This window comes from Lactuca serriola, chromosome 2 (assembly GCF_051521515.1).
Source record: "Lactuca serriola cultivar US96UC23 chromosome 2, Lser_US96UC23_V15, whole genome shotgun sequence".
In the NCBI taxonomy this organism is placed as follows: Eukaryota; Viridiplantae; Streptophyta; class Magnoliopsida; order Asterales; family Asteraceae; genus Lactuca; species Lactuca serriola.
The window spans coordinates 218,975,388-219,047,476 of NC_136409.1; the positions used below are offsets into that span (position 1 = coordinate 218,975,388).

At 34.4% G+C, this 72,089-nt stretch overlaps 5 protein-coding genes and 1 pseudogene across 7 annotated transcripts; 3 read left to right on the top strand and 3 right to left on the bottom strand.

Moving 5' to 3' along the window:
* The first annotated feature begins 6,539 nt into the window (after positions 1 to 6,539).
* On the top strand, positions 6,540 to 8,426 carry LOC145088575 (transferring glycosyl group transferase). Its single transcript, XM_079026945.1, has 2 exons — positions 6,540 to 7,951; positions 8,034 to 8,426. The coding sequence occupies exons 1-2, from the start codon at positions 6,672 to 6,674 to the stop codon at positions 8,272 to 8,274; spliced, it is 1,521 nt and encodes a 506-aa protein (XP_078883071.1). The 5' UTR covers positions 6,540 to 6,671; the 3' UTR covers positions 8,275 to 8,426.
* Positions 8,427 to 8,519: 93 nt separating this feature from the next.
* LOC145088574 (uncharacterized) lies at positions 8,520 to 12,408 on the bottom strand (annotated as a pseudogene). The gene is made up of 15 exons (XR_013701179.1): positions 12,173 to 12,408; positions 11,505 to 11,651; positions 11,213 to 11,289; positions 10,957 to 11,095; positions 10,845 to 10,894; positions 10,597 to 10,759; positions 10,319 to 10,497; positions 10,046 to 10,236; positions 9,854 to 9,952; positions 9,660 to 9,763; positions 9,474 to 9,575; positions 9,294 to 9,398; positions 9,126 to 9,213; positions 8,894 to 9,051; positions 8,520 to 8,789 (listed from the first exon to the last, which is right to left on the bottom strand). The product of XR_013701179.1 is annotated as an uncharacterized LOC145088574 (transcript).
* Positions 12,409 to 13,156: 748 nt separating this feature from the next.
* On the bottom strand, positions 13,157 to 14,462 carry LOC145088576 (Fasciclin-like arabinogalactan family protein). Of its 2 annotated transcripts, none has more exons than XM_079026947.1 (2): positions 14,260 to 14,462; positions 13,157 to 14,165 (listed from the first exon to the last, which is right to left on the bottom strand). In XM_079026947.1, exon 2 carries the CDS (start codon positions 13,999 to 14,001, stop codon positions 13,399 to 13,401), a length of 603 nt encoding a protein of 200 aa, XP_078883073.1. In that variant the 5' UTR covers positions 14,002 to 14,165; positions 14,260 to 14,462; the 3' UTR covers positions 13,157 to 13,398. The 2 variants fall into 2 exon arrangements, with proteins under 2 accessions (XP_078883073.1, XP_078883072.1); XM_079026946.1 differs by having other exon boundaries at positions 14,232 to 14,462.
* A 976-nt stretch (positions 14,463 to 15,438) lies between these two features.
* LOC145088577 (putative acetyltransferase At3g50280) lies at positions 15,439 to 17,114 on the bottom strand. Its single transcript, XM_079026948.1, has one exon. It carries the CDS (start codon positions 17,038 to 17,040, stop codon positions 15,574 to 15,576), a length of 1,467 nt encoding a protein of 488 aa, XP_078883074.1. The 5' UTR covers positions 17,041 to 17,114; the 3' UTR covers positions 15,439 to 15,573.
* Positions 17,115 to 28,456: 11,342 nt separating this feature from the next.
* Positions 28,457 to 29,435, top strand: LOC145090084 (uncharacterized). Its single transcript, XM_079028431.1, has 2 exons — positions 28,457 to 28,901; positions 28,969 to 29,435. The coding sequence occupies exons 1-2, from the start codon at positions 28,457 to 28,459 to the stop codon at positions 29,433 to 29,435; spliced, it is 912 nt and encodes a 303-aa protein (XP_078884557.1).
* A 19,090-nt stretch (positions 29,436 to 48,525) lies between these two features.
* On the top strand, positions 48,526 to 49,941 carry LOC145090085 (ATP-dependent DNA helicase PIF1-like). Its single transcript, XM_079028432.1, has 2 exons — positions 48,526 to 48,589; positions 48,815 to 49,941. The coding sequence occupies exons 1-2, from the start codon at positions 48,526 to 48,528 to the stop codon at positions 49,939 to 49,941; spliced, it is 1,191 nt and encodes a 396-aa protein (XP_078884558.1).
* The last annotated feature ends 22,148 nt before the right edge of the window (positions 49,942 to 72,089 follow it).

The following is a 72,089-nucleotide window of genomic DNA, read 5'->3' on the forward strand; positions in this document are numbered from 1 at the left end:
TCTTTGTTGACCATTTGTAGGGCTAGAATGAAGTATTTGATGAAGTTTTGTTGTTATAGAATGAGCATCATGCATGCTTTCATGTTATTGATTCATAGTTGTTATAAGTGTTGTAGTTACAAGGCACCAAAATTTCTAGTTGTGACACTTAGCAAGAAGGATCGCAGAGGGGCAACACGTACGCTGAGCATACGTGCCAGATGTCCAAACCCTAATTTTCGGACTTGAGACCTATATAAACACCCTTAACTCATTTGAGCCTCACCCTAAACAGCCTCCTTTACCTTCAAACGTCTCTGAAAACCCTAATATCATTTGTGAGTGCATTTTGAGCTTTAAGAGTGCATTTGTGGCCCTTTTCTTGTTTATTCAGGAATGAGAAGTTGTTAAGGAAGCTTGGAGTGTCATTTGGCTTCAAGAATCTACATATAGTCGACCTTGAGGAGCTTCTGGAGGTATAAAGCTTGGACCTTTCCATCTTAATCACTAGATCTAGCTAGGGTTTTCTAGTTTGGCCCCCTTTGTTGATTTTGGACCTTCTCTTGTGAGTTGAGCAACTCCAGAGGATGGAAATGACAGATCTGAGGTCCTTTGGTCCGTTTGCAACATAAAAATGGTGTCTTGGTGGGTATTTTGACCTCATGCATGGGTTAAGAACCTTAGAAAGGTCTTAACGGGGATGTTGGGATCATATGAGACATGAAAAGGCATAAAGTTGCCAACTTTATACCCTAAGTCGTCTTAATAAGCTTAGATCTGACTTTTGGACGTAAGGGAACTGAGTATTAAGCACTTAATGGAAAAAGTGCTTAATATGTTAGTACGTTGGGCGTAACCTAGCATATGTTTGTCGTAAGTCCCAAAGACCAAGTACGCTACGCGTACGCACCACAGATGGGCTTGGATCTATATGGGCCTCATTTGGTTATTGGACCTTGTTGCATTTTAGGAATAGTGGGTTATTTTATCTGTTTTGGGCCATTGATGTTATGGTAGGGCATGATTGGGCCAATGGGCCCATTAATGATTTTTGGGCATGGACTCTGGGCCCATTAACAAAGAAAGGATATTTGGGCCTTCATGGAAGGACTTGGGGTTTGGGTTTCCCTTTGATTATGTGATGTTCTAACATGGGTTAATATTATTATTCAGCACGGGAGGTTACAGACAGGTAGGAGAGCAGTTTCGGATTCTTCGGACAAAGGTGAGTCTTCTCACCATGCCCATTGGTCTAAGGCACCAAGGTCGGACCATTATGTGATTATGGTATATGTGTTAGTCATTTTTATGATTTGATATGTTATGTGATTGTGTGTTATTGCATGGAAGGCCCCGGGGAGAGCCCATGGTAATTGGATGTAAGACCATGTAGGGTAGCCCATGACATTCCTAGGTAAAGACCATGTGGGGTAGCCCATGACATTCCCAAGTAAAGACCATGTGGGGTAGCCCATGGCACGAAGGTGTAAGATCCTGGGGGGAGCCCATGACATCCTTACAGGTTTATGTATGCATGGCTTATGTGTTATATGTAGCTTTTATAGCTAATATGATATGTGTATTATGTATTGTGTGTGTGGTATGCTCTGGGAAACTCACTAAGCATTTAGCTTACAGGTTGTGGATTTGTTTCATGTACTTCAGATCCCAAGGGCAAAGGCAAGGTGTGATGACGCTGCGTGTACTCTCTCCCAGGCGTTTTATGGACACTCTGATGTTTGGAATAAAAGTTGTATTTGACATCTGTTTTGAAAACAATTATGATTGGATTTCTTAAAATATGGAAATGTATTTGACTATTCAAAAATGAAATTTTTCTTTGAAAAATTGGGTCATTACAAAAACTCACATGAACTAAACAATAGAAGCTCAACAACAGAATAACTAACAAAAGTTACCTAATGCCAAACTGAGACTAGTCCTTAGTCAAATACTCAATTCTACCCAGGCTTAACCAGAAGTCAAATTGGTAAAAAAAATGGTCAAAGGTCAAAGTTCATGGTCAACCAACGCTGACCACCGGGCCACGGCCAAACCCCTTGACTGTGTCTTGGTCATAAAAGGATAAAACAGTCGGGTATCTCTCACTTAAACAAGCACCCGTCATAAAACCTAGAAACTACATCGCAACCTCAATGCAACCGTGTCGCATCCCCACTGTTTCAACAATTTCAAACGAATCAAAACCATTAAGTCCAAGCTTCCAACTTTCAGATCTAGACCCAAATGATGTCTTAATGGATAAAACACTCCGTACTAACTACAAATAAAACACTAGATTTAAGAATGCTCTTTTCTTAAAGTATGTAGTAACAAGAGCACATCCATGCACTCTAAACCCACCAAAGGATCATGTCTAAAGTTAAATATGATTCTAAGCTCCTGGAATTGTCCAAAATCCAAAGATCAAACCATTCATGGGACCAAAACATCAGATAATAGACTAAAACATTAAATACTCATAGACACAAAGATAAAAATAAAACATGAAATTTTGTGACACAAAGGGTTCATATTAGTAGAGATGGTAGAGATCCACGAGATTCAAACTTCGAAGCACAACCTTTCTTGATTTCAACACCAAAACACTCAAAATAAACACCAAAAGTGGTTCAAGGAGGAAGAATGAGTTCACAGCACTCATAGGATGCTAAAGTTCTCTCAAAGGACGTCTTGGAGGCTGGAGAGGCGGAGAATGACGAACCCTAGAGGTTAAACGTCCTTAAATACCCTACAAACCCTAAACACGTGATCATCCCACTGGACCCGAAACCTCGTCACAGTCCCTTCACCACCACGTCATGCCATCACACAAATTAGCCAGATTTTAGATTTTGGATTAATGGCTTCCTGCTTCGCCCTTATACTCCATTTTCCTTTGGACTATAGAACCACCAAATCAAGGTACGAGAGAAACATAATTGGAACTTAGATGATGCAATTTATAAATCTTCAAAATACGAAATCCTCCAATAGACGATTTGGCAAGCAAAATCGCCAAATACCTTTATCAGGAATCGGGTTTTATAATAATGTACAAATTTTGCAACATTAAATGTCACGTTAACACAAAAATATATCAATTTTTTTCATATTGGATGCCAATTAGAGTTAGATATCAATTTGACTTTTTGAAATCTACTCTAATTGCTTAATAGATATATTAAAAATATTTTGTTGTTCTGTTACATACAATTTAAAAAATAAACAAAATAATGTCTGGTAGATTTCATTTTATGACATTAATCTCGTTTAAAAATGGTTTAGTAAAAGCCTAAAACTTACTAGAATGACTACTCTTTTGGGTGTTATTCCATCAAATGAAAATTTAGTGTGTGTTTGATTGTGTGAATTTTTGTAGTTTTTAGAAATTTTTTCTAAGAAAAAATAAGAAGTTAAAAAACATGTTTAGTTCAATATTTTTTCTTAAAAAATTCTAAGAAAATAATTATTTTTAATTTATTAAATTACATATAACTTGAAAAAATGTGATAATTGTTGTTTTTCATAATTTAAAATTCTTTTTTCCAAAATATAGACGGTACATACATACACCCACATTCACATCCCACACACCCTTACCCCAAATCTCAACTCCTAACCATCCAAACATATTGTGCATGTTCGGTACGAAGCGTTTGTGAGCGTTTGAGAGCTTCTAGCTTCTAGCATTTGACAAAACGCTCTTTTTTGAACAGAAAGTCTCGTTCGACACTACAAGCTTCTAGCATTTAGTTTAAACAAAACGCTCTAAATCCAAATGCTACTTCATGTAGCGTTTAACAAAACGCTACAAGGTACAAGCTACCTGCTACCCGCTACAAGCCACCCGCTATCAGCTAATTTTGCTGAACACGCCTATTTTCTAACTTGTTAAAATAATATTTTAACTAGATGAAAACTTTATTCTTTCTGCATAAAACTTTTCCAAAAATGATTAATGCTATAAAAGTCACAAACTTTAAGGTGGGATTTCTAAGTTACCATAACTTTATTTTTTGGTCTATAAAAACCGTAAGTTTTTAAAAATGTTTTATTTTTTACCGATTAACAAGTCACAAACTGGTTAACTTCAACGTGTGTTTTCGCTGACTTGGCACACCCAGATAGACCAAAATGCTGACAAGGCAAATTGATTCAATCGTCACGTCAACACATCTATTAAAAAAGAAAAAAGTGCATGCATAAGGCTGAAGGGAGTGGTAACATGTTTAGCATGTTGTCATATAGGATTTTTTAAGGCCATATAAGATTTTTTTAAACCATGTAGGATGAAGAGAGTGGTAACAAAAAGCTAAGGAGTGGTAGCATCTAATCATGTGTTATTTATATTTTGAAAAAAAAAGAACATAAAAAAAGATTTAACCAATCAGTGGCCTTTATCTCACAATCTCTTTCTCTTTCCTCACGCTAGGAGCCTGGCGACTTTGTTTTGGCGAGGACTTTGACACATTTGTAAGGAGTGGATTTAGCACTATTAGCGAGCCCCAGGCGAGCATGGCTAGCAAGCCACTCCTTCTAGCCTAAACGGGTTGAAGAAGGAGTCAAACTTAAGACTTCACACTTTTTAGAGGACACCATTAGCCACTGAGCTAAAGAGTTATTTGGTTTATGTCTTTCCCTCAACTAATTTATATTATGAGAAGTTTTTTACATAAAATGTATTTTTACATAAAAAGTTTCTTATATAGGAACAAACGATTTTTACGAAATGCTAATGAATACATAAAATACGTATCTTATTAGTACATAAAAAAGACGTTTTTATTCAAAGAATACATAAAGATATGATTTTTGTAGCACCTGGCTCCTGGTATGTAAAATTTACCTAAGTACTTTGCATTTTTAGCCTTGGACTTGGCGAGTTATAGGCCCGACTCGCCGAGTAGAGCCGGGATATGGAACACGTTTAAGTTGGCGACTCGGCGAGTCCCCGCTGTCTGATGAAACCCTAATTTCAAGGGTTTGCACCCTATTTAAACCATCATATGTGCCCCCAAGCTCGCCCCCTTCACCCTCAGAGCTCCCTATATCGTCCTAACCTCGTTCCTTGTGAGATTGAAGTACTTTGGTGTGATTTCTTGAAGATTTTGAGAGAAAAAGGAGAGTAGATCAAGAGGAGAAGAAGGAGGCCAGACATCTTGGTGTTATTTCAGAGATTCCTTGAGCCGGAGGATTTCCGGAGCAGCAGCAGCAGAAGACAGTCGGTTCCCGCACAGATCAGCAACTACTTTGAGGTGAGTTACCTTCCAGTAGCGGTGGGTCTACGGCCACAATGTCGGCCCACCAGTAGGAGTTGTATGTTAGATGATTGTCTTTGTGATATCATCTAGGTTGCTACTACCTGATATGTTATATGCTAGCATGATATGAATATGTGATAGTAGTAGAGTTCGGTTGTTAGGACCGAAGGGTAGGTCAGACACCCTAGATATGTCTGATAGTATGTGATGATATGTTTATATGCTGGCATGATATGTTATATGTGATAGTGGTAGTAGGAGGGGAATAGTCCCCAAGTTCGGTCGTTAGGACCGAAGGGTAGATCGAACACCCCAGATATGTCTGATAATATGTTGTGTTATGATATATGTGATAGTAGCAGTAGGGGGTGAAATAGTCCCCGAGGATCGGTTGTTAGGACCGATGGGTAGTCAGCACCCCAGAATGGCTTGACATGGGTAGTCAGCACCCCAGAACGACTTGACACGGGTAGGCCAGCACCCCAGAATGGCCGTACCGGGTAGGTCGGGCACCCCAGAATTGCCCTGCAGTATGTACGATATGTGATTGTATGGTATGTGGTATGATGGGGGAACTCACTAAGCTTCGTGCTTACAGTTTACAGTTTTGGGTTTCAGGTACCTCTTCTTCGAAGGGGAAGGAGCTGGCGCGGTAGCGGCACATTACATACATGCTTGTATTCCGCACTATGAGATTTTCCTGGGGATTTGTACTCTGACATTATTATGTTTTTATAAAATGGTTTCTAGACACGTGACATCTTTTATGAAATGATATGATCAGTGAATGTTTTATTTCTAATGTTTTGCAAAGTATATGTTTTTAAAATGAAATTTTTGGCTCGTATTTTGGGGTGTTACAATTTTAACGTTTAAATGCGTAATAATACAACTTCTAAGTTTTATATGGATAAAAACATGAAGGGATAAATATCAAACATAGATGTATGTTCAAACATTTTTAACGGTGTTAGTCTATGTAGATGCATGACGAAGAGATTTCCATAATCGCGCCTTGGTTCACCGACTAAAAGGTTTGCCTTTGTTCCACAATCTCTTGGGTTCAAAACCTTCCAGAATATCCATTCGGCGTGCGACGTCAACAGTAATCTCACATAGACATGTTAGCTTAGCGAAAACCCGCACGTAGGTGTTGAACGGTTTGTAACATGTTAATAGATAAAAAATAAAATGTAATCTGAAACTTATGATTCTAATAAAATAAAAAATAAAGTTAAAATAAATTAGAAAACAGATATCCCACATAAAGTTTAGAAGTATTAGACCTTCCAAAAATATTGAAAATAATCTTCACAACTAGGGTTTCTATTGTTGTAAACCCCAAACTTTCTAAGCGCACCATTTCGCTTATAAACCCTACATCCTTTTTTGCTACTATTCCGGCCATCGGAAACGCTGATCCTTACAATGGTTGGGTGCAGAAGCTTGTTAAAGCAGATTAGAAAAAGGAAGAGAAGAAAACCCCACAAACGTATTCCCAAAAACCTCAAACAAAACCCTCATTTAACTGAAGAACAACAACAAGATTTTGCTACAGAAGACGGTTTCAGCTTAAAGGGTTCTTCCCCATCACAAAATTACGGAGTTCAACCATTGGGAAACTTTTACCTCAGCTTATCTCCTCACAACTCAAGAAACACAGGCTTAGGTAACATCCAAACCCTAACCGATGAGCTTGTTCTCGATATTCTAGGGTTTTTAAGAGGTACCGATTTGGGGATTTTATCAACTGTGAGCAAATCATTTTACGTGTTCTGTAATCACGAACCCCTTTGGAGAAATCTCGTATTGGACAATTGTGAAATCGATAATGGGTTTCTGTTTAAAGGGTCTTGGAAATCAACTTTTGTCGCAGCTCATAACTCATCTTTCGATGTTTCAAAGATTGGATCTTTAGGGTTTAAAGTTAAAGACTTTTACTCTGATTACTTATTTCAAAGCTGGTTATGTGCCAATCTAGAAATGAAAAACGAATGGCTAAACAGAGACAATATCATTAGAAGAAAAGGGATTTCCCTTGATGAATTCGTGTCAAATTTTGAAGAACCAAATAAACCGGTCTTGTTAGAAGGGTGTTTGGACAATTGGCCTGCAATCAAGAAATGGGACAAAGATTATTTAGTGAAAATTTGTGGGGACACTCGGTTTTCAGTTGGCCCTGTTCACATGAAGCTAGAAGATTACTTTACATACTCAAATCAAGCACAAGAAGAAAGACCATTATATCTTTTTGATCCAAAATTCGCAAACAAAGTTCCCAAATTAGGTCAAGATTATGAAACCCCAATCTATTTCAGTGAGGATTTGTTTAGTGTTTTGGGTGATGAAAGACCGGATTACAGATGGATCATCATCGGCCCAGCAGGGTCAGGTTCGTCTTTTCACATCGATCCTAATTCAACTTCAGCTTGGAATGCGGTGGTCAAAGGGTCAAAGAAATGGGTTTTGTTTCCCCCTGATGTGGTCCCACCCGGGGTCCACCCGAGCTCAGATGGTGCTGAGGTGGCTTGTCCCGTGTCCATAACTGAGTGGTTCATGAACTTTTATGAGTCTACTAAAACATGGAAAAAGAAGCCTGTGGAATGTGTTTGTAAAGCTGGTGAAGTGATCTTTGTGCCTAATGGATGGTGGCATTTGGTTATAAATCTTGAAGATTCAATTGCTATTACACAGAATTTTGTTAGCAGGTTAGTTTATTTTTGTTAGCAGGTCCTTAAACAATTTCTTTGAAAAAAAATGTGATTTGTGTGTGTTTTGTGATGTTTGTAGGAGGAATTTGTTGAATGTGTTGGATTTTTTGAAGAAGCCGAATGCAAGCACACTAGTGTCTGGAACTAGAGATCGAGTGAATTTATATGATAAGTTTAAGAAAGCAATTGAATTGGGGTTTCCTGGAATGATTGATGAAGTTGTGGTGAAAGATCAGGAGAGAAAAGCTGAGCTGGCAAAACCCTCATTTTGGGATTCGGTAAAGGACTCACACTCGGGTGCTTTTAAGTTCTCATTTTAGTTGAATGATTAACCGATTATGGTTTTTGATTTCGCATACTTTGATTGGTCTAAAATTTTGAGTTAAAGAACCCTACAAGAGATGATTTATAGGGGTTTGTAGTATTTTTTTTTTTTCATTATCGTTAGAAGTTTAAGTTCATCAATTTTCAATTCAGCTTTAAACTAAAAGTGTGGTGTTTTAGGGATGCATTTTGGTTTGATGATGGATCGACATCCACTTAGAGAGTCTGCACACAACCTAAATTCAAGAAAGAAAGAGTTGATATACAATCAATAACCAAAAACACATTAAGTACATAACTTAAATTCAAATGCAACACTTTCAGGACAAAATAGCTTCAAACAGGCAACAAAGACAACACATAAGATTTGTCTGAATACTTTAAGCCTTTCAAAAACCCACGGTTCAATTGATGAGAAACAACCGTGTTCCCAATACCATATGCACAAGTCTCATCATGCACACCTTCAAGGCCAACATTCAACCCAATCGAGATTGGTTCAATCACAAAACTGCAAATAAAATTAAAAAAGAAAATACAATTTTATAAAGTTTATGTGTCCAAATCTTACAAAAAAAGAAATCAGGATACAAGAAAGCTCATCATTCATCATACCTTGCTTCAAAAGTATCATCTCCATTCAACTTAATTGCATCACATACACTGCTAATTATCCATGGAGGAAGATATGCATCCTTTAATTCAATACTGTAATAGGAATCAGAAGTTGGAGCACACATATGATCCATTCTCCTTACTTCCTTGCATTTAACCTAAAATATCACGACCTAAATACATTAAAAAAAAACATGTTCCACAACATTAAATGTAACAAAAATGTACAAACCTCGGGTGCAGAAACAGCAGCATTTTCAAATGGCACCGCTGAATAAAGTAAAGGCACATCCAAACTATTCAAGGATGGTAAAATAAACCTGAAAGTAAAATAAACAAAACAAATATAAATAATTATTTAACCCAAAAAATATAAGTTTGTAAATATTTAATGTCTCACCTATAGTTAAGCAGAAAGTCATATAGCCCATGTACAGTTGTCACTGAACATTAGCAATGATTTGGGACTATTATCCACATCAAATAGAGAATTTGTGTGCCTAGTCTGCATAAATGTTATAAATTAACATTTTATAAGACATAAAAGTACGTTTCCTAGATTGTATTTGATACCATGTACCTTTCCTAGATTATGTTTTTCAATTTCTGAAAGCTCAAAAAGCTCTTCAGTAGTCGCTTGCTCCACTTTAGAATTGAAAAGAGGCATAGTGAAAAAGATGTCCTTCAACACATAGTAACAAAGAGAGGAGTTAGAAGATGGAAATAAAAAGACTAACATACCCTTGATGAAAATGATGAGATGTACTTGTTCTTTTAGAAGTGACCTCAAGCTTTGTGTTGATTGGGACACATAAGCATTGCATGCACCATTTAGATTAGTAAACATTGCCACAAACTGTCCAGTACAGACTGTAAACTTGCAAGAAAATCAGAATAATAAATTTATAAAATAATATAGAAAAGATAAACCCTTTTTTTTTAAAAAAAGGGAGAAACTACCATAGAATAAATTACAAATGTTGTTACGCATCATGACATAAAGGCTTCGAAATGAGGCCTCCCATGCCAACTGACGTTTGGTCAAAACATCCATTTGACCTTGCATATTTATAAAACATTGATGCTTTAAAGAAAAAATAAAAAAGAAAATAAAAGGGTATGGATGAAATTAAGTTTTTGAATATTTTATACCTTCCCCTTTTGGGAGTAAAGTCAAAGCTGATATAACTGAAGGAGGTAGAGAGCATTGTGGATACACCCATGAATATAAAGGTTTCATATTGGAAATTTGGGCAGTCGGGCAGTTTGTTTTCTGGTATCCAACTTGAGAATTGGACTGCCCGAGACCATGGAATGTGCCACAGCTCATCAACCTATGAAACCTAATCGATTACAAGAAAGAATCTTTCAATTAGTAATACAACAAACCATAAAATGTTTATAATAAAAGAAAAGTGACCTTACCAATTTACAGAAGATGAAGCAATTACACACATACTAGTTTTCAATGTGAAATCCAAAGGAACTTTGTGTTCACAAATATGAAATTCTGAGCAAAAATTTACATTTCCATCAATAGATTCAGTGTGTGAAGGAGAGACAATAGGAAGGTTACGAGTTGCAAGCCCTTTGAAGGCTTCATCCTATTAAAAAAAGTATCACTGACTGTTATATATATATATATATATATACATACATCATGGAATAAAAAGTGGGAGCGTAAGGGCAAAAAAGTAAAATACCATATCAAGTGAAACACCCGATGACTTGGCACCCACCGATGACAGCTCCATAACACTAGAAAACATACTTATCTTGCTACATTTTTTAGTGGTGATGTGGGAATGTGTAGATTTGAATTTTTTGGTGCTTGTAGTTGAAGTTGATGCATTTGTATCTTTTCGACTGTAAAAATAAAAGCAAAAATGTGGATTATAAATAAAATAAAATAAAGACGAGAGTACAATTATTAGCCAAATATGGAATGTACCTTGAAAACTCGGATTGGCTGAAATTAGTATGATCAGTAGTCATATTTTCCTGAAATAATATATTGTAAGAACAAACAGGAATTTTGTAAAAGGGTTATCTATGATACAGACCTTAACATGTTCCTTTACAGATTGCATTTTCAGCCTTTGACTGTTTTTCCTACTGGGAAACAGTTCATCCACACGGGTGTCAATGTATCTGGGATTCTTTGAAGCTTTCATAGCCACAGATGTCAATCCATTAGCATTTCTGTAAAAAAAAAAAAAAAATGTTACTTTTGTACATTAATAGATAGCTATATATTAATATTTAAAAATAAATAAATAAAAGATTTGAGGGTTTTGGGTAGCGGGGGAAGAGAATTACAAAATGAAACCAGGCTCTGGTGCTGGAGATTCATCCATAAGCTCAACAACTTTCTTCTTGCGTTTCAACTGTTCATCCTGCCATTTTTGTTAACATAATAAGTCGAAAGAATTAGCTATTCTTTTCTAATGAATGGGTTAATTTAATATGTTACTATTTAATTTGCTAACATCACATGGTACTCCATTCAGAATGTTTTCTCTCATACAAACTCCACTCAGCAAATAAAAAAGGAATTTTACAGCTGTCAAATAAAAAAAACAAGTAAATAGATGGAGATATGAATACTCACTCTCAACTCTGAAGGCGTCTTTCTTTTGATCGTATTGGTGGCCTTCAAAGAAGCACCACTCATTGCAACCGTAGCCATTTTTACCAATACAATTACAAGTCAACCATAGGTCACTTATTATCTATCTTTGGGGCTGATTGGTAACCTCTGAATGATTTTCAAAGACTCTGAATGAAAACATGTTGTTTGATAATGTTGCTGAATGCGAAAAATTACCCTTTTACCATTATTTGATGGTATGTTTAGGATCTCAAATTTCAAGGCTACATCAACACTACATTTAATTATCATAAGAAATATGAATCTTAGTTTCTTATTTTAATCTAATTTTTTGATTCATTTTACACGCTCACCCATTCGACTCATATGAATTGGATTCTGAAATTGAAACCAACATAAAAAAATACAACGTTATATATAAAAAAGAACCAATGAGCCAAACAAAATTAGATATTCAAAATATGTACAACTTCCCGATGACAACGGCTCAAGTTCTCAACCCATACGCTGAAACACATTTACACAAGGGGTCCAAAATTTAGTAGCACAGACAAGTCGGTTTACTTTGTATTCAGGAAAGGAATCATGCGTTAAGATTAAAGACATTAACAACAAATGGTTTCGTGGTTTCCAGGGTTGTAAACAGTGAAGCCCTAGATAGTCAATACCTGATTGAATGTGAGAAGGGACGAAGATTAGGATTCCGAATCGAGTAGATAATAGTGGTGACTACGTTTCCCTCCTTTCTCCGGCTTTAGATTTTTTCAAATCAATTTTCTTTCTTTGCCCTCAGTTCTGTCTTTTACAGGGATAGAAGTAAAAATAAGCCGAAGCAAATGATAAAAAATATATAAATAAAAATAGTAATAGTGCTCTCCTGGTTCTTAATAGAATGCAGTGGAAAGAATAAGAAAAAAGATCCTGATAATCTTTACTTCTAATTTTTCTTCTCAAATGGATAGATTTAAAAGGAAGTAAATAGACATATAAGTTTTGTCATTTACCGAATTTATCATTAAATTTAATATTTATAAAAAAAAAGAGCCATTATAATATCAAACAACTTTATTTCTTTCCAATAGTAATAAACGTATCAAACTTTGGGTCCCTTATGAAATTGGGCCTTGGATGGTTACCCACCCTATGGGTTGGGCTTGAGACCGCCGAGAGAGGGAGTTGTTAGTTGTTACGGACACTGTCACTAATTTATGTTAGCCTGTTTCGAGACAAAGACGCACAAAAGACACTAATATTTGGAAAAGTTTCAAAAAAAAAACACATTTGATTTTGGATCGTTACGATAATACAAAGGAAACAATAAAGAGGAGTTTTGATATTTGGACTGTAATATTAAATGTATGATATCATTTCCAAATTAAAATGTTGAAATCTATGAACATTCTATTGGTAACATTTCAAATAAAATTCAAACCTTATTTTTTGAGCTTTTTGCAATTTAGTATTTGGTGAGACCATAAAAATATCTTTCTAAGTTTTATTAAGCTATTTGAGATAGTTTGTTAATAAGCTAACGTTTTGTTTGACGCTCTCAGGCTTTATGTAAGTGAGGTGATTCTTCAACATTAGGTATAACACCTTCAATTGAAGGTTTGAATTTTCAGACTATTTTAATAGTTATTTAACAAGCACAATGGTTAAAAAAAACTCATTCATTAATTCACAAAACAAGTTGAACATCTCATCTTGCACACCATCAATCCTACAATGAAGCCGTTGTTGTAAATTTTTTGTAAATAGAACAGCAATGCCAACCAGTTTATGGTACTTTCTACAGTTGATTTTTGCCTAAAAACCATAAACTATCAGACTATACATCATAAACATTACATGTAAACCAAAAAATACTGCATTCTAAAGAGTAATTCAAAGTCTGTCAATCTTGATCATGATCATCATCAGGCCGAACAGATTGTTCAAAGTCAGCCTCCATAATCACCCCATCCATGACATGAATAACTATCTCGTTCATCTTCAAATCTACCTGTTTTGATCGAATCCTGTTAACTATAAGCGTTTCATCAGGATCTTTTGATACATAAAGCTTTAATCCAGATAAAGAATCGCAGGTTATCTCTCTACTGTATGGCACAGACTCTGAAAGAATTTTCCATGGGACAACTGTGAAGCTCAATACACGGGTAAGTATTGCAAATGTATCATTTGCTTTTTCCCCCAACAAACTATCATTTACCCCTAATCGCAAATCACGCTCAAAAGCTAATTTTGAAGGAACAAAGATCGTAAATGGAAGATCTTGAGGCAACATTTCGATCATCATGGTAGCAAACGTTCCTATCCTCTCACCGTTCTCTGGAATTTTGCTCAATTTCTTGAGCTTGATTGTAGTTCTGGCACCATTGCTGAATGATATGTCTGGAAGTCTAAGAACCGAAAGAATCAACACCAAAAAGCAAGAAATTGAAACGATTACAACAATAAACGCGATTGGGCTCTTGGAAGATCGACCTCGTTTCATTTTCAAAACCCAGATCGCTACTGGTTAGAAAGAACACTTCATTGAGGAATTTCGTCGAACATGTTGTACGCAATTAAGCTACCACTGACGGCGACTCACCCAAATTGAAATTTGTGATCTTTGGCAGAATCAAAGAAAACCCACATCCAGACGTGGTCGTGCTCCTACAAGGAATCATAAATCGGAAATGCTATCTACAAAATTCGAAATTGGAATAAAAAGAGGTTTACCTCAAAAGAATGTCAAACAGTTCATCACCTTGAACAAGAACGTGATTTCATAGTTCCATCTATCGATAGAGCTTGACAAACTAACAAATGGATTTTTAGGAATTTATATTTTAGGTTGAATTTCAATGTGGGAGAGTGGAGATGAACCAAAATAGACAGAGAGAAAAGAAGCTCATTCCGAACGCAATTGACTTTATTGTGAATCTCAATGTCAGTCGTCAGGGTCAGACTCAAAACATGGAAGATCTTTAAGCTAATCGGATCCCATACACAAAATTTAATCCGTATAAGCCCAAATATATTATTTGTTGGGCTATCTTGAACTTTAACAAATTATGTGGAAATTTTATATAATAAATATGTTAAATCCTTCTTAACAAATGAATTTTTTTGCCACATGTTAATCTCTCATGAGTTTTGACACTTGTCATTTTGTAGTAATTTTAAAATAAATATTATTCACTTGTCAATTTTTAGTTTGTTTCAATTTTTAAATTAAAATCATATACTTATATATGTAAAGTATTAAATATCATTATATATGATATTAAATTACAATAAATACATTTCTTCTTTTGTTATTTTAAAGTTATACATTAAAAAATATTTTCTGTTTACATTTTAATATTTTTTTTAAATCAACCCGTATAATATACGAGTCTTACACCTAGTCCTCTTTAATAAATGAATGTTTTTTTGCCACTTTTCAAATTCTCAAGAGTTTTGCCACATGTAATTTGGTGAGAGTTTTAGAATTATTATTTTCCACTTGTCATTTTTTGGGAATTTCCATTTATTAAAAATAAATTTCCATAAAATTCTAATGAGTTTTACAAGGAAAGATAATCATTCTATTAATTTGATAATAAAGTCTCATAAATGTTTTAAATAATATTTGATTTTTTTTATAAATGTTCCTAAAGATTACATTATGTTATGTAAAAATATTATTTTATAAAATATTTAATGTTTAATTATTGATATTAAATTTTTATTTTTAATAAACTCGTATAGTACACGGTTTCACATCTACTGTTTATAATTAGATAACTATTACTCCATCATAGTCAAGTATATTAGTTAAATTAATATAATATATTTATTAATAAATAAATGAATATTTTATTTTATTTAACAATCCAAAATTGAATTTGTACTTTTGTAGTATTTTAAAACGATAGATAGATAAATACAATAATACAAATGATTGAAGAAGACAAAGAGATTATCTTAAATTAGGAATTAGATTACAAACAGATTGAGATAACATCATTTTACAGATAAACTAATTAGTACACCAAACAACATAGTATTTCACAAACAGACAAATTAAACATCAACATCAACAACACTGTACCGAAACGTACTGCATGAACTCTGGGTCCAATTCGAGTTCCGCCATTGTTTCCGGTGAAAGCACCACCTCCAAATCCACACTACCACCACCTTCCCTCCCGGGAAACGCAGATATCTTACCATCAAACTTGTTCGCTCTCCCGCTCCTCACCGCAACCGGTTTCCCCCACCCGAAATCATTATCAAACATCGGAAATCTTGGCGAACTGCCCATCGTCAGCATGGCTCCGTCGAAGTTCCCCAACGGAAAACACCGTGGGTCTTGCTCCCAATTGTATACAGAACGACGAACCATCGTGTCGTCGTGGGATAACACGTTTTTGTTCAGTTGCTCGGCGCACCACCGGAGATCATGCGACAGGACATCACCGGCGGAAGCGTACGTCGGAATGCTCTGAATTGCGTTTCCGAAGTAAAGAGTTTCAAGCTTCGGTTCCAGCCGGTGACGGCAGTTCACCGCCATCCTGAACGTCGTCGTTTTAGAATCTGGGAATTTTCTTGCGCGCGTCACTCCCCGCCATAACAACGCACATAAAGACTGAAACGAAGAAATCTCCGGTACCGGTTCTGCTTTTGTGACGACGGCGTTTCGAATCCAATTACCGATTAACGCCGTCACCTTGTCGTCGGAAAGCTTAATTGGATCATTACTCTGTTTCCCCATTACTTCAGCAGCGTTAATTTCTCCATAAGAATTTATTTTTTTCCGATTGTTTGTTCTGTCTTTTAGTTTCAAAATCGATTCTCTGGTAAAACTAAAAACCCTTTCACAGAGTGGTGCAAACTCATCAAACGTGACTTTTAATCCATCGGCAGGGACTTTTAAAACCGCCGGAGAAATCAACACCGATTCACGGGTAAAACAAGGTTGTTTTGTGATCAATTTCACTCCTCTACAAACCTCTGCAAAAGTATTAATAAAATTCCACAAGGAAGTTCCATCGACAACCGCGTGATTAACGGAAAACCCAATAAAAACACCGTCCTGAAGCTCCGTGACCTGAACAGCCAAAAGCGGATTAAAATGGCCATCGTGGCTAACCATTCTGTCAAAGGCGAAAAAGCCTTTGACGGAATCGGGAACATGAAGTGGGGAAACGATATCAGTAACAGAGATATGAGTAGCATTGGCGTGAAGGAATTGAACACCGGCGTCGTTACAGGTGATATAGACGTAGCCATTGGCGTCAGTGATTAGACGGCCGGCGAGAGGTGGGAAATGAGTTAGAACTCTGGAGAGACCTTCTCGAAGAAGGAAGAGAAGATCGGAGATGACTATTGGAGGGCGAAGGAAGAGGTTGCCCTTCTGGATATAGTGGCAAGAAAGCATGGGAAGATCGGAAGCTGAGAGCTTGAGGTCAGGAAGGGTGGATTGTGTTGCCGGAAATACAGTTGATTTGGAGATGATTTGAATGAGTGAGTGAGAAACTGCCATTGGTGACTCACAAGGCATTGTTGGAGTTGTTTTTGTGGGAGAGAGAGAGAGATGGATGTGAGTGAGGATGAGGAGTGTGAGGAATTGTAAGGCGGTAGAAAGGGTATAAATAGGGAGGATGGGTTCATGGTTCATGAACATGGTGGAGCTGCCATTAACATTTAACAAAGTTGATTCTGGTTGGAGTTGACCATGAAGGAAGCAGCAAAACTGAAAAATAAAAAAAATAATAAATAATAATAATAATAATAATAATTCCGGCTGGCTGTCACGTGTCCATCTCAACATTTCCTAGTAACTCCAATAAAATTAACTCCCCCTAAATTTATTTTCTAACTATAATCAAATAATCAATTAATCAATCGCTTAAATACCATTAAATGTCAAAGGAATATTACTAAACCAGGCGAATGTCGGCGCGTTGCGCAGAAACACCTATATAGTCGAAGTCTTTACAAATATATGATTTTTTAAATATAACAATAACGTTGTTGTTAAATTTGATATAATAATTTGTATATACTAAATTGATATAATATATTGATTATTTTGAATTATATGATAATATATACATTTATTATAACTTCATAATCTCAATCGTTTGAATGAATTCTACCCGCGAGTTACACATGAATAAAATTAAATATAATATATGATTTGATGTTATTTATAATTGTTTTTATTGTTAATTAATTTTTTAAAACTTATTTGCTTAATGTTTAATTTCTATCATTATAATTATTTAAAACATCAAACATTGTTTTTTTTATTTTAAAGCTAACAATATAATCATTTATATAGAGTTATTTTTAACTATTGTTATTGTAAGTTATTTTAAGCTATTTATTTGAAAACTTTTAACGATTATAAAAATATATTTAAGAAATATTTTAGTTAAATTGAAATTACAATTTAGTTTTTGCTTTTATCATTACAATTTATCACTTTTAACTATTTATAAAATATTCTTTAGTTTTTTTAAATGGAACTGAAATTTATATTTGAGTTGACATTTTAATGCACAGAAACACCTATATAGTTGAAGTCTTTACAAATATATATTTTTTAAAATATAACACTAACGTTGTTGTTAAATTTGATATAATAATTCGTATATTAATTTGATATAATATATTAATTATTTTGAATTATATGATAATATATAAATCTATTATAACGTCATAATCTCAATCGTTTGAATGACTTCTACTTGCGAGTTACACATCAATAAAATTAAATATTATATATGGTTTAATATTATTTATAGTTGTTATTTTTAACTAATTTTTTAAAATTTATTTGTTTAATGTTTTAATTTCTATTATTATAATTATTTAAAACATCAAACATTATTTTTTGATTTTAAAGATAACAATATAATCATTTATATAGAGTTATTTTTAACTATTGTTATTATAAGTTATTTTAAGCTACTTATTTGAAATTTTTTAACGATTATATAAATATATTTAGGAAATATTTTAGTTAAACTAATATTACAATTTAGTTTTTGCATTTATCACTTTTAACTATTTACAAAATATTATTTGGTTTTTTTTGTGGAACTGAAATTTATATTTAAGTTGACCTTGTAATGTTATATTTAAATTAATAATTTAAATATTTTGTCCAAACTGTTCAAAAGTTATAGCTTTAAACTGATAATGGTTTACATGCAACAACATTTTAAATCTAATAAATTAAGTATAATATGTTAAAATTTAAAGACATAACTTTATAAATAGAAGTAAAGATATTATTTTAAAATTGAAATTTAGTCTATTTATGATTACACTTTAGGTTTGATATTTATTTAACCTTATTAACCAACTTACAATCATTATTAGAAAGACACTACAATTTATCACTTTTAACTATTTATAAAATAATCTTTGGGTTGTTTAAGTTAAATAAAATTTATATTTAAGTTGAGCCTATAATGTTATATTTTAATTAATAATTTAAGTATTTTATACAAATTGTTCAAAAATTATACCTTTAAAATGATAATGGTTTACATCTAACAATATATTAAAACTAATAAATTAAGTATAATATGTTAAAAGTTAAAAAACATAATTTTATAAGTAGAATTAAATATACTATTTTAATATTGAAATTTAGTTTATATAGGAATACACTTTAGATTTGATATTTATTTAACCTAATTACCAAATTATAATTATTATTATAAAGAAATTGAAAAGTCATGGGAGTTTCAAATGAATGTGGTGAAAGGAAAAAAGAATGGGGGTTTCAAATGCATGAGATTTAAGAAAAAATAATAGTTTTATAAGTATGTATGATTAAGAGGAAGAAGAAGAAAATTGTTATTTCGTAATATTTCTTTTTTTTTTTTTTAATTTGTGATAATTTCTTTTTTATATTTTGTACTTTACTATGGGAATTGGTTTTTTCACTTGTTATTTTTATTCATCCACTTCAAAATTAATACATGGACAATTATACTATAACCCATTTTAAGTTTAATTTATGATATCGAAGAAATCAAAGTTTTTGAATTAATCTCGATCTCTCGATTCTCAAAAAACTATCACAACCAACATGTGCTTATAACGAAGTGTTGCCCTCTATGGAAAGAGACACTTTTTTGGGTATATCCAACATGAAATCATCGCATTTCACCATATCTAATTGAAAATGGATGAAAACATATTGAATCAGATGTTTTTAGAATCTAAGTTTTAAGATGACAATCAAAATCGAACCCATTTATTTGCGACAATTGTACACCAAGGTATGAGCGAGATAGAGAGAGGAGGGGGGGGGGTCTGGTGTAGAGACAGTTTGATCATATACAGGTCGTGCCCTCCATTATATATGAAGGTCCTGCGTTGAAGCTCCTGTTTGAATAGCTCAAACAACATCTAGTCCGATTTGATTCCAATGTTCTCGTACTAAAATACAAAATCAAGAATTGGAGACTCCATAATGATCCAAGTTTCAATCAAAGATTTAAATCCATATGCAATTGAATATTGCACTTTACATATGCATCATCAGTGAAGAAATGGAAACATTGGTTTGGTGGGATATGTATCAGCTGAAGATTGATTCAACTTCACATAGAATTGAGGGACTATTCATCTTTCACCTCTCACATTTGTGTTTTCATATTGCTCAATAGCTACATTAACCGGATCGATATCGGCTTCGTATACGTTGTTTATAATAAAGTTGTAAATTCCATTAAACTCAGAACATTTGACCTTCATATCTCACCACTTCATGTAACAAAGTAAATTTCATACCAAAATTTTTCATTTTCAAACACAATTAAACACATGTCATATTTCTCAAAAATCTCAATGTCAACATCAACACATTTTTTTCAAAAATTGTTTATCACAGTTCCAGAATCCTCTAACAACATATCTCCAATGCGAGTGTGTGTACAATCAAGCCGAGGCATTCCCGCGATCTCTTGGGAGTACCTGAAACACATAACATATAACGCGGTAAGCAGGAAGTTTAGTGAGTTCCCTAAAATACCACATATATCGCCTTAGCCACTCGAGGCTAACTCAATATGATCCTCCGGTCATTGTGTTCCAGTGGAGACCCTTTGGTCCCACAACTTGGGTGGACCCTCCGGTCCTAACTCAGTAAGCTCATAAATATAATACTCAACATAAATCACAATGACATAATGCAGAATATTGCAATACACAGATAAGCACATAAGACACCTCAGTCACACAAAGATACCACTCATGGTAAGTATAGTGAGAAGAATCACCTCGTAAAGCTAGTGAATAAAAGTCTCGTACTCAGAAATCTCGAACTAGCATCCACCTAACACATTGGATAGTCATCTCTAATTAATACTCTATTCATACTCAAATATCCCAAAGGTTGTTCTCTTTTTCTCTCTAACTCTTGGAATGGGTAAAAGACCATTTTACCCCTCCATGGTCTCCATTACTCATGTTAACTAAACCCTAAACTCAATAGAAGTCAAACTCGAGTCAACAATCTAGGTTTGACCTGACTCGCCGAGTGCACTCATGTGACTCGTCGAGTCCACTCGTTCCCCAGAAGTCTTCGCGAAGGTCCAGCTCGTCGAGTTAACCCCTAACTCGTCGAGCTACAACATGGCCAGCTCATCGAGACAACCCTAACTGACTCGTCGAGTCGGCTCATCGACTCGGCGAGTCCATTCAGACCCAAATCATAATTAGATGATTTCAAGGCAGAAAACCTCCTCACACTCTAGATTTATGCTCTCAAGGCTCGTTTATCACGTAAAGCCACGAGCTTTACGTTCATGCATGGCACTTAGGGCTTGAAATGCCAAGAACATGCTCTATTAAGGGTTTTTCACTCAAGGCTCTATTATGGCTGAATAAAGCAGGGACCTTTGGACTCTAGTGACCTCACAAGGTCCAGATCTGAAGTCCAAATCTCTATATGTGCTTAATACACTCAAAGCCCCAATATTAGATAGAAAAGAAGCCCTAAACTCTAATAACATGAGATCTACCCAAACTAATGAGAAAGGTATAAACTTTATACATTTTACAGAAGCTCTTGGATGAATAACAACAGATCTAACAGCCTCCTCTTGATCCTTGCTTGAAATCCTTCTCTTCTCTTCCAAAGATGCACCAAGATACTCAATATTAGCTCAATACTCTCTCTATAAGCTCAAAGGCGATTGGGGTTTCTCTCAGTGAAGGTAAGCAACTGATGAGCCGCAAATGAGGCTATAAGTGCCCTTAAATAGGCCCCAAACCCAGGGATTTAGGGTTTCTCTTCACAGCGTCTACTCGGCGAGTCGACTCCCCGACTCGTCGAGTAGATCATTAATCCTACGTGACACAATGTGACTCTACTCGACGAGTTGTAGCACCAACTCGTCAAGTTGCTCAATAATCCTTAAAAATAAATAAATAAACCACATACATGGAAGTCCGGATGTTACACTTCAAACATATTTCATCAAAATTTTGAATTGCACAACCCACTAAACCATGGAAAACACTTTCAACATTTCTCCAAAAAGAACCCGAAGTTTGACTAGCGCCTTCTTCCGAAACCGTCACCCATGCTTGTGCTAATTTCTCTTCTTCTTCTTCTGACCATTTCTTATTTTTGGAAGACATGGTTTTTAAAGGACCAAACAACAAAAATGTATGATGACTAAAGGGAGAAGAAATGTGTGAAAATTAAGAAAATGAGTGGTAATATTTATAGGTAAATATTGAAGGAAGATAAATAAATTGAAAGTAGTCGTTAAGAAGGAAGGAGGTCAAACGAGATTTAAGGCAAAAAATGAATTGATTGGCCGTTTGAAATCGTTCTCCGAAGCATGAAGGGCCACGACCACAACCCACCACGAACCACCGGGATGGTGTGCACAATCGTGGTTCGTGGCCACCTAGAGCACGACCCACTAATTCATGGCCACCATACCGGATGGTAACGCCAAAGGAGGAAGGCTTTCGTTGTGGTAATCGTCATTTGGAAACATATCAGTTTGGATTTTTCTCTCTTAAATATCAAAAATTAAGAATAAATAGGTGAAAGGGTATAAATGTTCATACGTTAACTTTTCTGTGGGTGAATAAATAAAACCCGTGGGAAAATCACCTCCCTTTATTTATATACCGAAAATGGTCTCAAAACAACATTCATTTGATTGCAAAACAGATTTTCATATTATATAGAAAAAATCTTTACTATCTAGGTTCCACAAACGTTACGGTTATTTCATTCTTGGTATCAAACCTAATAATACTCTACAGTACTACAATTACCAAATATAAATAACGCACACATTTTAATAAAAATACACATAAAGATAAAGAATTACCCAATTATTGTTTGGTATCAAAACTTTTAATAATCAACTTATTAAATTTTCTTATATTATAAAAAAATAAAATTTATTTTTCAATGTACTTTATTATATTAAATGCACCTAACATATACTACAATTGATTTAATTAATGAAAATACACCTAATCAAAATTTTCCAACATATATCACAAAATAAAGAAAAACAAAAAAAAAAAAAATTGAATCAAATAACATATATCAGTCTATTTTCTTAAACCAGTTTGCTATCATCATACTATTCATACAAGAAGAACATTAATTTGTGGTGTTTATTTGCTTGTTGAATAAATTCATACATTCTTTTGTGGTTTTGTGGTTAATATGGTTGAAGATCTAAGGTATTTTTCATCTCTACTTTATTATTTTTTTACTATGTTTAATATTTATCTCCATATAACCCAACAATTTATTCATAGTGGTAGGAAAATTCAAGTTGCTTTGTGTGATGATTTTGCATTGAAGTTGAACACCTATATATCGGTACATCAAAATGATAATGCCTCCGTTATCATCATCCTATGTATAACAAAGTTCAAGACTTTGAGGTGGTAAGAATATTTTTATTTTAGATGTCAATGTCATTACATTAATTTTTTTAATAAGATAAATTAATTTATTAGTTTAATTTTTATTTCCAAGCCAACCTCAAGTCATTAACTGTTTGTTTGGGTCGAGATTGCATATAAATGATGATATGTCTTACATTTCAGAATTAAAAAAAAACGAATGTCTTCTATAAATAAATAATAGCTTAATGTTTTGTATTTCATTATTCTTAAACATTAATTATTTATATTGTTTAATTCTTTTTCTTCTTATATGTAGTATTGTTGATATGGATTTGAATGTTGAGTCTTCCATTAATATTTAACAACTTAATACCGATACCGTTGTGGCCAAGGCAAAAGATTACTACCTCCGTTTTTCTATAAAAAACATTGATGATATTCCTGATTACAATGAGGTATACTTTACAATATTAATATTTTTCCATTAGTTTTAAAATTTATTCTGCATAACACGACGAATATATATAAGAAATTAGTTTTTATATATTCTTTTTACAAATTTTGAACCAAGAAATAGGTTTGTCCATCATTGTTACTATCATTGGTTTTGATTTAGCCGAAGGCTGATATTCATTTTATTGTCATGAAGTAAGAATGATGATGATAGTAATGTTGAACAATTTACTTGTGATGGTTGCGGTGGAGTTTCTGATGTTTACGGCAAATAATTTTACATATGTAAACTTATTGTGACATTAATATTTATTAGACTGTTTCCATATTTATTTTGGTGTCCATTAAATTGTTATTTATAATTTGTAGGGTGAGGGTCGTAATTCATGTTTAAGATGAAATTGGGTCAGCATCATTTGTATTTTTGACCGGTCATGTTAAAGATGTTATTCACCGCAGTAATCAGTGGTTGATGGAAAAGATATCAAAGGTAGCGTTAATATTTTTTTTTGTATATTCAATATTGGAAACATTAACTATCGATTTTTTTACGTACTTAGCGATTATTTCTTTTAGTTTGTATACACGACAAGTCAATTGTATATTGTTACTACATTTTATTTTCATTGGGTTGTATTAACGGTCAAAATGTCTTATTATATTTTTCTTTAGGATCAAGGACGTCAAAATATCTAATGAGTTCAATAGCTTTCTAAATAGAAAGTTTGTTTTTAAAGTTCAGATTTCAAAGTTTAATCTCCAGAACATTAATCTCACCTACATTGTTCATAAGATGAGTGGTGATGAAGGTGTAGTTGGTGCGGTTTTCAAACGTTCATCTGCATATGAACAAGATAGTATTCATTCTGATGGTACTCCTATTAACAAGTGTCTTAAGGTAAAACGCCACTACATATAAGTTTGAATTTAAACATTGGTAATAAAAATATTTTGTTAACATTTTGTTATATTAATTTTTTACAGGATAAGAGTGTTTCAGTTGATGGTGACAATATTGATGTTATTGATCTTGATGCAGTCACACTAACAACTACTTCCGTCAAGCGGCCTATTGAGATTTTTACCACCACCGAATCTTTTGAATGGTCTTCTTCTAAAGATGGTGTTGTTGCTCCTATATTGAAAATCTCAAAAATGGAAAAGTTGGAATAAGTTTAACCCATTCATCATTATTTGGCATTTTACTTTAAATACTTTTGTTGAGAGTTTGAATTTGTTTGCTTATGGATTTGTTTGACAAGTAATTTTTTTTGGTTTTGAATCTTATGTTTCTTTTCATTTAGTTTAAACACGACGGTGTTCGTGTTGTTTTAGACAATTTCATATTTATAATGACTTATTCATATGACTATTAAGTGTTACATGTCGTGCTTCTTATAAAGTGAATACAAAGCGGATTGTAGTTTCTATTTTGTTTTAACAGATTTAGTTAATAGCAATATACTTAGACTTTAATCTTTAATGTTTTGAATCTGTGCATTTATATTTTCTATTTTACAGGGATCATTTATGTAATTATTATTATTAGAATGTTATTAACAGAACTAAGGACCATTTTTTTTAATTTCAATTTACGTGCCCATTTTTTAAATAATAATGTTATTGTGTGTTTGTTTATGTTTTTTGCTAATCATCTGATTCAATAAATTACCATTTTTAAACAATTTAGTTTACATGGACCATTTTTGTAATTGTTATATAGTAGTTTAAAGGGACCATTTTAAACCTTGATGGAATTTGACAAAATAACATCCTACTTTCAATTGTTCTTCAAAGTGATTTGACCATTACCCATTTATAACAGTGTACTTCTAAATCATAAACACAATCATATTTTGTTTTTGAAGAAGGTGGAATGACACATAACAATGATAATGAAATTGTCTTTGATAGTCTTGTTGACATTGTTGCGTCGAAGGAAACATGTAATATTTGTGTTCAGGTAGTCATGCTTTGGAAGCAGACTTAGGGCCCGTTTGTTTATGTCTGACCGGGACCGAGTTAGCGATTTGGGTTGACTCGGTTAGACAATATGTGTTTGATAAGGTAGTTTTCTCATTCAGAAATAACTGGCTCAAATGATTCTCGGTCAGATCTTGAGGCGCTGCTGACTCAAAAAAATTACCTCCCTTCCCTCTTGTTTCTTTATTACCATCATGACCTAACAGCGAGACAACAAAGAAATTGGCTGCCATCGCACAAATTGGCCGCCATCGCACAACTCAGGAGATCATCGTCGTCCCTTCCAGTCCGACTATCGGCCAAAAGACTTCCCTTCGTTCCAGCTCTGACGAGAAACACATCAAAACAGGTTCGATTCTCGGTTTTTTTCGTGTGATATGCGTAGAATGTGATTATTCTTGTTGGTATGCGTAGAATGTGATTGAAGGGATTATCCACATGGTGTTTTTAGAAGATTTTTGTGTTTGTTGTGTTAAATGTGTTTAATGTCTGGATGTTTTTACCTTTTTATGTTGAATCAATCAATCTTTAAAAGGAGAATGTTGCTTCTTTGCTGAATAGAATACGCTGGAAGGTTGTGATTGTTGTTCAACATTAATTTATTTGTTCTTTGTGTTTGTTTAACATTAAACTCTTCAATAAATTGTCAAAGTTCTAACTAGTTAATTTTAGAATCAAAATTCATCCCAAACAATTGTTTTACAATCCCTAAATAATTTTAGTTCTACATTTCTTTTACAATGGTTTAATGTTATAATGACAAATTTCCCTCAACTTTGACTTCAAAAGCAATTCATTTGATTCTAAAAGTTCAAACATTGACTCTTTCACATGTTGTTGTAATGTTATGTAATGTTATGAAATCTGAAACTATTTGTTTAAATGTTATGAAATTAGAATCATTATTTGCTCAAATTTATGAAATCTAAAACTTGGTTGTGTATAAGCTATAAAATCAAAAATCAGATTTTTTTTGTTTATAAGATATGGAATATGAAAGGTATGATGACAATATTGGTTTGGAACAAAATTTGAAATCTTTTTTTGTGTTCAAGCTATGTTGGTAATGTTGTGATTTTTTTTGTTTATAAGCTATGAAAGTTGGAATTTTTTTTAATGTTAAGATTTTCTTGATCTTAATAAAACTTATGATAAATTACTTTAAATACTAATGTTTTAGGATGTTGGTTTGGAACGAAAGTGAGGACAAAACTTTTCTTGATGCATGTATCCATGAACTAACCACTAATGGTCGTGAGGGTTCTGGGCTTAAGGCTAGTTCATGGAAGCTAGTACGCGTAAAATTTATGAACGAACACTGTAAAGAGGTTGATCAGAAGCAAATGAGAAACCACTTTGACTACTACAAATCAAAGTATGTTGCTTGGGTGAAACTAAAAAACAAAACCGACAATATATATGAACCTATAAAAAATAAATTTAATCTGACAGATGAACAATTGAAGGAAGAGGGAAAGGTAATATTTTTATAACAAATACTATTATAATTTTTTTTATAAAAAATACTAATATTTATAAAAATTGTAAACAATTGAACAAGTTCTGTTGTCATTGAAAACTAAACCCCTGCTGTTTCCTGATCTTTGCACCCAACTATTTGAAGGGTCGACCTCAACCGACTTTCAAAGTTGGGGGACATCTTCTACACTCCCTCGTCCTGTAGAAGAGTTTAGTGCCCACGATTTTGATGATGATGTTCCAATGGAAACCTCAACACAACACGTAGGTGCAAGTGAAGAATCTTCGGGGCGTTCAAAAAATACGAAAGTTGGTGGAAACAAAAGAGTTGGTGGAAAAAAGAGAGATGCAAGGGCATTAGAAGTTGAAGAGGAGATTCTCAAGGTTGCAAGGTCGTTAGTGGAAAAAGTGAAAGAATTGAAAAAAGTGAAATGGATAAGGATGTTGATGCGTGTATGGAGAAATTAAACAAAATGGAATGGGGAGAAGAAGATGAAAGACACAAGACCACTCTTTTGCTATTTGGTGAAAGTGCTGATGTTAGAAAAAGTTTGGTTATGAATTTCACATACTAGTTGTGAGTCGTGGGTGATGGGTGCGGGTAGGAAGTATGGTTACCTTTGATGGGTGCGGGTAGAAAAGTTTGGTTATTAGTTTTTTGTTGCATGACTTTTGGATCCTATGTTTGATACTTTTTTGGATGTTACTTTGGATGATGTTATTTGCATGACTTTTGGTTGTTATTGGATATTGAATATGACTTTTGTTATTTACTAGTTTTTTGTTTTATGACTTTTGGATGTTATTGGATATTAAATATGACTTTTGGTGCATGATTTTTTTTTACTTTAACATGTTACCTAATTGTTTGTAACAGGTCAAGTATGGTTTCTTATGGTTAAGTTGTAGCTTTTCTTTTACTTGTGTTTTATTGGTTGAGGTCAAACCGACGCAGACTAATCAGAATTCATAGAATTAGAGATAACGATTCAAGCGAGTATGTGTATACGCAAGATTTGATGTACAGAGACCCTACACAATGTTACGATATGATGTGTCTTACACAAGAGGCATTTTCTTTATTATGCAACCATTTTACCCAAAAAAATTGGTTGCAAGCTAGTAGGACAATAAGCATTGAAGAGAAGATGGCTATATTCTTACATGTTATAGGACATAATGAACGTTTTCGCGCGGTTAAGGGAAGATTTCATCACTTCACGCAAACGATTCATCAATGTTTTCATGAGGTCCTAACTGAAATGATGTGTTTTGCAAAAGAAATTATAGTACCAACAACTCCTAATCCAACAAGACATAAATCGGAACGACATAGACGGTTAAAAAATATTTTTTCCGGAGCAATAGGTGCATTAGATGGAACTCTTGTACATGCGGTTGTACCCGTTGATCAACAAACTCGTTATAGGGGACGAGGAAAAGGAGAATGTTTTCAAAATGTTATAGGAATTTGCGATTTTGATATGATATTCACCTTTGTTTGGGCTGGATGGGAGGGTATAACACATGATTCAAGAGTTTTGAAAGAAATTGCATTCAATTCGACTTCTGGATTTCCATTTCCTCCACCGGGTTTGTAATATTTATATAACTTTTATTATCTATCTCTTTATATAATATGTGTCACGTTCATTTGCAGATAAGTATTACCTTTGTGATGCCGCATATATAAACACACGTGGGTTTATGGCTCCGTACCGCAATATTAGGTATTGGTTAGCCGATTTTAGAAGAGGCAGACCTTTAACTAGAGAAGAAAGGTTCAACTATGCTCATGCAAAACTTAGAAATGTTATTGAGCATGCTTATGGTGTTTTGAAGGCGAGATTCCCAATCTTAAAACAAATGGTTCCTTATCCTTTTACAGTGCAAAGAGACATTGTCATTGCTTGTGTCGCGATCTATAATTTTATAAGGAAATACAATATAGAAGATGACTTGTTTAGAAATTTTGAGGAGGACACTATGGTCACTCCTGACGTCCAAGGTGGGGGAATTGATAGAGAAAACATAAAAGGCATAGAATGGGGTCCAGAAGCCGTTGAATATATGCGTGTTTTGCGTGATCAGATTGCAAATCAACTACTTTCACCTACTTTACGTTAAATTATTATGTTATTTTAAATTTTATTATATTTTTATTTGGATATTAAATGATTTATGTTTAATTTACATTTTGTATGACATTTTTTATTTGTGTGTAATTCACATTTTGTATGACAATATGTATGTTTTTATAATTATTCAACAACTTAATCTGTCACTATATATAACAGAAGGGTAAAATAGTCATTTTTCATCACTCAGCACATTCAGTCAGATGTATAATCAAAGTATCAAACAACAACATTTCTTACTCTGTCAGGATTTCTTACCCAGACAGACATTTCCTAGTCAGCCCTTTCTCAGTCAGCAACTATCAAACGGGGCCTTAGAAAATCAACCCAAACATGGTGAGCAACTTGGACATGATTTTAGTGGACCAACAGGTAAGAATTTTACTAAACTAAAACAAACTAATATTTTAATTTATTATTTTAATTTTTATTTCCAGACCAACCTCAATTCGACAACTATTTGGTTGGGTCGATATTGCATATCAATGATGATTTGTCTTATATTTTAGATATCAAAAAAACGTATGTCTTCTATCAATAAATAATAGTTTAATGTTTTATATTTTTGTCATCCCTTGCATGAAGACTGTTATAGTTACTTCAACAACTCTATTTACTAGAGGTGTTGGCAAAACTGTTATTTCCATATGTTAGTCAAATGGACATTTGCTTACTTTTGATTTATTATCATATCACATTAGACAAAGTGACAAACCTCAATATTACAGATGCACTCATTAAAATTAATAAGGTATAAGTTTTGTTTAGACTATTATACTGATTATTTAAAATTAATATATACTTTTAGTTTAAAATTTGATATACATTATGTATGTTAGGAAATTAAATATAAATATGTCGTATAGAACATAATATAATCTTAAGACTCGTTTATAGGTTAAAATCTATGTAGTACACATGTTGATAACATAAATGAGCAAAAATAACAACATACTTTTAAAGTATGTTGCTATAAATGATAGAAATGGTTCATGTTACTATTTTTTGTTAATATTTTTATATATGAATTTAAATTTCATAGCCTCTCTCCTATGTTTTTCTTGATATTCAAAGTTAGTTGCTATCAATAGACAAAACATGCATCCTTTCTAGGTTGCATGTGAACTTAAGGGTTTAAGTGTTTTTCCGCCACACGTAATTTTTGTTTATAACCTAGAAAACTCATCAGTGGTATCAGAGCCATAAGTTTTCTATTTGATTGTACACTAAAATGAATTGATCAAAAGAAGTATAAGGGATTAGGATTACATTTGAATTATTTAAATTAATTGTTTAATTGGTAAATAATTATTTAATCCATGAAATTAAATTATTTAATTGAGAAATATTATGATTTAAATTTATTTAACTAGCAAAGAACACGAGGCTACGCCGCTTTTGGAGTAATATGGGAAAAATCAGCAAACATTAAAAGATATGTGCTGAAATTGTAAATCACCACAAATAGGGAAGAAATTCGACAGCTCTAAAATTAGATGTCAAAAGTGTACAACCAAAAGAAGGGTCACTGGTGGAAAAAAGCCAAAAATTTTGTGGCAATAATGTTAAAGTTGTCAAACTTGGGAAAATATGGTGGCAAAATTCTAAATGAGGTTTTTTGTGTTTTTATTTCAAAATGTAAATTTTTTTACTACAAGGACGAAAATTGTCAAATTCATTACAGATTTGTGGCAAAAACACCAAAATGTAAAACTTTTGACTGCAAGGACTAAAAGTGTCAAAGTCACTGATGATTTGTGGCAAAAACCTAAAGGCACAAAAACTTAATCAAAACGCAAAAATGTAAAAGTTTTGACTTTATGGACGAAAAGTGTCAAATTCAGAAAACATTTGTGGCAAAAACAAAAAGCCTAAAAAACCGTTCCTCAGCTCCTTTAGATTATATATATATATATATATATATATATATATATATATATATATATATATATATATATATATATATATGAGTAGGATCAAATGAGAACACTAAAAAGTTTGAGAATGTGAGAACAAAGTATATTCATTAGCGATTCCATGTATTCATTTGTGGAGAAATGATAAATTTTTACGTATTTAATTTCAATTAAAGAGAAAAAACATATTCATGTTGTTTGTGCGTAAAAATTATCATTTATCCACAAATGAATACATGGAATCACGAATGAATATACTTGTTCTCGCGTTCTCAAACTTTTAGGTGTTCTAATTTGATCATTTCCCTATATATATATATATATATATATATATATATATATATATATATATATATATATATATATATATATATATATATATAATATTATTTTTTTTAACTAAGATAAAAGATTAAATAATCATTTAGGTTAAAATTAATTATTATTAATTGTTTAATTCGAACAAATTAATTTTAAGCCCTCATATTTTAAAAAGTTTAAAATACACCTTATACGATATATATGATTAAAAGTTTAATATATTATATGTATAAGATAAGTCATTCAAATCGCTAGTACACCTCATTCACAAAGTCATATACTAAGGGGGGGGGGGGGGGGGTTAAGGAAGCGGCCTATAAAATGATCGTTGAATGAGTGTGTATTATAACCCAACGCTCCTTTGTATAGTGGATGGTCGTTAGCCGAACGAATTTGATAGTACATAACCTCTTAAAAGTGTGATAATATAAAGTAACTAAACCTTATATAAATCTCACTCTAGTTACTTTTAGGAAAAATATGAAATTGTATGCTATTCCATGAAAACGCACATTGTTTCCTTATGAGTCGTTAGTGGAACGTGTGTGGTTAACCAACACGCTAATTTGGGACTATAAATGTGAAATAGTGAAACAACTCATGTTTATGATTGTTGATGGAGTGTGTGTGGTTAACCGCCACATTAATGCGAGATCATAAATCGATTGATGGTGTTTGAGTGGGTTTGCATGGTTATTCACATCTTTATTGTGATCCTCGGCATCCTAGTCACAATTGGTAAGAGCATAATCGAGATTAAACATGCTATTGATAAGATTCAATGAATCTCAAAAGATCTAGGAATTTCAAGTGATTGAAATTGGTGAGATGACTCTACCTACCTAAAATACATTTGAATTTAATTACAACATCCCTCTTCAAAGGTCGAATCAAAAATATGGATCTTAGCCTTAACTTTAATTATGGATTAATAATTAAGGATTAAAATCAACTAACTTGAATTCTCTCTTCACTCAATATTAGATGTCAAATCAAGATAATAATGGTCTTCTTCGTTCTTATGGAAATGGTTTTCCTCAATCTTCTGGAGATGATCTTCCACCTTTTAGCCAATGTGAAAATGTATTCGCTTCCTTAGGAAATTGTGGAACTAGACATCGTCTCTCTTCAACTCTTCCACCTCCTCCTCCTCCTTTGACTCTTCCAACTTCACGAGTTAAAAGATATGAAACAACTCAACCCTTTTGGCATGTAAACATGAATATGGAAATTATATGTGTGCGCACATTCTAAAAATGAAGTCGTACATTAACAAATTGGATAGGATGAGTGTCGTATTTCCAAGGGAGCAAACTATTGGATAGAAAAGCTTAAGAACACATCTGAAGCATAGATGCTTATAGGTTCTGATTCCAAGGCTTCCATGGATATTAGCAATGCTGACATTGGTGATCCATAAAAGATTTCTCTTCCCAATGGAATGGGTTCGTCTAAGGTCAAACTGTTTGAACGTATGGTTAAGTGAAAGGCTTGTTCTGGGATCGTTCCATGTGTTACACCTAAAGATTCCATTTGTGTCTACTGCCAATTGAAGGAACACTGGTTGCGAAGCTGCCAAAAGTACCTGAATGATCTCAGAGATGGTAAAGTCAATTCGTATGACTCTACTTCTGGTACATCCATTATCTAACTCCATTGTTTTATAAGTTCCTATTCTTAGACTCTTAATACATAATGTGATGATCACATTTTGATGGTATTGAAGGATCTAAAAGGAAGAAGGAAGCTTAAGTGAAGTGAGCTAAATCTAATCGTGGGACATGGACTTTGGTCAGATGGTTCGATGGTCAGAATTTGGATCTACTGCTAGCGAGTTAGGATAATTTAATAGATTGCTATTACTCTTTAGAAATGTCTAGAAATACATTTTTCATTTTATGCATTATAAGGACAAGTTCCAATTTTCTTTTTATCAATAAAATGAAGTTTTTGTTTACATAATTGCCTTATCTTATTTCCATGCAATGGCATTGATGAAAGTGTTGGTTATGTTTCTAATAATAGCAATATTAATTGTGGATTTGATTCTTATGATATCTCTTGTGTTAATATCATAATTAACCAAGTGAAAGGAAATCTTATCAGAAACTAGACTGATAATTCAACTCGTACAATTCGAATTGTATTGTATATGAGATTCTTGTTCAATGGAAAATTATGACTCAAATCATTGTTCACATGTTTATGTGAGGAAAGTGAAGGACTAACGGATGTAATACATGTTGATATGCACTCTTCAGATCCACCAAGAGGGATGATAACTCTATTTGTCATGATTTACTGACGTTTCAATAAATATGGTTTTGCTTATAAGAATAAACAGAATTCTAATACTTTTGAAAAGTTCAAAGAGTAGCTGAACATATAGAAGAATCTGTCAGGCAGAAAGATAAAAGATTCTCCAAACTGAAAAGAAAGGAGAATGCTTTAGTATCATATTTTATGATCGTCTTAGTAATTGTGGAATTGTATCAAAATAAATCCTCCAAGAACATCTTAGTGAAATTGTGTAACTAAGAATAGGAATCGAACATTGTTACAAATGGTTCGATCATAAAATCAGTAATACTTTGTTCCCAATCAAAGTTTTAGAGCCATGTTCTAGTAACAATGAATCATAGCTTGAAACTCATTCCAAAAAACTAAGAAGGATAACAATACCTCGTAAAATGTGGAGTAGTAATTTTTTCTTACTCTAGCACATTTGGAATTGGAGTTGTGATGTTTTCGTTGATCGAGAAACAAAAGATAAACTGATACCTATTCTATAAAGTGTTTTCATGTCGGAAATCCGCAAAAACTTTTGAATATTTGTTTTAGATCGTCAAGGAATGTTTCTTGAGAGAAAAAAACTCATATGTCAAGAAGTCAGTGGGATTATTATTGATATTGAGAGTTTCAAGAGTCAACCGACAATGATCCTTTTAGTTATCACTAGCACACGACCTAAGGTTGATAGAATGTTGTGTTTTATTCTAATTTCTATGCACTTCCAGTTGAGTTGGAAACCCCTATGAGTTATATGTTTTTCATTTAACTGCAAAAGGCTAAGCACGTTGGTCAGTGAAAGTACATTGATCAATATGGGTAAGTTGCTAACAACATGGAAGCACTGGTGGGATTTTGAGCTGCCATAAGGCAATAAATTTTGATTAAGTAAAGTTCAGTCCATGAAGGAGAACTAAATGTGATTTTGGTTTGTCATAAACCTTGTCTTATGACTGTAGGTTGAAAAATAAAGTTCTACATGGATGGGAACATATGCGCCTTCGAATCTAGGTGACAAAAGGTTTCACCCTAGTTCATGAAAATGATTATGAGGAAACACTTTTCTTGATAGATTTTAAGGATTTAATAAAGATCAACTTGGATATTGGCTGTGTTAATTGCATTCTCAAATTCACAATATGATTACGTCATCCCTCTTCATTTTTCGAACTATGAGGAATGACAAGGAATTTTTTAAACTTTCAGGAGATATGTTTATCACGTCTTGAAAGAGGTTGAACACACACAGTATCTAGATAAAATGCATAAGATTAAAAAGCCTAATTAGAGGCTTGACGAAGCATCGTGAAATAGGAATTTGTACTTCCATGAGAAAGTCAAAAGGTCATGATTTCTAGAAGTCCAGTTGATTTCTGAGTACCTTTCAAAGCTAGTGGGAGCATAATTTTTGTGCCTGGTATTACATGTTGACAATACTATCGATAGGGAACAATGTCTCTAATTTGCAAGTTGAAAATTTTGGGAACTGTTACGCTATAGTGGACATAAGAGAGATGGAACTCATACTTCATTACGTATCTAAAGGTTTAGATTGTATAGTTTAATAGAACTTAGTCAAAGGCACATATGAATAGCATGTTGAAATGCTTCAACGTCGGATATTCTATATATGGAAAATTTATAACAAGAGAGTGAACAAATATTGGACCCTTGTAATATTGAATCGAGTCCTATATGCTTTGGATATAGGATCGATTACATGTGCCATAATATGTGTTTATTCTAATTTTTCAAATGTTATGAGCATTTTGAGAAAAAAGACTAAAATTTTAAGTGACTAGACTTATTAAAAAAACTTTCAAGAACATTATGAGGTTTACTGAAGATTGGTTGCATGTAGACAGTTGGAAGTATGGTATTGTTTTGGAAAAACCATAGTGGCATGTTTTGGATCGAGATGATTCTTGGTCATAATTTATGGTCATATTGGAATATGTAAATGATTCCATAATGGGAGATTGGTATATGGAAATGTATCTATAATAAGAGTTGGCTATAAAGTGTACAAGTGAGTTTGAAACTTAAATGTAAGAAAGGTGTTCAAGGAATGTACCTTGAATTTGTGACCTCATTACCATGGAATTGTTTCTTGTAACAAAGTTCTAGTGGAATATTTTGTAATAACGGAGACTCTGTCTTTGAGACTTTAGAATCTCGATATCACAATACATTAGTGCATGTAAAGTTGGAATTCCACCACATCTTGGATAGTGATAAGAATTTAGAATCGTGAATTGAGCATCATTGGAATAATGTCTAATCGATCTATTCATAAATGAAGGACCATCGAGAGGCATTGTATGCACGTTCAGGACATGGCATGACTGATGTTATCTAATTCAAGTGGTTAGTTGATTACTTGAAACATTATACAATGAATAAATTCATAATTGCTATGATGATTAAATAACAAATGTTTATTTTTAATCAATGGGTATAATGTCATAGTTAATTAATTTATTATTGTGTTTCACTTTGCATGTTTTACTTCCCTGTATAATTTAAATATTATTCAAAATTCCACAGTCGTTCATACTTTTGGAAGTAAGTAGTGAATTAAGACTGTCATGAATTAGTTGTAGATTGTCGATTGGGGTTAAGACATAGTATTTTGAATTGCTACAATATTCATGAGTACTTTGAAAATAGGGATTTTAAGTATTGGATAAACCCACGCTTAGAGATTACTTCATGGATCTTGTCATGAGTAATTCTAAGACGATAATATTTTCTATTCTTAAAGTAGAGATATATAGTTCATTGTTTATAGATTAGTTATGCATTGGCTTAATCAAATGCATCTCGTAACTGGATGTTATAAAGGGTAATTCCATGTGTGAATTGTATGACTATGTAGTCAAAGTAATTCGTTCCTTTTTCCCTAACAGGAAAAGCGATATCATTGGGCCCCTTGATGATTTGATGTTGACTATATAGTGTTGGGCCCAACCAGGACTAATTGATGTGTTCAATTTGAAGTCCAATCAAGTCTTTACAAATCGGGAAATCGGGAAACATAATTTTGGACAATGAGATTGATTTTGATCCATGTCTTGTGTATATACGATATCTTGAAGAATGAAGGAATAGTTGATCACTTATCTTAGGGCAAAAAACTGATTTGAATCAGAGTTCGACAGTGGTTTTGGAAAGCACTCTTTGCTGTTTAATTCAAGGTCTATACTTGCAATTGTAGTTATAGACTTATCCAAGTGGGAGACTATTAGATTAAGGTGTCTAAGGCAATAACTAAATTGGTATATTCTTGAATTAGAAACAAAGTCCTTTTTGGGTTGCCCTCAAAACTAGTAACTAATTAGAATGATAGTTGGAGATTAGGGATAATTTGTTAGTTTATTGTATGAATAATAAACTAATTGGAAATTAAAATATATGATTTATTAACATATATTATATGATTAAAATGTTAATTGGAAATAGTTATGATTAATTGATTAATTAGAAATGATTTGGATTTAATTCTAAGATTAATTAGCATTAATCATTCAAAGGACTCTTTGGTTTCCATGGGAGTTTCGTTGAGCAAGTATAAATAGGACACCATGGATGCCATATTTTCCACACACCTTTACTTGCTTTCCTAGATTTGAATTCATGCTCTAGTCTCCTCTCTCCTCAAGTCTTCTTGCTACTAGAATTTTGGGTACAAGCCATTAAAGGCATCCATTTCTTTGGTGCTAGCTTTCCAAGATCTAGAAGAAGGATTCCACTTTGATTATTTACAATAAGAATCAAAAGGTATGTAACCCAAATTTTATGTGTGAATTTAGATTTCATAGCCTCTCTCCTAGGGTTTTCTTGATATTCATAGTTAGTTGCTATCAATAGAGAAAACATACATCCTTTCTAGGTTGCATGTGAACTTAAGGGTTTAAGTGTTTTTCCGCCACATGTAATTTTTGTTTATAACCTAGAAAACTCATCAATTAATATATATTTTCACTATTTACTTTCTATAAATTAAGAATATAATGAGCAGTTTAGGAACTTTAAAAGATCGTCCATGATCCTGTTTCCAACTTATTGAATATTCATTTTTGACAAAAAAAATAATAATAATGAAAACGTCTAAATGGATATTGAAAGGATTAATGAAAGCAATCATTCTCTAACATTTAAACCAATATCAATCGCCGTCTGCAATCTAAATTCAGAGGTTAATGGCTTAAATGCATTAATAAATTGCCACGACTACCAATCCATGTCGTCACCCTATAAAACATATTTCCACTTATTCGATAAACACACACACACACAACCATCTACTCCTGAAACACTCCCACCATAAAAAGTCAATAATTTGAATCCATGTTCTACAAACTAATCATCCGCTTCCGCAAATTCATTGAACTCATTCAAGCACTGCAAAGAAAAATTGACGAGGGCACAAGAATGATGTTCGACCTTGACTCTGGCCTGGAACGTCGTCCACACTACCACAACTTCCTCATTGCAAAGAATACCCTCGTGGAGGGGATTTATCAAGACCTCTCTGTCAGGAAAAACCTATCTTCCATTCTAGAGGGCTACCAAAAAAGGATCAAGCACTAATAGTGATGGGTTTTGAGCAAAACATGAATCCTATGGTATACATGCAAACCCTAATAGCTTTTGGATCTAGTTTGTCTAATGAACATGCAATTGAATATCCAAAGCTATAAACCCTAGATCTATCACATAAGAACTGAAATAAGGGTTTAGTAATTACCTTTGATTGTTATATTGCAATAACAATCAATTCCTTGCTTGGATTGGCTTTAAAAGCTTAGTGCCTCAAGTGTCGCACCTCTAATGGAGTCACAAACACCACTAAGCAACTAGATGAAGAAGGAGAAGAGAGGAGGCACCCAAAACCGTCTAGAAACCCTAAGGATTCAGTTACCCACGTTTTTGGGGCCTAAGGGGTCCTTTATATACTTGTGTGGGCTGCTAGGGTTTCAGTCAAAACCCTAATGGACAACTTAAACTCTAAGCAGCCCATGGAACCTTCTGGATAAGGCCATGGACGAAAATATGATGGGCTCCCATCATAATTTCGTTCACCCCTTGTTCCTTTAGCATTCCTTAGCCCAATAACTCAATTATCCAATAATTGAAATCTAGTCCCCTATATTTAATTAATCTCTTTTAGCCATAAAATTAATTATCAATTAATTCTTAACTAATATTAATTAAACAATATGATTTCTCCTTTAATATATTATTCTTATAATATATTAATAAATCATAATTAAACCTTTCTCTCCTTACTTCATCCTACATATTGCTATGGTGAAGGCAACCCAAAAGGACCATGCTCATAATCTGGTCAAGTACATACCAAAATAGTTATGGACTTAGACACTAATCCAACAGTATCCCACTTGGATAAGTCTAATAACTATTTTACGTATGACTTCAGAACCTGATCAATAATCGTAGCTTTCAAAAGCCGCTGTCAACTCTGATCTTATCAGATAGCGCGTCCTTTAAATAAGGGATCATATATTCCTCCATTCTCAAGATATCATATAGACATAAGACATGAATTTTAATCATTCTCTCTATACTATTTCCCGACTTCCGATTTATGACGACAGACAACAGACTACAATTGAACACATCAACTTAGTCTCGGCTTGGCCAAGCGCTTAGATGCCATCACTAAATCATCGAGGGGCCCACAAATATCGCTTTTATCACACTTTGGATAAAAGGAATGGATAAACTTCGACTCAAATGCTCGCTTTTACTCACTCATCAAATAACACACAACAATAAGTTTTATAACACCAAGTTATTGGTGCGTTTACTTATTATCAACGCGCAACCGACCAGCAAGTAGCAACTCACACGTCTCGGTTTCAAGAATATACAATATTATCGTCTCACTAATCACTCGTGATAAATCCATGAAGTGATCCAAGTGAGCGTGGGTTTCATCCAATACCCTAATCTTATTAAAGTAATCATGAACTCTGCAGCAAACTTGTGCTATGTCTAAACTCTTCAGACAATCTACAGACCTTTCATGACAATATTCCTTCATACTTACTTCCAATGTATGACCGACTGTGGAGGTTCGAATAACCCAGTTATTCTGGAAGTCAAAACATGCAAACTGAAACACAACAATAATACTTAATCCTATATGGCCCCAAACTTGTGGGAGTAAATAAAACACTTTTGTTTAAACACCATATTGATTACTCATTATTCATTGTTTACTGTTTCAGAAAATCAACTTATTACTCAAATTACAACAATAGTTGTCCCATGCACAAAGCATGCACACTATGTTTCCTATGGTCCTTTCTTTATGAAATAGATCAATTGAAAATCTTTTCCAATGATGCTCATTTCACAATTCCCAATCCTTATCATTAGTGTTAGAACACAAGGTTCTTGACACTACTAGAATATGCTAAATTCTAACATTTTATGCAACAATCCTTTCGCAAAGTCATAGCACAAAAGTCACTAAGACTTGGCCAATGAAAGTACTCTATCAGAAATTGTTACAAGACAATTCCATAGACGTGAAGTCTCACATTCAAAGTACATTCCTTTGAACATCCTTCTTGCATAAAATTTTCTAATCTAGACATAGACTCTTAATATCCAACTCCCAATATGGAAACATTTCCATATTTTCCATATGACAACTCATTCTTAATAGAATCTTATCTATTCATAATAATGTCGATATGGTCTATCCAATACCATACTTCCAACTACTCACAAGCAACCAATCCTCAGCGAACTTTGGATCGTCCTTTGATAGTTGTTTAATTATTTTAGTCAAAACCGATTCTAGTCATTTTTCCCTCTTAATGCGCTAGACATTTGAAAATTTTTAGAATGGTCAAATATTATAGCATTTGCAATCGATCCTATACCCGAAGCGTATGGGACACGATGCATAATGTCTTACATACATATATGATACTTTATCAATCTTCTGCCATAATATTTTATGTGTCACGTTCTCACAATTCGAACTATGAAGAGGGATTTCATAATCATAATCGAAATTTAAGAACACACTATGTATCCTTTGACTAAATAATATTAAAATTTCTCAATCTAAGCTTTAGATTTTGAAACGAAGTATAATATTCTCTCCCTTAATTATAGTAAAACAACTTTTCAAACCATGCAACTTTGCGAATTGAATGTTTGTTTTTCTATAATTAATATTTCTAACTTGCAATACTTGTCGTAATAATCATACAAGCATAACACTTATGTTCCCACTATCATGATGATTATTATCATATAAGCATAACACTTATGTTCCCACTAGCTTTGACATGTATTCAGAAAACAACTGAACTTCCAGAAAACAATGCTATTGAATTCCACAAAATTCATATTTCTAATACCAGATGCTTCGATAATCCTTTATCTAAGCTTCTCAAACTTATACACCTTTACCTTAGATAACTCATATGTGTGTCTAAACAATTCAGAACTTATGTTACTAAGTTCCAAATGTTCAAACTAATTGCCAAATCTCACAATTCGAACTATGGAAAGGGATGTCGTAACCATAATCGAATTTGAGAATACAACTTTCACAATTGCTATCTTCTTAAAATACTTCTTAGTGAAAGCATTTCCCCACACTCATTCTCATGAAGGAGGGAATCTTATGACACTTAGATTTTATGGTGTATAAGTTCCTATCCATGTGAATTTTCCAAAACCAAAGTTTGCGACAAATCCAAAATCATATGGATTGAACTTTCTTGATTTCTAGCCTTATGGTAACACGAGTGCCCACCATGTCTTCCAAGTAGTTTAGCAACTTATCCTTACATATCAATGTAATTTCCATCGATCAAGGCGCTTTTTCTTTATGCATTCAAATGAGAACTCATAGAACTCACATACATAATTAACTCAATTGGAATGGCAAAGAAACAAAATAATGTCAACACGATAGGTTGTAAACCTCAAGTCGTGTGCTAGTGATGATCGATAAGGTTTATTCTTGATTTGTTCTTGAAACTTTTCCAAGATCATTAAAACTCCCATTGACCTCTTGACATATATGATTCTCTTGTCAGAAAACTTTTCTAGACAAAACAAATATTCAAGAGTTAGTGTAGTTCTTATCAAAACAAAACACTTCACATAATTGGTCCTAGTTGGTCTTTGTCTTATCCAAGATAGCACAACTTACCAATTTCAAATGTGCAAGAATAAGAAAACTTTTCCAAATTCCACATCTGTTGAGTGTTATAAACCTACTAAAGACGTGTCACTCAATTCACAATCTTGGAGTATAACTCTAAGACTTGATATTGGAATGAAGTATGATTGAATTCTTGATTTACCATTTCCACAATTCTCGATTCCTATTCTTAGACATACACATGCACTAATACTCACTTAGAGTATCAATTGAGATATGGTTCTTAATCATTAAGACTTATCATAAAACACAATAAAAGGTACTCTCCCTTCTTCTTAGAATAGAGAAACTTTTATCTTTCTGCCTACTTGATTCTTCTTTATTCCTTCTGCTATTCATTGAAACTCTTTCAACCAACTCAGAATTACACTTAATCTTATAAGTATAATCATATTTACTAAACTTTAGTAAATCATGACGAATATCTTTATCACTCTTAGTGGTGGACTTGATCAATGCACAACCTAGTGTACTCGATCTCCTAGTCCTTCTCTTGACACTTTGTCAAAGAATTAGTCTAATTTCCAAATATGAAAGTTTTCATTCATCACGCAACCAAGTTGTAGGATTCCAAGTTTCTGTCCAATTGAAACTTGGGCGATGAGAAACTCTCCCTATTCGGCAAATTCTCGACATCTCCACAAATAACATAATTAAGAATCAAATCCATTATTGCTAATAATAGAAACCTTCAAAAATCAATTTTTCATACATGCCATTGCAAGGATAAATAAATAAGATAAAATCAAAATTTATTTTTATTGTGGAAAAAATTGTCCTTACAATTCAATTCAATTGAAAAACTATGTTATTACATATTTCTTAGCAATCTATTCTAACTCCAAGTAGTAGCTCAAGAATCCAATCTTCAAGTAATGCGATCGAAATCCATTTCTTCATGATTAGATTCAACTCACTTCTTCCCTTAAGCTTCCTCTCTTTTCTTCGATCCTACAAAACATCAAAATGTAATCTTATCACATGATGTATTAAGAATCTAGAATAGGAACTTAAAAGAGTTAGTTAATGGATTTTACCTGAAGTAGAGCCATACGTCTTGACTCTCTCATCTCTTAGATCTCTCAGGTAAATAGGGCAGCTTCGTCTCCAATGCCCCTTCTCTTGGAAATAAAAGCAAATGGACTCCTTTGGAATGGCACAAGGAACTATATCAGAATTTACCTTTTCTAGATCTCCAATGTCACCATTTTCAATGTCCATTGAAGTTTGGGAGTTTGATTCACCTGACAAATTTGCTTGACCAGCTCGCCAAATCATTGCTGATTCAGCAGCTATAAGCAAATAGGTGAGATCAATGAGGGTCACGTCATGGTCCATCATATAGTACTCTCTAACGAACTCACTATATGATTCAGGAAGTGACTGAAGAACCCAGTCAACAGCCAACTCACTTGAAATCTCGACACCCAATATCCTTAACCTATCAATGTGTGACTTTATCTCTAAGATGTGTGCACACACAGGTTTCCCATCTTCGTGTTTACTTGCCAAAAGTTCTTGATTGATCTTGATCTTTTCAAGCCTTCGAACTTAGGGGTTAGGGAGAACAATTGGAGGAGGTGGAGGAAGTGAAGCATGATTTCTTGGGAAGACCGTGATTGTCAGAACTAGACATCTATAAAACTGGAGAAAATTCAAGTTAAGGTGATTAGAATCGTTGATGTAACACCAAAATGAAACATCGAGGCTAGGATCCAACACAATACTCTACAACCTAGAAGAGGGATGCTGTAATCTAGTCGCAGAATATTTGAAGGTAGGTAAATGACGATTTACCAATTTCCAACATGAAAAACAAAAAGGAAGTTTAAGTTTTAAATGAATTGAAACTCCTAAATCTTTTGAGATTCATTGAACTTTTCAATGGCATGTTTAATCTCGATTATGCCCTTCTATTTGTGAATGGGATGCCGAGGATCACAAATAAGGTGTGAATAACCATACGAATCACGTGGTGCACTCAACGCTACTATCACCTAATCAATGTGTCAGTTAGCCACACACGCTCCATTGATCTATGATAAGCATCAAGCCACCCTTCGCCACCAATGTCATCCCCAAATTAGTGTGTCGGTTAACCACACACGCTTTACTAGCATTTGACAAGGGTATGAAGTGTAATTCCATGGATTAGCATACAATTTCACATTTTGCCTAAAGTAACTATGATTTGGGAATTTGTAAAAGCATTTAGTTACTTTGTAACTCATTATACTTATAATGGAAGGTTTATGTTCTATCCTACCTGTTCGGCTAACGACCCTCCACTAGTCAAGAGTGCGGTGGGTAAGAGTGGATACCCATTCAATTGCCATTTTATAGGCAATTTCCTTAAACACCCCTTATACACCAGTTTCGTGAATGAGGCCTACTAACGGTAAGACTGACTTTTACTCATATATATATATATATATATATATATATATATATATATATATATATATATATATATATAATATTAGACTTTTAATGTTATATATAGTATAGGGTGTATTTTACACTTTTAAAATACTAGGTGGTTCAATTTAGTAAATTATACTTTTAATTTAATTAAATGTAAACCAAAACTTTATGGGTTTATTAAATCTCTTTTAATTATACACTTTAATTAATTAATAAAACCATAAGGGTGTGATTTGAACTTTTCAAATTACTAGGGTTTTAGAATTTAAAATTTCAAATTAAGACTTTTAATTAATTTTAAAATCCAAAACATGAGGGCAAGTTTTGAAACTTTTCAAAACATTAGGGTTTAACTTATTTAAATTTCAAAAACAAAACTTTTAAGTTCAAATTTAAACTATAAAACCTAAAGGGTGCAATTTGAAACTTTTTCACTAGATAATTCAAATCTAAGTTACAAATAATCAATATTTATCTAATAAAACAAAAGATTATCTAACTTTGACAATTATCTTCAATTTTGGCAAGGATAAACTCCAAATATTGATAAAAATCAGATTTTATTAATATAAAACGTTTTAGGGAATTATCTACAGCCAAAACATGTCAAAATCCCGAAATCTGCTCCATCTGCGACTCTGACTCGTCGAGTCAAGCTTGGACTTGTCGAGTTCACTATGGACTCGGCAAGTTCAGCCATGGACTCGGCGAGTCCAGCCTCCAGAACCAAAATATTTCGATTTTAAGCATGAATAATCAACCAAAGCATCAAATACATCAAACAAACAACCCTAGGCTCTGATACCACTGATGGGTTTTGAGCAAAACATGAATCCTATGGTGTACATGCAAACCCTAATAGCTTTTGGATCTAGTTTGTCTAATGAACATGCAATTGAATATCCAAAGCTATAAACCCTAGATCTATCATATAAGAACTGAAATAAGGGTTTAGTAATTACCTTTGATTGTTATATTGCAATAACAATCAATTCCTTTCTTGGATTGGCTTCAAAAGCTTAGTGCCTCAAGTGCTGCACCTCTAATGGAGTCACAAACACCACTAAGCAACTAGATGAAGAAGGAGAAGAGAGGAGGCACCCAAAACCGTCTAGAAACCCTAAGGATTCAGTTACCCACGTTTTTGGGGCCTAAGGGGTCCGTTATATACTTGTGTGGGCTGCTAGGGTTTCAGTCAAAACCCTAATGGACAGCTTAAACTCTAAGCAGCCCATGGAACCTTCTGGATAAGGCCATGGACGAAAATATGATGGGCTCCCATCATAATTTCGTTCACCCCTTGTTCCTTTAGCATTCCTTAGCCCAATAACTCAATTATCGAATAATTGCAATCTAGTCCTCTATATTTAATTAATCTCTTTTAGCCATAAAATTAATTATCAATTAATTCTTGACTAATATTAATTAAACAATATGATTTATCCTTTAATATATTATTCGTATAATATATTAATAAATCATAATTAAACCTTTCTCTCCTTACTTCATCCTACATATTGTTATGGTGAAGGCAACCCAAAAGGACCATGCTCATAATCGGGTCAAGTACATACCAAAATAGTTATGGACTTAGACACTAATCCAACAAATAGAACCTGATGAAGAACCTCCCTGAGGACTACCCATAAGTCCTATTCATCAACACCCTTAGCCAATCTACTTTTCCTTCTTTTTTGTGTGTAAATCTTCTTTTGCTTTAAAGTCCATGTTATGGGCCATCTTTTGGATGTATGTAGTCTAACACTAGAATTGTCTTTTGGATGTTGAAATGAAGTTGAATGAATGGTAATATTAATTTAAGTATATGTTTTTTTTTGTTAAATTATTGTCATTTTAGATATTTGATTTGATAAGGTTGTTATTTTTACCATTATATCCCTAATAAGATTTTTGGTTTATTTTAACTTCTGAACAATATCAATGTACGTTTTGACCAATGTTAATCTAACTAACACCAAATGATTAGAAAATCCAGATTAAACTTTTGGATGTATGCATTCTACACTGCAACTGTGTTTTGAATGTATAAATGAAGTATAATGAAACGTAATAGTAAGTTAATTTTGTGTTATCTTTTCAAAAAATGTCTTTTTAGTCATTAAATTTGATCAGTTTGATAAATTTACCATTATATCCCTCAAATCACAAAGACCTAACAAAGAACTTTCAAAATTGCGTATCTAACAAAATTTCAAAAATTTAAAAGGTTATGATATAATGTAAATGTCAGTTTGCAAGATATAGCAGCCAGATTCTCTTTTTCCAAACCAAAGTGACTTATTTTATTGTTCATATTTCTTAAAATTGACAAGTTATTTTTTTAACACTTTAACTTGGATTTTCGTTTGTCTCACCCCCGAACCGATAAAACGGTGGAAACGTCCGAGGGTGGATGACGTCATGTACAATAGCCTACCGGTCCAACTGTAGCTAACAGTTTAGGTGTGGGATTGTCAATATTCATTATCTTTTTTTATGATTTTATAATATTATGCGTTAACCAACTAACTTAATTGCCTCATACAGTTGTATATACCATCGAGTTTCAAGAAAGGGGTCTTCCACATTGTCACATATGCCTCTTTTTAGAAAAAACAATCAAAACTTCCAAATCCCGAAGACATAGATCATGTTATATGTGTTGAATTGCTAGACAAGGAGTTTGAACCATAATTGTATCGAATTGTTTGTGACAACATGATACATGGACCATGCGGCAATGAATTTTCATTTATTCCATGTATGATAAAAGGAAAATGGTCTAAAGGATTGTCAAAAGACTATAAAGATCATACATATAGTGGTGACGATGGTTATCCTGTTTACAGAAGATACAACAATGAAAATAATGTCGTGAAAAACGATGTCTCTTTGGACTACAGATATAAAATTTTAATTTTTATTCATTAGCATATTTTATTATGTATAAAAAAAATTCTTTTATATGAAATTTATGTTATATGTTTTAATACATAATATCGCTAAAAAAGTTACATTAAATTAAATATAATGCAAGATTGAAGTTTATATAAATCAAGTTTAAGTCACATAAACTATTCATAGGTCATTTTTTATATACATTTATATTATATCATTTAAATATTTTATATACAATAAAATTATAATTATTCTATATATGTTTATTTTTTTTCCTCTGTTTTAAAAATAATATAATTTTAATGTTATTTATGACATGTTACTTTTCTTTTTCAGATATGTTGTTCCATATAATATGATACTTTTGAAGCAATAACAAGCGCATATGAATCTTGTAATCAGCTTGGATCAATAAAATATCTGTTTAAGTATATTAACAAAGGATCAGGATCACAACCTCTTTTTATGATACCAAGAATAATAAAAAGTAACTTAAAGAAAATAACGACCGTGATGAAATTGTTTACTTTTACAATTGTCGTTATATTTCTGCTTATAAGGCATGCTGGAGACTTTTTGGGTATGACATTCATATAGAACACCTCCTATTGAAAGGTTGTTGTTTCACTTTGAAGACAAATAACCTGTTGTGTTTAAACCATCCCAACGTGTTACTAATGTTATTTGTAAACCCATTATTGTTGCTTCTCAATGTTTGGCTTGGATGGAATGTAACAGTTTTGATGAAAAGGCACGAAAGTTATCATATATTTAATTCCTAAGTCAATATGTTTAGAATAAATCAGATAAAATATGGACAAGAAGAAAAACAAAGAAAAAGTCACTTGGTAGAATTAATCACGTGTCTCCCAAGTGTGGTGATGTTTATTACCTACACATTTTTCTCAACAAATTAAAGGGCCCTACATGCTATGAAGATACCAGGACAGTTAACGGGATCGTTTATGAAGCCTACAAAGCTGCTTGCTACGCTCTTGGTCTATTAGACAATGATAGAGAGTACATATCTTCTATACACAAAACACACCATTGGGCCACTGCTTCATTCTGCAGGTCTCTATTTGTTATGTTGATTACATCGGATAGTCTATCCCGACCTCATCATGTTTATAAAGAGGCCTATAATTGTCTTTCTGATGATGTCATTCAAATTTGTGAATAAGAAATCGACGTAACATGTACATTTTCAAATAATCTAACCCATTTACACAAAAAAAAAAACGTTCTAAAATTAATTGATATTACAAATAAATATTTTCATATTTTTTGTCTTTTCAGGCTTGAAGCTAAAACCGGAAGCAATTGTCCACCTTACGTTGTCATACATTGAGAAATCTTTATTGATTTGTGGACTGAGTCTGAAGCAAATACTCAATATGCCATTACCTGATCACAAATATATTCAAGATTTTTGCAATATGTTAATTCAAGATGAGCTTAATTATGATCTGTCCAGTCTTGAAGTCAAACATCAACAACTGCATTCCAAATTAAATGACGAGCAAAAAAAAGTTTATGATACAATTATCAATGTTGTTAAAAACGAAAAAGGTGGTGTCTTTTTCCTGTATGGTTATGGAGGAACAGGGAAAACATTTGTTTGGAAGACATTGTCTGCTACTATTAGATCTAAAGGTGAAATTATTATCAACGTTGCTTCAAGCGGAAATGCAACACTCTTGCTCTCTGGTGGTAGGACAGTGCATTTAAGATTTCATATACCAATGAACTTGAATGAGGATTTGTTTTGTTCTATTACGTCAGGTAACGATGTAGTTGAACTGTTGAATAATGCTAGACTTATCATATGGGATGAAGCCCCGATGATGCACAATCATTGTTTCAAAGCAGTTGACAGGACACATAGAGACGTTATCCTTTCATCGGACAAGAATAAACCATTTGGAGGCAAGACCATTGTATTTGGAGGTGACTTTCGACAGATTATTCCAGTAATACAAAGAGAAAATCATTCATATATTGTCCAGGCATCATTGCATTCATCAAGATTATGGCGTGAATGTACAATTTTATGTTTGAATGTAAACACGAGGCTTTTGGTCGGCTTTCCAAACAATAATTTCAAAGAGACAAAATCATTTGTTGAATGGATTCTTAAAATTAGTGAAGGTACTATTGGTGGCCCTAATGATGGTGAAGTTGAAATTGAATTTCCAGAAGATGTTATTGTTCCTTCTACATGTGACCATATTCATTCAATTGTATCCACTATTTATTCATCATTTCAGAATCATCTTGATGATCCATTGTATTTTCAAGATAAAGCTATTTTGGTCCCTACAAATGAAGAAGTCAATGCTATCAATGACTACATGTTAGAATTGATGAAAGATGAAGGGAAAACATATTTGAGTTCAGATTTTTTATGTGAGACTGAGGAATAAGATTCTGTTGAGGAGTCGGTATACTCTCTAAATGTGTTGAATGGTTTTAAGACTTTCAAAATTCCCAACCATAAAGTTATAATAAAAAAAGTGTTCTGGTCATGTTACTTCGTAATATCGACCAAACCAAAGGATTATGCAATGGTACCATATTACACATTGTAAGGCTTGGAAGACACGTCACTGAAGCCCAAATCATATTTGGCAGATTTTTCAATGAGACTACTTATATACCTTACATGAAGTTAATCCCGTCTGATAAAAAAATTTCATTCCGTTTTCAGCGGAGGTAGCTCCCCATAGCTGTTTGTTTCGCTATGACCATTAACAAAAGTCAAGAACAATAATTATCAAATGTTGGATTATGCTTGTGTTGACCCGTTTTCAATCATAGTCACTTATATGTAGCTGTTACCCGTGTCACGAGTAAAAAATGTTTGAAGGTACTCATATGTGACGTGGAAGGTCGTTCAACTAATAAAACAAAAAATGTTGTCTACAAGGAGGTCCTTCAACAATTATAGATATTTTTCGATTTCAGTGTATCTTCTATACATTTCAATAATACCAATAGCCATAAAAAATTCATTATTATGCAATATCTATAGAATGTATGTTTTTTAATACGTTCTCCCGCGTTTAACGCGGGTTATAATCTAGTTTTAATAAAAATACACATAAAGATAAAGAATTGCCCAATTATTGTTTGGTATCAAAACTTTTAATAATCAACTTATTAAATTTTCTTATAATATGAAAAAAAATATATTAATTTTCAATGTACTTTATTATATTAAATGCACCCAACATATACTACAATTGATTTAATTAATAAAAATACACCTAATCAAAGTTTTCCAACATATATTACAAAATAAAGAACCAAAAAAAATCGAATCAGATAACATATATCAGTCTATTTTCTTAAACTTGTTTGCTATCATCACATTATTCATACAAGAAGAACATTAATTTACGGTGTTTATTTGCTTGTTGAATAAATTCATACATTCTTTTGTGATTGCCTTTTTTTTCTATGGGTTCCAAGTATCCAACATTGGATATGTTCATTTGGATTGGATTGTAGGAATTTTGATAATCGATAAGGTAAATCCCATCTTATGTAATTCATGTGGGGACACAATATCAAATGATGACATTGTTTGCAACAATATATTCATTTAAAATGTCTAAATCAATACGGAAGCAAGATCCATAAACATACATAATGATAAAATATGTTCATATGTCTGTTACAACTTCAACCAAAAGCCATAAGAAAGCAATGCAAACAACCGTACTCCATATGTTAGCCCAAAAAGGTGTGTCCCAAAAGATGAGTCTCAAAGGCCAACCCTTCTATTACTTTACTCATGAACTAGAAATAAATGCTAAACTAAAAAACTAAAAAACAAAAAAACAAAAAAACAAAAAAACAAAAAAACAAAAAAACAAAAACAAAAACAAAAAGGTGTTTCCAAAAAGATGAGTCTCAAAGCCCAACCCTTCTAATACTTTACTCATGAACTTGAAATAATTGTTAAACTAAAACAAAACAAAACAAAACGTATCATGAGATATGTAAAACTTTCAACATTTGATATATCATAACTTTTAAGATATATTTGCATGTTTTGAATGCAACATGATACAATACATGAACAAAAATATCACCACAATTTATGATAAATTAAGAAATCAATAGTAATTTCATTGACACAAGTAAGAATAACAAATCAACTACTATCCTTCGTGAGTTGTATTGGATTACTTCTTTTCTACGTTCCCTTGCTTTCTAAGTTCCCTTATTCCCTAAGTATTAGTTTAAGTATCTACTTAGGAGTCTTAAACATTTCCTTTTTCAAGTCTATTTTCGGCTATATATAGCCTTATGTATTCCGTTTTTATCATTAAGAAATACAATTTACTTTCTTTGCTTCTAGATTTATTATGGTATCAAAACATACCTGGAAATAATAAATTGAAGTCATGATTGGAGGAGATAAGTCGGGCAGCTTGGAAACCGAGAAAAACCACCATCGACATCACCTCTCCTTACTTCCTTACTGCTTCTGATCATCCATGTCAGAACTTTGTTGGAGAAAACTTTCTCCATCAAGGCAACTTCAACGATTGGCAATACTAGATGACGAATGTCTTGTTCGCCAAGAATGAGAAGGTTTCGTCGATGGTACTCTCCTAATGTCGAATGGAGACTCTGTTGAATTGATGAAATGGAATATATGCAACGCCATGGTGAGAGGCTAGTTGGTAAGCTCGATAGAGAAAGAGATCAAAGCCAGCGTCAAGTATACCATAATTGCTCGGGACGTATGGCTCGATCCGGAAGAAAGATTTGGCAAATAAAACGCCAAAGAGCATACCAACTCAGAAGAAACGTCACCACTATTTGCCAAGAAAACCTAACGTATTTGCATACAACACCAAACTTAGAGGAGTTTGGGATGACGTATAATCCACAAGCCTCACACCTATATGTACCTTCCGCGGTTGCAACTGTGTTATGGCTATGGAATTCTCAAAGATGAGATAAAAAGAGAGATTATATGATTTCTTGATGGGTTTAAATGAGGAATATGGAGCAGTCAAAAAGAAAATATTAAGCACCAATTCATTACCTAGATTGGGAATTACTTATCACTTAGTTAGTCAATATGAACAACAAAGACAAATCGGCATGTCTCGTGCTTCTAACAACAATTCGACAGCCTTCCAAGCTTATGGAAAATTTAATTTGAAAGTCAAAGGAAACAGGAACTTTCAATCAATCAATAACAAAAAGAAAAACGATGATCCACAGTGCATTCACTACCAAAATCTAGGCATATGATTGAGGGTTTCTTTGAGCTCATTGGCTATCCAAAATGGTGGACACCAAAAGGAAACAAAAATCAAAATAACAAAGCCAAAAACCAACATGAGCGGTCATGGCCATCACCAAAGGCACATCAATACCAAACCTAACAAAGAAGACTATGGTAAGCTCCTCAAACTTTTGTATGCCACCCAAGTCAACGACAACACTTGAAAAGGGATCTCGACTACAAACATGACAAGTAAGGTTTCTAGTTTCAATGATCCTTGGATTATAGATTTGGGAGCTAATGATGTCCTAAGTTATAAAGTTTCCAACTTTATGACTTTGCATGGCTATAAAGTGCTTAATGTCGAAAACCCTAAGTTCTTAACCCAATAAGAAATCACAACTCTTGCATAGAAGGGATAAAAGGGCCAAGATAATATTTTTGTAGTTCATAATAGCTTTATAATGGATAAAGTTTCCAACTTCATCCATTAGAATGGTCCCAATAGACAAGATCTAGTCTTTAAGTCTCAAAGGGACCCAAAATTTCATCTTTTTCAACTTAATCCATTAAGTACAAGTCTCCAACTTTTAGATCTAAATCAAAATGATGTTTAGATGGATAAATTTTCCAACTTTATCCATAACAAGGTCACAAACTTTGAAGATCTAAACTTTATGCACTAAAACGACCAAAAGATCATAACATCCAAAACTATATAGATCTATCAAATGCATCATCAAGATTCAAACTTTATACCTCTAGAAGATAGATCAAGGTGAACAAAGTCCAGATCTACAAGATCCAATGCAACCAACACTTCTCCAAGAAGTTCCTTCTTCTGCAAGGTGCACCATGCAATCCCCAAAGCACTTAAAAACACCTTCTTTTAGCACACAAGGCTCAACTAGGGTTATGATTTCATGGAAGGGATGTTGGATGGATGGAGGCTGAGAATGGAGTGGGTTTAGGGGAGTTAAGGAGCTTAAATAGGGCTCAAACCACGAAAATAGGGTTTGGGCACTGATTGTGTATGCCCAACGTACTTCTGGTACGCCCAACATACTCAGGGTGCCTCAATACACTCAACGTACTCCCTTCTGTACGCCCAGCGTACTCAACATAACCCAAAACCGATAAAACTTCAAACGAGCATAACTTCTTCATTCTAACTTCGATTTTGACGTTCACTATATCCATGGAAAGGTAACGATATGCTCTACACTTATATCAACTCATCCTTGTGTTAAAACATTCCAAAAAAATCCAAAATTAATAAAAGCCCGAACTGAAACTTTACCAAAATACCGCGTCATAACACATCATGAACTCCCAAATCATCCAAATATCATTACTCACACCCAAATGGGTCCAAATCTCTTTTCCACAAAGTCCCTAAGCCTGATGATATTCGGTCTTCGGGTCACCACCCCCATATAGGAAACGATTCAGAACAGGGTGTTACAACTCTCCCCCTCTTAACTTTGATTTCGTCCTCGAAATCACTTCTTACCACCCTCCTGAGGACCAATGTTCCGAACAAAACCTTCTAGTGTAGAACAAATCACTGAACCCATTATTTGTTGATCCAAAACGCTGCTTCTATAATTTTGAATCCGCATAACTTGCCTGACCTCCGCACTGGTAGAACCATTCTGAAACACAATCACAAGGGTCTCCTCCTACCATCAGAACTAAAACATCCTTTTGACCCTAAACCTTCCAACTGATAACCAGGCATACAGATTCCTAAATAGATAACTTACTGAGATACAAATTTTGCACTAATACACTAATGATTCCCGATGTGAATCTCAACCAAGAGCAAACTCGGTAGATAACCCATAATATGAGATCCAAGGATTTACACTTGTGTTTCACCCGAACTCTTCTGATTCACAGCAACAATTCCCTAAACTAGGATATAAAATCCCTAAAACAACCTTGAGACTGCCAGTCTCACACTTGTTCCAGCCACAGGTTCGTACGAGTCCAACAAATACGGCTATTCTAGCCTATGCACCACTCTATGCCACTCCCTGGCCACATAATCATCCTACTAAAATCATAATCCAATTCCTTGAACTAACCGGTCTCTACCAGGCCTCACCTGTATTGCCATAATCATATAGGCCTTGCCCACGAGTCTCACCCAGCAAGAGCTACACAGGCCCAACCCGTCTCGGACCCCAATGGTCCTATTCCCATAACAGAGATATGTTATCTGACCCCACTGTCCGCCTTGCCCAAGGCACAAGCTAATCCTTCTTTATGCTCACGAAAACCCCAACGATGGTCTACCTCATTCTGGTGAATGTTTTGATCCCATTGCAGACTTACAACACTTCCATATAATATGCCAATCTAGTGAATGATATGGCCACCCTGTAGTCTTACGACACGTCTATCCCGCCATGGTCATCGCCTATGGTATTACCCTACACAATTCTTTCACAAAACATGCTGCTATCAATGCAAAATATGACGAAATCATGGCCGTACACGACCCAATAATTAGATAAACGGTCATATTCTTGATCCAATTCAAAGGCCATAACCTAAAAGAACCATGCATATAATTCGAACGAAGTGCTCCAATGCTATCTTGTCCAGTCACATATACCCCTCTCGGCAATACATATAATTAATTACCCCAATGCACATACATAGAGAACCCATAACATCATCCAAAAAGGAGAGAAATACCAGAGTTCTATCGAACGACAAACCTCAATCACTAACAAAAGATATCCCCATGAATGATTGGAACAAGACCTCATACCTTGGTTGAGACTAAACAAATTCCACCAATATGCAACCAGCTCATGAAGACTTCCAAGTTGATCTTGAATGATACCAAAACTAGAGCTAACTATGAACCAAATTTCCACACCACCATCATTGAGGGTAAACATACCCAGAGACGAAAGGAACATAAAACACACTGAACTTGATGATAGGTTGACACATCCATTGAACTTCAACTGTCACAACTTGAAAATTTTGGAGAACCTTTGATGAATGATGAACGATGTGACTAGAAATTGAGGACGCATTGACATTAGACCAAATGATCTAAAACCCGCACGGAGCTGATCGCACCCAATTCTGAAAATGATTCCGTAATTGACCTGAACAAACTATACAATAATTAGAAATCCATGCAACGAGCTGACAAATTCCCTCCGCAACCAACACTAAATTTGAATGGTCCCAGTGGCTCCTCATCTATTCTTTAGAACCCCACATGAAACCAATAGCTGCAATAATCTCCTTGACCAACCATTTCCTGCCGAGGGACAACTCACGTATCTCCTGAACACATACATCCGATCGCCACCTATTATATACCCCTACCTTCAAAAAATCTTGAACCGAGATCCCACATGCTCGCACCCCAGATCCCTAGGAACCATTCTCTCAATACTATGAACCTGGACAGATGGATGATCCTCCAAGCAGAATATCCAATTCTTCCCCACTTAGGGTTCGAACTACCACCTACTGGTGTTGAAACCAAACCATAACTCAAATTGGCTTAAACAGGTACAAACATCCCTGACCTTGGAATGAATAACACACGCAGGATGATCTTCCAGATAAGGATCAAACAAATCCCAAGAGAATTCCTGAATTTCAGCTGAAGATCTCTGAAATTTCCCCAATCATGGCCCTTTTAACCTTTAGGATTCTTTGCAAGAGAATAAGCCAACACTGACTTATGATCGAAAACATGCCCTCCTAGTTTGCAATCCCAACCGCCAATCTGGTACCTGACCTGCCTATATCCCAATAACATGGACCCTTGATCACATCACAAAACATCCATAACATATCAATCCACCCGTGCACTCCTGCACTTACATACTGTCGTCAAACGTCGCGACCAACAGACCCTATGCTGGGTTTACATTCTAACTCTGAAAGTTGCAAGCCTGATCACTCCTTCCCCCAACTCAGAGAACTAAAAGGGCATCACCCCTACCACAGATGGTGATATTCCAAACCATCAATGAACGACTCACTTCAAGTTGCAGTCCTCTAGCCGATCATAACAACCGTTTCCTTCTTGAGTCTCGCAAATCGAATGCACGGCCTCGAGCAACCCTACCACAAGATCGACAGATATGAAACTAATGCCATGAACCATGGTATCAAACCATGCTATCTCTACCGACCATCCCTTAGAATCCCCAAAACTCACCCCAGTTCGAGTATGGATCCTGTGCTTCCAGTAGTATCAGCCTAATATTACCTTCCACACCTATCAACATTTTCCTAAAGAATCATCTCAGGTCCTCTAAGACCTACTCAAAAGTATCCTTCCGATACCTGCTCAACAGCGAAACAACCGCACTAAAATACTTCCGAGGTTCTCCTATGATTTCCCACCTCCCCTGTCATCAACTGTTGAAGGGCTCCAATCAATGTCATCCAACCACTTCATGAATACAATTACATGCAAAAAAAACTTAAATAATATTTCTACTAAAGGACCCAACCCTACAACTGTCACAACTAGTAAAATTAGGGTCAAGATTGTAATCATGTACAAACAATTCCTCTATGTAACCTTGTTGCATTAGATTATTGAATTTCAAAAACGGCAATGGTATATGAATACATAGGTGCATACACTAAGAATCAAGTTGTAATATCCTCTTATAAGTTCAAGTTTGATCCAATAGCTAAAAAAAACAAAATTTGGTCCTTGCTTAGAGTTCTTGGCCCAAGTAAACCCTAGGCCGAAAACCCTTTATCCTTTGGGCCTTATTGAACCGAAAACCTTCTTATTGGGCCATCTCTACAAAACCGCAAACCTTGGGTGAGAGGAGGGTGTTCTCGGCCACCCTAGAAACGAGAACCCCGTCCCTTAAGCAAGAGAGTTCAATTTTGGGATAAGACAAAAGGTTGATCTTACTAGTGCCACCTCATGCCTAACAAGCTTTTATACATCATGCCTCCATGCAATACCCTAGATTGACCACCAAATAACAAGAAAGCTAACTCTCCCTCTCTATTTAAAATACGGCCGAATTTACCCACATACCACCAATAGTTTCCCTTTCATTCTTATATCATATACTCTCTCTAAAAATCGAACTAGGATCTTCAAGAATTGGCCCTTCATCAAGTGATTCTTAGCAACTTGGTAAGTGTTTTCAAACTACTCTAATGCTTGTAAGCATTTTATCTTGTACCATCTTATTTATACCCATAATTCTGTGTGCTAAATCCTTAGAAACACTAGCATTTTCGAGAATCCTTCAAGCTTGTGCAAGGCTAGGCTCGAAAACCACTCATTCTTTCCTTCCTACTACCACACAAAATAACCAAGGTGAACTTCATAACCCCAAGTTTTTCGTGTTTTTCATGCTTTTCGGGGGGGTGGGGGGGATACAAGTCAAGTTTCGTTTACCAAATGGATTTTTGCATGCACCAACTAGTTTATGGAATGTTTTGAGCACATGATGTCGAAAATCTCATACATACACACATGAAAATCGTGATTTACAAGCTTGTTATAAGTTTAAATGAGTTTGTCCATCGGACATTTACATGCATTATGATTATATGCCAATCGTGAACCATTTCTTGTATAAAATGGTTGATATCATTTGTTAACTACCTAAAAATTGTGACATAGGTGTCTGTCTATACTTTAGTTACACAAAATCGGGTCTAAAAATAGATATTACTCGAACATAACAAAAACATATATTTATGGAAGTTCCAAATATGTTTTGATCTTTGGGTAATTACATGTCCTACTTTTACAAGTTAAAATTTCATACATATAAAAGTGTTGAGGTCATAGTATGATTTTTATAGAAATCATGACCCAACAAAGTTGACCAAATTAAACTATTTTGGTGTTACAAATTTTTAACCGGTAAAATATGAAAGGTGCAACTACAAGTTCTTGGAAATTTTTACTAAAAAAAACTTTTCTAGTAAAAATGGTCGTAAATATTGCCGTCACTATATTGGTGGGGGTTAAACATAAGAATATTATGCTATTTTACCAACATATATCACCACTAGACATATTCACTATTGACCATATATATAAAGTGTTATAAATAGTTTACACAAAATGGTATACAAAACAAATTGATGACAATATAGTTCGCGTGTCATAAGACACATGTCATAAAACGTATGTCATGAAACTCATAAAATGTGTGTCGTAAAAAAATGTCATAAATTTTCAAATAGTGAAAATCATTTCGTTATACAATAAAAGAGAGTCGTAGTTCACGTAAATTCGTTAATGCTCTAGTGAGACATTCACTTCACCGTACCTACTTAGCGTACACTCCAAGTCTTGCATTATAACCAGAGTCGCCTGGAGGGAGAGCGAGATAGTTGTGTATAGATCTATATAGCGATTAACAACCCCACACCTGAACTGTTCGCTATAGCTAGATAGGCTAGTCTAGGGTGACAAATATCTTATCGATTTTGACGTCTGAAGAACGTTGTAAAGACATAACAATCACATTTAGCATGGTTATAATAACTCATTTAGGGATTAACAATACTATCTTGATTTACGAGAAGCTTAAACTTCACCGGTTTTATTAAAATATAAAACTACATATCGTTTTCAGTACACAATCACTTACATTTTTGTTCTTAGGGTTTGAGACTACAATTTACTTATAAGAAAATATTGGATTTTTTTGGAACATACATACATACACTATTATTTTACAAGGAAGGATACAAGAGTCATACATACATTTTAATTAGTTTTGGATATAAGACTAACAATACAGATTATAGAAAATATCCCATTTTTTGAAAGTTTACAAAAACCATTTTAAACAGTTACCAATCTATTTTTATACAAAAATGCTTATGAAATCACCAACTTTATAGTTGACGCTTTTCAAAATGACTTGTATTCTCAAGGAACCAGTAACAGGTGATCAACTCTGTGTTTGAGATCAAGTGATGCAACATTAAGGAATATTACTTTTGTCACTTTTATGTTACATATGAACAAGTACAATGTGTAAACTATGTAAGTTTGTATTATCAATGTATGCCGCTTGTGTTGCTATGTTTCATTTATATTCAACTATTATGATACTATATAATGATGTCATCCGCCCCCGAACGTTTCCACCGTCATGGTTCGGGGGTGTAACAACAAAGGTTAGACTCAAACGGGAGCTGCCAAATCCTTTACTCTAAGATTACTTAACCTCCGTTTCATGTAACTTAATGTATTCGTTTGATAGTTAGCTCACATCAACGTGAGCCCCACAAGGCACAATGCAACCAATATTCGAGCAACGAAGATGACTGGTACTAAGATATTATAAAATTATGCAGATCCTCATACGAAATTCTCGATTTCTATCTCTAAGCATCTGGGATGCAGCTTCGCCCTGCCCTCACTCTCTCAAGAGTGGATAATCATTATATGCGCTATTTGGCCATGAACTTCACCACCTCATGAAACTTCCACCAACCCTGTAGCACTCGTGTATGCAAATCATACATAACACTGGATCATATAAACAATCGAATACTTGATTCTACCCTAAGCCCTACATTAAACAAGAATAGAAAATAAGGCCAAACCAAACATTCCCAGGCTATAGCATCTTAGTTATGTACAAGTACGATGCATACACCAAGAAATTACAGTAATGATGTCAATTTCATATAAGAAAGAAACCTAGGCTATCAGGCATCATATAATCAGAAAATTCTTTCATGCGATTCCTGAAGATCCTTAGCCTATCACTAGCATTATGTTCTAACATGTCACAAATTTATAAATAAAATCATATCAGATAACATGTATGGATATTTTGGGAAAAACTTACTTGAGCTCGATTGATTTCATGCACCACACCCTTTCTTGTATTAGAAAACCCTTTTCTTTAAAAACATTTCTTTTTGAAAAACTATACCAAACCCTCAGTTTGAGTTCAGACACACCTGAGAGTATTCCCGAATCCCTTAAACCAAGGCTCTAATACCAACTTGAAACGTCCCAAAAATAAAACCCAAAAATTTTCCTTTTTAAATTTAATAAAATAGTAAAGCATATCATTGACACAAAACCAAGGCAATCGAATTTTATCAATACATCATCATCATCAGAGTAAATCACAAAATGTGGAAATGAATGGTGTGTGTTATGCACAACGTACCACCAGGTATGCCCAACCTACTCATCCCAATCCTAAAACACTACTAAGATCTTCTTCCATTAAGTTCTTACATCCAAAACTCAAATCCAAGCCCAAAATGATGTCTTAAGTAATAAAGTTTCAAACTCTATGATTTTGCATGGCTATAAAGTGCTTAATGTCCTAAACCCTATGTTCTTAACCCAATAAGGCGTCACAACTCTTGCATAGAAGGAATAGAAGGGTCAAGATCACATTTTTTATAGTTCATAATAGCTTTATAATGGATAAAGTTTCCAACTTTATCCATTAGAATGGTCCCAACAAACAAGATCTAGTCTTAAAGTATCAAAGGGATCCGAAAGTTCATCTTTTTCAACGTAATCCATTAAGTACAAGTCTCCAACTTTCAGATTTAAATCAAAATGATGTTTAGATGGATAAAGTTTCCAACTTTATCTATAACAAGGTCACAAACTTTCAAGATCTAAACTTTATGCACTAAAATGACCAAAAGCTCATAGAATCTAAAACTAGATAGATCTAACAAATGCATCATCAAGATTCAAACTTTATACCTCTAGAAGATAGATCAACGTGAACAAAGTCCAGATCTAGAAGCTCCAATGCCACCAACACTTCTCCAAGAAGTTCCTTCTTCTCCAAGGTGCACCATGCATACTCCAAAGCACTCAAAAACACCTTCTTTTAGCACAAAATGCTCAACTAGGGTTTGTGTTTCATGGAAGGGATGTTGGATGGATGGAGGCTGAGAATGGAGTGGGTTTAGGGGAGTTAAGGAGCTTAAATAGGGCTCAAACCACGAAAATAGGGTTTGGGCACTGATTGTGTATGCCCAACATACTTCTTGTATGCCCAACATACTCAGGGTGTCTCAGTACACCCAACATACTCCCTTCTGTATGCCCATCATACTCAGCATAATCCAAAACTGGCCAAACTTCAAACGAGCATAACTTCTTCGTTCTAACACTGATTTTGACGTTCTTTATATCCACATAAAGGTAACGAGAAGCTATACACTTATATCATCTCATCCTTGCCTTAAAACTTTCCGGAAAAAAAAAATCCAAAATTCATAAAATCCCGAACTGACACTTTACCAAAATACCCATTGGCACTAAAACACAGATTGAACTCCCGAATCACCCAAATTACATTAACCAGACCCAAATGGGTCGAAATCTCTTTTCCTTAAAGGCCCTAAGCTTGATGATACCCAGTCTTCGGGTCACCACCCCACATATGAAACGATTTGAAATATGGAGTTACTATATATATATATATATATATATATATATATATATATATATATATATATATATATGTTTTGCAAGCCAAGCTTTCGTTTCGTACTTTGGGGCCTAAGGGTATAATGATAGAGTTGATGTTGTCGACCCTTATCGAATTAAGGATTTTAGTTCGAAAGGTTTTGAGTCAAAGTAGACTTGATGGGGTTGTAGGGCCTTTCGTTACCTTTCCGAGGATATAAAGAACGTTAAAAACGAATCTTGGACGCGAAAGTTATGACTGTTAGAAGTTAGGAAGGTTTTTGGGTTTTGGTCTAGTACATTCGACATGCATGGAGTACGATGGGCGTACTAAGCATGTGTAATGGCTCAAATTTCAAACCAAAATTTTCATTTTTAAATTACCCAAAATATTTTTCATAAACCAAATCATTGAAAAAACATAAGTGTCAAATACATATCATCATCATAAAATATCAGAGTGCCACAAAATGCCCAGTAACAAATCTCTCAGCGTGTGTGTACAATCAGACCTTCGCTTTTCGACAATCCTAAAAAGTACCTGAAACACATATAATCAACAGATGTAAGCACAAAGCTTAGTGAGTTCCCCAAGATACCACATATAGCACAACATAAATAGACAACTATGGGCTATCAGCAACCCTGGGGACTATCAGCAGTCCTAGTGGGTAAACAACACGCTCTGTGGGTTATAAACAACCCGGGAGACTATCCACAGTCTTAGTAACACATAAAAAACATAACACAATAATAACTGTTAGACCTAACTGGTTATCACAAATATAATTATTCTACCACACAGGTAAGAATAAGTGAGGACACTCACCTGATACTGATGACAAATAAATCTCACAGCCGAACTGTTGGGAATAGACTCCGCCTAATAACACAAAATTTAACCCTAATTAATAATCAAGGTCCATAGCACTTCTCATAAGTCCAAATCCCACAACTATGCACTTTAAGGTTAAAAATACCATTTTGCCCATTCCATGGTCCAAAACCCTAAATCCTGACAAAAAGTAAAAACTCAGCAAAAGTCAACTGCCCAGTGCGTACGTTGGACATACACTCCTCCTACGCGTGGCATACTCGAGGGATCCGGTGAGTCGAAGTCAGGCCTGGCTATGGTGGGTGTAGCCAGAAGTACGCGGGGTGAACGTCGCCTGATTCCAAAAATCGCTCCAAAATGTCTTAATCATTGAGACATGCAATCCAAACATAGAAATGACATCTATAGAACGTCTTAATCCATCAAGTCCATAACTTTAAAACTTTGCATGGATGAAAAGGGCTTAAACCCTAAAACCCTAACTTAATCCATACTCAAGACCACGAAACTCTTGCATGGCTGGAAAAGGATTATCAAGCAAGCATTTTTATGAATCTAAAAGACCTAAAACACATGAAAGGATAAATAATATGCTTTAGAGTACTCCATACTCACAAAGGTGCAAGCTTTGGGACAAAAACCTCATAAAAATTCATTTATGCAGATCTAGAAAGAAACACATCAAGGTATAAACTTTATACCTTCAAAAGATGCAAAAAGCGAGGTAGCTTTTGGATCCAAAAGCTTGCAAGCAACACCACTTTCTTCAATAGTCTTCTTCTACAACAAAAGAGCACCAAAATCACTAACAAGCTTCAAAATCTTCACACACAAGGCTTAGGCTCGAGATTAAGGTTTGTAAGGAGTGAAGGCTGATAAAGAATGTCCAAGGGTGGCATAAGGTGGATTAAATAGGGAGCAAACCCTTAAATTTAGGGTTTGAGAACTGAGTTCGTACACCCTGTGTACTAGATGTACTCCCCGCATACTAGCATGCGTCCCACGATCCATGGCTCGCCTAAGTACATGTGTGTACCTCACTTACGTCCAACATATGGACTGAAATGTAAGACTCTTTCCACAAAGGGCCAAATATGCAAGCTATAAATAGGCCAAGGGATAAAATGAAAATACTTGAAAAATCGTATGTTACAATTCTCCCCCACTAAAATCATATTTTCCCTTAAAGTCAGCCTCGGAAACAGATCAGGGTAATGCTCGTGCTTCTCATAATCGGGCTCCCAAGTCCACTCTGATCCTTTCTGATGTTGCCACTAAACTTTAACTAAGTGCACTACTTTGTTCCTCAAAGTCTTCACTATCGGATATAGAATTGCTATAGGCATCTCGATGTAATTCAGATGATCATCGACCTGAATTTCCTCCAAAGGAACCACACTGCCTCGTCAACTGTACACTTCCTCAATTGGGAAACATGGAAGGTATCATGAATCGGCCTCAACTCCTCCGGGAGCTCCAACCGGTAAGCAACCTTGCCCACACGAGCCAACACTCTGAAAGGGCCAGTAAACCTGGAGCCCATCTTTCCTGCTTCATGAAGTTGATAACACAGTTCTAGGGGAATACCTTCAAGATCACTAAATCTCTCACCTAAAACTCTAACTTAGAGCGTCGTCAATCTGCATAACTCTTCTAGCGGCTCTGGTCCGTCAACAATCTCTGTCTAACTTGCTGGATAAGCTCAATCGTCTAGAGCATTATCTTCGTGCTCTCCATGACTCTCTGTCCGAACTCGCCCTAAAAAATTGAAGTCTGACACCTCCTCTCATACACAAGCTCAAAGGGAGGCATGCCAATGCTGGCATGATGGTTATTGTTATAAGTAAAATCAGCCAACGGAAGATATAAGTCCCAACTCCTGCCAAAATCAATGATGCAAGCACGCAACATATCCTCGAGCATCTGAGCTCGCTCTACACATCCGTCTGCGGATGATATGCAATACTGAAATGTAATAGGGTACCCAACTCCTCGTGAAATCTCTTCCAAAATCTGGAAGTTAAACGGACATCCCAGTCTAACACAATCGAAGTCGGCAACCCATGCAAAGCCACCACCACTCGGATATAAATCTCCGCAAGCTTCTCTGTAGAAGAGCCCTCACTTATGGGTAGTAAGTGAGCACTCTTCGTCAAACGATCCACAATCACCTAGATAGCATCAAAACCCATCGTAGTATTCGATAATTTTGTAATAAAATCCATGGTGATCTGCTCCCACTTCCATAGTGGAACCTATAAGGGCTGCAACTTGGCGTGAGGGAACTGGTGCTCGGCCTTGACCTTCCGGTAGATCAAACATCGCTCTACAAACTAGCCCGCATCCCTTTTCATACACGACCACTATTAAATATGCTTCAGGTCAAGATCCATCTTGGTAGCTGATGTGCACGAAAGTACCCACTAATTTTAATATTTATAACCTAACAAACTTAGACTAACTATGCACTTATAGGCAGTGTACCTAGTCAGATTATAGTATAGCTTTGGTAAGTCGGGTGTCGATCACAGGGAACGGTGGTGAATTAATTTAAAATATTTGATTATAGGTTATAGGACACACGAAAGGAATAAAGAAAGGGTTATTGAATCTCAAGCAAACAATTAATAAACAACTCTCGATAAACTAACAGGAAAGCAAATCTCTTCAGGTACTTTGGTTTAGATAAATTACACCTTAAAAACATAGACAATTGCATACACAAATTCATTTATTCATGTTCACCGATTCCTAAAATGATTAGATTCGCGTTCACTATAACTAATCCTTTAGCAAACAAGTCAATTCAAATAGTGATCAGTTGATTAAACTAACATGCTTCCTAGTGTTCAGTTCGTATCAAGCAAGACTTGTTAATATAGTTAATCAAATTGGTCGTTCAATTAACCTCTTGTTGATGGTCATCAAACAAGGCTCACACATTAACTTACTTATTCCCAAGTTAATCCTAGTTTCACATTCGTTATTCCTAGACTTATAATCATGATGGTCATCAAAATCATAAGAGACAAGCAATCAAGCAGATGTTCATACAACTCAATTTACTTAATAATTAACAGCAAATAATTATCATTAACACGTAAGGATCTTTTAACAAGCTTGAAAAGATAAATTAAACATAAACAAACAATTCAATATAGCAATTGGTCCAATAATCAAGGTTTCATTCAATCATAAGTGCAAAGTAAGAGGTTTTTACACCTAAATCGGAAACTAAACAGATAATAGTATCACAATGGAATGCTAAACATGGTCACGTTAACAACCCATATGATTACCGACATGTATCCGCTCTCCAATTCTTCCGATCTCCGCTCCCGTTAGCTTAACGGCCTTCTGGCCGCCTTCTAGACCCTCAAAACGGCTTAACAGAAGTTAATTATCGACTAAATTAGGTTAGAAGTCGAATCCCCCCCTCTGGTTAGCTGATAATCGCTTTTTATAGCCCTTGGAACCAACTTGCGTACGCTGGGCGTAAGTCGGATTACGCTGGGCGTACTGAGGATTAATGCGCGATGAGGAAATCTGGATGCAAGCAGTTATGCTGGGCGTAACCATATATTACGCTAGGCGTAACTCGTATTTGGCTATTACGCTTGGCGTTCTAGTTAATTACGCTGGGAGTAAGCGGCTCCTCCAACATTTTCCTTTCCTTTAGCATCTAAGCCCTAATTCCGCTCCAGTCTTTTCTTTTGTGCTCTATCGACAACGAATAGCTGCAAATCATAATTCAAAGCATTATGAGTATTTTTTAGTTCTAAAAGAGAATAATAAAGGCTAAAATATTAAGATATAATGCATAAAAAATATATAAAAATACACATATCAGTAGCCCTTGGATGAATGGAAAATCTCGAGTTGTGGGGCTCCTCCATCAATACTCATCATGCCCCACCAGCATAAGGCACCCAAACCCGCCTGAGACAGGGCCGGTCCTGAGGATTTAAATACCCGGGACGATCCGGAACAAAAAGGCCCTTAATCTTTAAGGTGTAACGGATTAAATTACATAAACTATTTTTTTTAAACGACATTAAACTTTATAGTAATAAGTTAACCCTAAAGCTCATTACTTATTACCAAATGACAATATTTTTAACCCAAGTTCCAATACCCTTTCTACATGAATCACTTCTTTCTTGAATGTGAATTTTGCAATAGAACTCCCATAAGAATAATATAAAATTTCATTTATTCATATGTAGAATTTAACATCAAACAGGAGACACATGGAAAGAACAAGAAAAAAATTGTCTCAAAACAAGAAAACAAGAAAAGAGGATAGTTCTAGAAACAATAGTAAGCCTCATAGGTTTCTACCAAGAGAAAGAAACATAATGTCGGTCAACTTTTGATAGTAAGCCTCCTACCTTGAATACGAATTAGAAACCAAATATAATCAAGAGAATGACATGGAAAAAGTTGGATTGTTAATGCAAAGTTATCTTGTCGAATTATCTTCTGATAGGAATTTATTACTCAAAATTTATGAATTTCGCTAAACATATTCCTGAACAAGCTATAAGGTATAGATGATTGAATGTGTAGAGCCATTGATATCTACTTGAAGGTATGTCTATGTATCTTCTTCTTCAAATTAAGTATATCATTTATAGGGTTTATGTCATAACTCATTAACTCAAAACTCATTAACTATTATATTAATCTAATAACCTGAAATACTGAACTAGTGATAAACTAAAAAACACTAAAACTGATAAAGATTCATTCAACATGATTACATGACAACATTCATTCAACATTCAAGATTTCAAATAAAACGGATGATTAATGATAAAACTAATAAAACTCGATTTAGAATCATTTACCTGATTACTATTAGATTAGCAAGAGTGGCTGTCGTTTTTGTTGAGTTGCATTGAATGTGATCGACTGATCTCTACGAGGCCTTAAACGCTGCCTTCTCCTTCTGCTGCGATGCTCCATTGTGCCCTTCTCCCGTACATGATAGAATACGATTATGGACTCTTTTGCATTGACTTTGGGCGAAAACTAAATATTGTGTTAAAAAAATCGGGCCCCTAAATAAGATGGGCCCTGTTCATGTGCCCATCTGGCACACCCACATCACCGGCCCTGGCCTGAGATGAGTCAAAATCCCCATGTTGTCGATATCAAAAGATAAAATTTGACCGATCACCCGCTCACTTTTCCAATTTTCTTCCTTTATGGCCTCCGACTGCGCTTCTTTGATCGTTTCCAAAACTGGGGTCACCACAGTCATCCTTATACACACATCCCGAATCGTGGTATTGACCTCCGTCTGGCTCAAGGCGTCGGCCACCAAATTGTCCTTGCATGTATGATACAGAATCTCACAGTCATAATCTTTCACAACATCTAACCACCTCCATTGACTCATGTTCAGGTTAGGTTGATCCATAAGATATCTCAGGCTCTTATGGTCAGTGTAGATGGTACACCGAACACCATAAAGATAGTGGCGCCAAATCTTGAGAGCAAAAACCACCACCCCCAATTCCAAATCATGTGTGGGATACTTCGCTTCATGAGGATTCAATTGCCTTGAAGCGTATGCAATCACATGCCCCCTATGCATTAACACAACATCCAACCTTGCAATGGAAGCATTGCAGTAGACTACAAGATCCTCAACTACCACAGGGAGGGCAAGTACTGGTGCCTCACACAGTCTATGGCGAAGAATCTTGAATGATGCATGCTGCTCATGCCCCCAACCAAACACAACATCCTTCCTCTTCAACTTAGTGTGAGGAAAAACAATCTTGGAGAAGTATCGAATGAATCTCCAATAATATCCCACCAAACCGAGGAAGCTTCGAATATCAGATAGAGACTTCGACACTTCCCACTGCATCACCGCCTCTATCTTGGATGGGTCGACCAAGATACCGTTATGGTTGACAAGGTGTCCCAGAAACTGAACCTCACGTAACTAGAATTCATACCTGGAGAACTTGGCATAGAGCCTCTACATCCTCAAAACCCCGAGAATCTCTCGCAAATGCTCCTCATGCTGCTCTCCGGTCTCCAAATAGACCAGAATGTCATCGATAAAGACGATCATCGATCGTTCCAACATGGTCCTGCACAGCCGGTTCATGAGATCCATGAACCCCGACGGTGCATTGGTGAGTCCAAAAGACATCAACACGAAATCATAATGCCTGTAACGAGTTCGGAAGGCCATTTTCTGAATATCCACCTCTCTTACTCTCATCTGATGATAGTTAGACCTCAAATTGATCTTGCAAAAACAAAATGCCCCCTGCAATTGATCAAAGAGATAATATATCCTCGAACATGGATCACAGTTCTTCACTGTCAGCTTGTTCAACTCTTGGTAATCAATACACATCTTGTGTGAACTATCCTTCTTTCTTACAAAAAGAATTGGTGTTCCCCAAGGAGAACTGCTCGGCCAAATAAGCCCTTTTCCTAACAACTCCAGAAGCTGAAAGGATAACTCTTGCAGCTGAGGAGGTGCAAGACTGTATGATTCCTTGGTAATTGGTGCCACACTAGGAATCAGATCGATCCGGAACTCCACTTGACTCATAGGAGGCACACCCGGTAACTCATTAGGAAAGACATTAGGGAAATCGCCTAGAAGAGGAACATCAGAAATGGAAACGGATCCCTTCTCTTCATCCCGAGTATCCACCACATATGCCAAATAACCCATACACCCATTCTGCAAACTCTACCTCGCCCTAGCGGCTGATGTCCACAAAAGTACCAACTAATTTTAAATTATTCACCTAACTAACTTAACTAACTAAAATGCACCTAGGCAATATACCTAGTCGAATTATAGAATAGTTTGGGTAAGTCGAGTGTCGATCACAGGGAATGGTTTTAACCAATTAATTTACCTACTACTAAGTTAACCTAAATTTCTAGCAAAGTATTGGTTTTTATCTAATTTTGAGAGTTTAGATGAACTTAATTCATAACACAAATTCAATCCATAAACAAATCACTTTTGTTAGTTTGAATCCACGTTCCCTCAATGGTTTATAAGTTAATTATGACTACTCTTGTTGGTTACCAATTAAAACATTATTAGCAATTTAGTTCCAAATTAACTAGTATCAATTAATTCATGTAGATCTATGTAGGTTCACACATAATTTAGTATTGGAGCTATGTAAGATTGGGTTGAAAAACACAAATTATGGTCATAATATGAGTTCTCTAGCACAACCTAATTTAATAATTCAATTCCTTAACTACGATTGGTTCGATCTTAGCTCTAATAACCTAATGTTCACTAGATTACTAGGTATTCAAATTCATGGAGAATAATGGTCATTAACTACACAGAACCTAATTATGGTCATAATATGAGTTCTCTAGCACAAACTAATTTAATAATTCAATTCCTTAACTACGATTGGTTAGATCTTAGCTCTAATAACCTAATGTTCACTAGATTACTAGGTATTCAAATTCATGGAGAATAATGGTCATTAACTACACAGAACAAGACATTAAAGCAATCTAATATCAAATTAAACATGTTAGGTACACCAATCAAACACAAGACATAACCAACAAGCAAAGTCTAAACTAATATATTAAAACCATGAGTTCCAACTTCATCTAGCTAACAGAAGAAGCTAGATTTAGCTGGACATTCTAACAATTAAGCTCACACTAATCATAATAAAAAGCATATTTAAAAGTACCAAACTAATTATCGAATTATGACTTCTTCTTCCTCCGTGGTGTTAAGAACAATTTCCAGGCCTTCTTTTCTGTAATTTTCGACTTCTGAAACCTTTCCAAGTCAGCCAACCTCCTTAAAGTCGTAGGGATCAAGGATATATATATAGTTTTGGATTTTTCCCGATCCATGTTGTGAGATTTGAAGGCTCACCTCATGAATCCAGTAGATATCTTTATTCAACACGGATTCCTAATCCGTGATGTTTATCTTCTAGAAGGCCAAACTCATGCCATGAATCATCTAATACTCACCTCAACAATACGTATTTTCTGAATTTCTTATATTTCAAGCCTTTAACCTCCAAAGTTCCATTCTTTGACGATTTTAGTCGTTTTTCTTCAATATGTCTTCTATTTGGCTGCAAAATACAATTTAACCTTATAAGTATCATTATTCCATTCAAATAATCCAAAATTGTAATTAAAATGTACTTAAATTTTGCCTAAAAACATTTATAAATAAGGCAATATCAAATACCCCACACTTATTCTTTGCTTGCCCTCAAGCAAATCTAATTATTTTTAAATTCAAACCCTTATCACTAATATCACATAGAACAATCCATTTCCAACTCAGCTATTATACCAAAACCTCAATGCGCATATTTGTGTCTAAAATCTTAATAACTTCCCAATCCTAAATACTCGCATTCCTTATGAAAGTTCACCCATTACCTTATATGGTACTCATTTCTACAACCCTCCAAATCAATCCTCAAAAATCCTTTCTTAACCTTAAGGTAATTTTTGTAAAGCTACCCAAGCATACATAATCTAGAAATTACAACTTTTGATACCACCATGAAGCTCTTGGAATTCTTCACTTTCTTGAATATTTTATCTTTGATTTCTTTGAACTCACCACTCTTTGTGTGATTTTTGGTATCTTTAATTTTTGAATTTCTTCAGAATTTTTGATCTTTGATCTTCATACTTTATACTTTGATTACTCCAAAAATTCTTCAACTTTTTCACTTTTTGGTAATTTGTCTCTCTCTTTTTTTAACATGTATCTCACGTTTTTCTTTTTCACTCAAAACTTACAAGCTTAAGCAAGGGTTCTTAACTTCAACATTTATTGGCTAAAGATACTAGTCTATGTGCGATGACTACATAAGCTCTCCTGGATGGATTTCAGGTTTAGGCTGTAAAACATATTATGACATATAAACTACCAGATTACCTTTTCATAACTCATGACTTTTCAGTAAGACTTGGGAAGCCACAAATATACTATAACATATGTTGGCTCAATTAAACATTTGAGCTCTCATCGAATCGTCCCATC

Excerpts from the sequence above, each read along its gene's own strand:
- LOC145088575 (XM_079026945.1), top strand. The coding sequence starts at position 6,672 with ATGGTTGGGTGCAGAAGCTTGTTAAAGCAGATTAGAAAAAGGAAGAGA. Across the intron at positions 7,952-8,033 it reads ACACAGAATTTTGTTAGCAG|GAGGAATTTGTTGAATGTGT; the intron begins GTTAGTTTATTT and ends TGATGTTTGTAG.
- LOC145088576 (XM_079026947.1), bottom strand. The coding sequence starts at position 14,001 with ATGAAACGAGGTCGATCTTCCAAGAGCCCAATCGCGTTTATTGTTGTA.
- LOC145088577 (XM_079026948.1), bottom strand. The coding sequence starts at position 17,040 with ATGCCTTGTGAGTCACCAATGGCAGTTTCTCACTCACTCATTCAAATC.
- LOC145090084 (XM_079028431.1), top strand. The coding sequence starts at position 28,457 with ATGGCTATATTCTTACATGTTATAGGACATAATGAACGTTTTCGCGCG. Across the intron at positions 28,902-28,968 it reads ATTTCCATTTCCTCCACCGG|ATAAGTATTACCTTTGTGAT; the intron begins GTTTGTAATATT and ends GTTCATTTGCAG.
- LOC145090085 (XM_079028432.1), top strand. The coding sequence starts at position 48,526 with ATGATAGAGAGTACATATCTTCTATACACAAAACACACCATTGGGCCA. Across the intron at positions 48,590-48,814 it reads GCCACTGCTTCATTCTGCAG|GCTTGAAGCTAAAACCGGAA; the intron begins GTCTCTATTTGT and ends TTGTCTTTTCAG.